Here is a 72,089-nt window from a genome sequence, read left to right as displayed (position 1 = left end):
GACAGTAAATGGAAGGAAAAATAGAAAGCTGAAATTTGAAAGCAGAAAGGAATAAGTAAGTGTCCTCACAAAAGAAGAGTGCAATAGAGAGTCAATTGTCTAGAAGAGTACTTTGGGCGTCCTCACCTTCAAATATAATGGAGAGAAGCAGAAAGCTTTTAGCACTCCAGGGAGGGATCACACCACAGTTTGCATGGTGCATTTATTGTTATTTGTGTTGTGATAGTATCTAGAGCAGGAACAGAAAATCTCTGGTATGTGATGACCAAATGCGAGCTGGCAGTTCTAAGTCCTTGTGAAAGACCAGGATGACAGAAGTTCCCTCTTCAAAGGGCTGAACTTGGCAGAAGTTAGGAACTGCCTCTTTGACAGGCGACATCTCCTGAAGAGCTTATCCTAACAAGGTTACATTCTTATTCAAGAGAGAAAAAGATAACCTCACATGCTAACTAGAAATTCTAATTATTTGCCGGTCATCTTAAAATACAATGCAAGCACTGCCATAGGGAAGGCTGAGCTGGATTCCTGTCCCAGGGTACCTATTCTACATTGGGAAATATTAGTTGGGGCACCAGCAGTCTACATAGAGTGATAAACTCACACTTAATTCAAAATGGAAGATGGAAAAAGGGAGACAAAGGCCCCAAACTACTAAGTATTCAGTTACTTATCTGTAAGTGATTTTGAAAGCTGTTTGAGACTCACCAAAAGTTTTACAAGTGTCCCACTCTAAAGTCAAAAAGAGAACCCAGGTTTCAAGTCCTAATTTGTAGCATTAGCTCTATCTCCATGGATTGCAAATGTCTCTACTCCTTTATGCAATGCACACAGGTTTCTTCTCAGATGACCTTTTAAGCAAATATTTGAGAGTAACTTTACATGAGTTCCATTTTTTTTTCTTTCTTTCTTTTTTTTTTTTTTTTTTTTTTTTTTGTGAAAATATTACATAAAATAAAACAAATAGTCAACTTTCTCAGTAACTGTCATGTTTTGGGAGTTATTCAAATAAGACAATGAAAGATTCCTAAAATGTATTTTTCTCCTACCTGAAAGCCAAAGTTAATAGCAGATAATAAGAATCCAGTGTGTCTCATTGTTAGCTGTCTCAGTAAAAGCTGTCCCATTTGCCCTCCAATCATTTCTTTAATCACACTTTGGAGAAAATTGTACGTAGCTGGCTCCATTGAAACACACTGTAATGTTTTGTTAATTATGTCACATATAATGCAGAAGGCTAAATTTTTAAAAAAAGATAACATGTGAATAATTTTCCTGTCTGAATTTTGCTAAATAAATGCAACACCTTATCTTAGTAGTGCTTTCACTAGGTTAAACCACTTTCTGGGCTATATTCTCATCTGTGTTGCTCAGTAGCATAAATGAAAGAGAGACATACCCTTCCTTTCTTATAAGGCATTTTATCTTCAGGAAGACTGATTTTCCCACCAGTACAGAATACAACAACAAACCTAATTTTTATCTTATGGATTCTTGAACATGTCCATAGACCTAGAAACACAGAAGTACTGTCTGCAAATCACTGCCATGCTTGTTTTAGAACATGATTAAGGGTTACCTAAGGGAATACTCTATTCAGGATAAAACCAAGACTAGAAGTTGTTTTTTTTTTTTTTTTTTTTTTTTTTTTTTTTTTTTTTTTTTTTGTTTTTTTTTTTTTCCTTTAGTGCTCTGAATGCAGTAAGGGCACTGCAGAATTAGGGCCATGCAGACCTGAGCTTTCTGGTTAAGGTCTCTCTGAAAGCAGAGCTCAGCTCTTTGTGGCATTGACCTGTCTTTACTCAACAATAAATCCATGATTTCCCTTAAGCAAGCTAGTCAACAATCTTTCTGTTACTTTTACACTGAATTTGATGGGGTTTTCTTCAATGCTCTTATCCTCATGAAAAGATAGTTCTACCATTTCTTTACTTATCCTTCTCTGTCTTCCAAGTCCTTGCATTGTTAAAGTGCTGGGGTGCGTCCTGGCTGCAGAGAAAGGCAATGACATCCCACATTTTGAGCTGGCCAAAACCTGCATGAACAGCTCTTGCTGACACCAGTGTTACAGATGCACATCTGGTGGCTCACATTGTTCTGCTACCCAGCTGAGCGGACACTCCTTGGGAAATAAACAGACTGTAAAGTGCTATCAAGTTGGCATATCAGTCTCTTCTCATTTGTTCCCCCTCCCATCTCTCTTTCTCTTTATGTTCCCTCCATTCCCTCCCCTTCCCATCCTGCTCCTAGCCCTATCCACAAGCCTAAGAAGGATCAGAGCAATATTAAAGTTTCTTAGTTTCACTTAAAATTACATTATCAGTCTACTGAAGGCAACATAGTAAAACAGCAAGGGACTGAAGAATATGTAGTGTTGAGTGCAAGCAGGGGATCAGGGGATTAGTAGGGAATAGGAACAAAGAAGCTTGAAAGGGAGGAAAATCCTAGGAATGAGCTGCAGGGGAAAAAATCATCCAAAAGAGTACTGGTTGTAAGGGAAGATGCCTTTAGCCCAAGGAGGAAAGCTCAGGAAAAAATATGTAAAAAAAGAAGGAAGATCAAAGGATCTTGATAGGAAAGAAAAATATGTTCAAAGAAGACTTATATATAAGTCTTATATATATATATAATATATATATTATATATATATATTATATATATATATATATATAATAGCAATAATCATTATATGAATAGTTCAAATACACAGTTTAAAACAAAGGCAGAGTTGAAAAGGATCACAGGTAATAAGTGTTCAGGATAGCTCTACTAGGGGGCAGTCAGTTAATATGGGCACAACTCAGTGAATGTGAGGGAAAAAGAAGAGTTATAAAAAGGAAAGGTAAAGAGTGTATGTTTACAGATGGCATTCTGCAAGACTTGATTTTACACACTTTTATCATGTATTTAAATAGACTTTGACACTGGACTAAAGATGTAATAATAATTTGTGGGTGTTAGGAATCACATTCAACAAACAGTAAATGCTTAAATACTGAATTGAAGACCAGTGTTAGAAACTAAGGTTCAAACATAAAGAGGGAATGCTGAGCAAGGCTTTCCTTCTTAAGTCAGCCCTTGCACAGAGTATTTAGAAAGAAGCATACACAGCTTTAAAATTATTTTTATGCCTATTTTGACATTTAATTGAAACAATTTCTTGCATAAAATTTTAATTTCTCTATCATACAACACTTATCAAAGTTTAAGCAGAGCAATTTGAAATGTCAGGATAATAAACCATGAAAAATAGAAATAAATATGCAGCATCTTGGGGTTTATTACAGAGTCACATGACTATATGCATTAGAAAATGTAGTAGGAATAGCTGTTGAGAGAAGAATGTAACTTCTGTGTGGTACTAACCAAAACCTAAATGAGTTCTGGGTATTACATTTATCAGTTCAGGAAGGTCATTTATGAACAGAGATGCTCCTGCTGGTTAGATAACTTTTCACAGAGCAGGAGGGAGTAACAGAATATGAGGAAGCACTCAGTAGTACCCCAAATAAAGGAACAATATTGGTTCATTACAATAACTTGAAGACAAGCACAAAGTTTTCAGTGTTTAACCACTAAGGAAACAAACAAAATAAATCTATATTCTTAATGTTGTTTAGCTAAAACCTTTACAAACTTAACCATGCCAGTGAAGCCATGTGAAAACGTAAAAGTGATATTTCTTTTCTATGGTTTTACCTTGAGTTATGCAACTCAGATGGCGGTGGTTAATTTTGACTTGAAGTTGCTACTGAAAATGCAATAGGAAAAAGGCTGAAACAGTGTTATCTTTGAAGTGACATGCCCAATTTATCCATGGTATGTTGATACCCTTCTTGCCCCAGCTCTTTTTAGTGAATCCCTTTCCACCCCTACTCTGTATTTTCCAGATGTATTCCTCCTACTTCCCCAGCTTTTGCTGTGCATCTCACATGGCAACAAGTATGATTTAAACCTATTTGGTTCCAGAACCACTTGATCTATTTCCTTTCATGCTATGCCAGAAGTTCAGAAATTAGGACCTGTGGAGGAAAACAAGTGCTTGGGTTCTTGTGTTGGAGTTAATATACTGTAGAAAGGGTGAAACTTCCTGCCTTGTTTTCTTCCCTTAGGATGCTTGCTTATACCACTGTTGCCTTGGTAAGCCCTGCAAACAGGGAAAATACTCTCTTGAAAAGACAGTGCAATTAAGCTTATGGTCAGAAAACTGATCCGTAATTAGTGACTTTCTTGTCTATAAATTGGATTTAATGGATGGACCACTCAGTGGGTATGGAATTGGCTGGATGGTTGCATTCAAATAGTTGCACTCAATGGCTCAATATTCAGGTGGATATCAGTAATGTGTGATGCTTTTCAGGAGTCAGTATTGAGACCAGAACTGTTTAACATCTTTGACAGCGACATGGACAGTGGGATCAAATGCGCCCTCAGCAAGGTTTGCTGCTGACACCAAGCTGTGTGGTACAGTCGACAATCTGGAGGGGAGGAATGCCATCCAGAGACAGCTCGACAGGTGTGAGAGGTGGGCCTGTGTGAACCTCATGAGGTTTAACAAGGCCAATTGCAAAGTCCTGCATCTGGGTTGGAAAAGTCCCAAGAACAAATACAAGCTGGGGTAGAGAACGGATTGGGAGCAGCCCTGAGGAGAAGGGGGTACCTGGGGGTATTGGTGGATGAGAAGCTCAACATGAGCTGGCAATCTAGGCACAGGTTGCCCAGAAGCTGTGGATGCCCCATCCCTGGAAATGTTTGAGGCCAGGTTGGATGGGGCTTTGAGGAACCTGGTCTGGTGGGAGGGGTCCCTGCCCATGGCAGGGGGATTGGAACTGGATGATCCCTTCCAACCCAAACCATGATATGATTCTTTGAAATTCAGTGTAGATGAGCTCTTAAGAAAATAGAACTGAGCTTAAGATGATGCATCTGGCTGTAAATTGTATATGGGGATCAAACACTAGAGCTTAGAAAACAATTAGCTCATCCTAATACGTATATGTGCTTTTATCTGCTCTACTGGATAGCTCTCTAGGCTCTGTACTGCCTAGAACCTTGGAACTGCCTGGTCCCATGTGAGACACCATTCTCTGTTTCATCAGCTGTCACACTGGAGATATTTGTAATGGCACCTTCCATCTCCCTAGGGCATCTCTGATGCCAGGAAATATCTATGTCTAGTCAGCAACTGAATCAAGGAATCGAGACATTGCACAGTTAAATCTGTGTCTTAATTGCAACCTGAATCTGCAATTTTAGTCAGTAATGGGACCCATCACGGTTTATCAATGCCTCACCACTGCAGAAGCATCTGTCCAGTACATTCAGTGATTTCCTGATATGTTTTGTGCTCACAGAAATGCTTTCTGTGTATTTATAAGGGACAGTCTTTCCCTTGATCAGAAGGCATTAATGTCACAGCGAAAGAGAACAAAAAGGAAAAACAATCAGAATTCTACCGGAAGGAAATATGAAGTCTTAAAGTAACAGAGAATGTAGCCAAAATAAAAGAGGATGTTAATTAACTCTTTTTCTTAGTCTGAAAATGAGAAGTTTTGTTGTTGAGTAATGAGGGCTTGGAAAAAACTCATTGAAATATTGGGAACAAAAGTCAGATTTAAGGTGAGGCTTCATATAGTTAAGACAGAAAATCAGAAATCAGTAATCCAGAGTTGACACCAACCCCCTCCAACCACAAGCTTTGCTTGCAGGCATTTCCTTACAGGTTTACTAGCAACAGGTCCAGGAGCAGATACAGAGACATTAAAAAGTAAACCAATACACAATACACAACCATATAAAAAAAAATATCCCATTGTTCCCAAATAATTGTTATTTATCCCTGCTGATTCTAGTGCTATGAGGTGAATGCTTGTGATAGGTCAGAAAGCTGGCAAGCTAGTTAAAAATACATGTTAAAACAACAGATGTGAAAGCTACTCTGAACAGCCAAGGAAAATAGGCTTTTTGCAAGTAGTGTTGCAAACGTATATGACAGGTTTGGTGTTGTGTTGCAAAGCAAGGGTGTTATTATCACTCTACATTTTGTTTATCTAGTAAACAAATTAGTTTATTATACCCAAATGGGTAAAACTATGTTGCTATACTGAAAAATGATTAATGTTTTCATTAATGTTTTCATTTTTTTGGCCATGTTACAAACTAAAATTCACAGAAAAACACAAAAACCAGCAGCCATGTTTGAATCAACTGTGAAATGATATAGGTCAATATGACAACTACAACATTTGAACTAAATAAATTGTATAGAATTGGATATGTGAAAAGAAATAAAACAACACAACAACAGTACCCTTTTTTAACCAGAGGTGGGAAGACAACAACAACAAAAACACAAAAAATCACAAAGGTTTTAATTCTTCTAAATCTTGATTTTAGCTCCTTACATGCTAACTTATAAACAAATCCCTCACCACAGTACAATCTGACCGTACTCATTCATGATAATTAAACTCTTCTAATTTCTTTTTCTTCTTTTTATAGCCAGTCAACCAGGTTACCTGAGTAATAAAGATGACCTGGAAGCATACTGGAAGTACTTTTCCTAATTCCCTGCTACAAAAAAGTTTTGTCCACTGTGTATATATATTATATATATATATATATAATGAGTACGTAAAGGTATTGGAAAATATTTATTTTTGTGCCCCAAACAAATAGGCTAGGAACAAGAAAGTCATTGAATGAAATTTAAAAAATATATTGTTAAATTATTATTTTCTATTTAAGGATAAACCTTATGAAGTAGTCTTGCTGCCTAGATGGGAATGGAAAAAAAAAATCACATGATAATAATTAGCAATGTTAGCATTGATAAGTGACATCCAATTAACATTTATCTTTGTTTCATCTCTTTTATGGCTTGATGCTTGATATGGTGTTGACTTGTTCCAAGATTTGTTTTTTCTTTTTCTTTTTCTTTTTCTTTTTCTTTTTTTCTTTTTCTTTTTCTTTTTCTTTTTCTTTTTCTTTTTCTTTTTCTTTTTCTTTTTCTTTTTCTTTTTCTTTTTCTTTTTCTTTTTCTTTTTCTTTTTCTTTTTCTTTTTCTTTTTCTTTTTCTTTTTCTTTTTCTTTTTCTTTTTCTTTTTCTTTTTCTTTTTCTTTTTCTTTTTTTCTTTTTCTTTTTTTCTTTTTCTTTTTCTTTTTTTCTTTTTCTTTTTCTTTTTCTTTTTCTTTTTCTTTTTCTTTTTCTTTTTCTTTTTCTTTTTCTAGGATGACTACAACCCTTGACAAACTGGTTATTATTATGCTGAAATCATTATCATGTTAATATTATCTTATTTTCCTCCTGTGTTCCTGTAACTGAGGTAAACTGATAAACAAGATAAATTAAGTCACTTATTATAATCTTTCATTAAACTGTGAAATTCTTTGCTGCAGAGTTGTGGAAACCATAGTATTGCCTGTATTGAGAAAGACATAACCTTATACCCATAGAAGTACTAAGTACAATGAACGGTGGTATGTTATTAGATGACATCTGAGTAAATCATCCACATATTCGTCACTATTGATGGAGAGAAATAGGCCAATTAAGGCTCAGTTCATCCCATTCTGAAGTACATGCCTAAAATAGATCAGGGAAACTACAGAGTGCAAAGACAACCTTGGGTCTTCAGAGAGATGAGATGAATCTTACCCCACAGTGTAGACATCCAGGAAATCCCCAAAGCCCAGGTCAATGGAACATGGTCGTGAAGTACTACTATCTGCCTGTCTCATTTTTATATTCCTCCCTAAGCATCCATTTTTGGACATTGTTAGATGCAGGATACTGGAGCACATGGACCTCTCTCTGGACAAAACCAACACTGTAGTGTCCCTTCTATTCTGCATTGCAGGAATGGTTAACATTTGTCTCTTGAGCTGTCCAAATATAACTGTCAGACAATATGATTGGCTGCAGAAAAAGTATAATTTTCTCTTGCTGGAACGGAGAGGTGCACCCTCCCAGAGCTTCAGAGCCTCCTGCTCTGGAATGATAGTGTGTTTTTTTTTTGTTTTGTTTTGTTTTGTTTTGTTTTTCCAATTGCAATCCTAACTCCCTCTCAAGTTTGTTTCACAGTATGAAAAATACTCTGTACTGCTGGTAGGACAAAGAAGATTAGCCAGTGCCTGATCTTCTGGGATTGTGGGTGCTCTAGAGCAGGAAACATTTGCCATGTATACAGTGCAATATGCTACAATATCTCTGACTCATGCCTTAGCCTGTTGCAGTGGATACCATATTAGCACATCAGAAAATATGCTCTTCAGGAGATACATTTTCATTTCAAAAAATTCTCTGTGGATGCTTGGATGCTTTTCCTAAGTAGGAAAAGCAAAGTTTCATGAATCATGAGAATGGCAGCACAGTCTAATACTTAGCTGGAAACAAAATAGACCTCTGGTGATGAGATCTCCACCTGTAGTTTGGTGGATCTAAGTGGCTTATCTGCCTAATAAAAAGACCACAAATAAATTGATGCCAGTTTGAGTAAACATTCAGAAAGATGTTATTACAAACTTAGATGCTTACAAATATACTGTTTCCCCAGATAGCTAATGATTGACTTAAAACCTTAGCTAGGTATCTGTTCATACTTCAAGCATGTGCTTATTTAAGTCAAATGTAATTAAAGTACATGAACATGTGTTCATGTCCCATGGACTTTTATAAGATTTACAGTCAGATTTAAAGCAAGGTACAATTGCAGACATTTTGTCCGAGAGCTTAAGTAATGTACCATTGATAATTTTTCAAACTTTTTTTTAATACTGACTTTTTAACATATTTATACATTGAAAACTTTTCTACCTTGTATTTCAACTGAATCAGGTAAAATCAGAAGTAAATGGCAAGCTGCAGATTCCATGAAAACTGTTTTATGTGAGCATGAAAGGCAAACTTTGATAGCTGGGATATATTTTTTAATTTTGGTGATGGGAAAGGATGCATATTTTATATATGGAGGTATGAAAAATATGAGGACAGATGCAGGGAACTAGGAATTGTGTTCATGTTAGAGAAATATTTCAGAAAATAAGCAATCTAATGATTAAGTCAGAGACAAACACAACAAAAGGCTATCACTCAACACAGTAACTGTAACAGTAACCGGGATGAAAAATACAAACAAGCAGTCTATGAGTGGCAAAACTGAGGAATGTTGAATTCCTGGGGCTTTCAAACATGTCTATTCTCCAGTGGCTAGTTCTGAGTCTGACACTTCTGTTTTATTTTGCTGTAAACCTTCTGTCGTAAAAAAAAATAATTTGGTTTTGTGTAAGGTACAGGCTATATTTATAAAGCCTGAAATAATTTATTATGATAAATTCCACTTTTATGAAACTTGAATTGAATTAGCTAATAGTTTCAAAACTATTGAGGGTAAGTGGATGGACAGATGAGTAACCCGTACAATGACATAATCCTAGTTTCTTCAAGATCTCAGGCTGTTAAAAGAACTAAGATGTTATCCTGTTTGGCCCTAAGAATCACTCCATCTTGAGCAGTCCTGTGCCTCTTGCCAATTCACATACAGACAGGTTTGTTATGAAAGCTGTGAACTGATCTCAGCACTTCTTTCATGACAAATCATATTCTCTTTCCTCAGAATGACTGCCCATTCTCTGTTGTGAATTTCCATCTCAGTTACTTTTAATAACTCCATACTAACAGGATTCAGCCTGACAAACTGAAAATAAAATGCACTATTTTGGCTCACTTGCATTTTAATCTCAGCACATGAAATTAAAATGAAGTGAATTTATTATAAATGGAGCACCATTGCTCTCTGATTTTCTTTCTTCAAACATTAAAACCCTGCCCTTGTAACCAGATGGCATTTTAATACAGAAGTCTTTCCTCCTCCCTTCCACAGCTTGTTAGGGGGCTGCTTCTTGTCTCTAGTGAAAAACTAAAAAAAAAAGAAAAAGGGAGCACTTCCTGTTATACTGAGAGTAGTGGGATATGAACCATTTCTGGAGAGGTTTTCAAGTTCTTTGTGATATATCATGATTTCATCAGATTAATATGGAATCAGGAGTGAATCTTCTCATGGAGAGCAGGGGGGACACATAAGTAAATATATAGTCTAAACATTTGGTTTATTGCAAATTTTTTATTAGTTACCCATAACAAAATAAAGCAAGGTAATGCTAGCCAAGAGCAGTACATTGTTAGGTCCATGCTTTTTTTTCACTGACTTCTCACTTTCCTTGAGACTCAGACACACCCCTTAGGTCATAGGGGACTTCTTTCTTCAGGATATTGTAATCTTCTTCCTTCCTGGCATGTTTTCTGGAACAACTCCCCTTCAGGGTCTACAATACTCCTGCCCTGCACTCCTTGAACCAGTACACGGTGTAACAGCCAGACAGTGCAGATGGACAAGTTGCTTATGTACACAAAACCCACGTCAAAATCCCCCCTTGCAGAAAGCCCAGTAATAAGAAACATATCACCACTCTTCCTTGAAATGCTGTCTCTCTCCTACCTTATTTATCCAGGTATAAAGAAGAATCCTTAATATATACTCAGAATCCTGAATAAATACTCAGATATTATTTGAGAAAGTATAAGTTATAAACTATAGTTTTTACATAAATTCTTTCCTGTAGAAATCTGCTGTATCCTCCTCCTTGTGTTGCTGTAGGATTATTTTGAAAATAAGTAGTTTTCATCTTCTCTATCCTTATAACAGCATTTTAATTACTGCGAAGCAGTCTGAAGTTATCTTGCTGCTGATTAAAATCATGCAACTACCTGAAGTTTAAAATATCAAGTCTACCTATGCCATTTATTACAGTAGATTTTATTGTCGTTTTTAGAGATAAACAAAAATCAATTTGTATTATCTGATATTCAGTTCTTCTGTTATTGTTCTCAAATGAGGATGCCCTTTAACTTGGCAAACTTTGAAGATGAACATGACTAAGTTATGAATAATAGTAATAAATAATAATGAGCAAGTTTAGGCTTATTCTCAAAAGTTATACCAAATCTCTAGATAATTATATGGAGAAGATGCATTCACAGCTACAGGTAAAACTCAGCGTTCAACAATATTTGAACAAATAGTAGATAGATAGGCAGTCAGATAGATGTACAGATAACATAAAAAAAAAACAAAAAACAAACATTAAAAAGTTACCTTTTGTTCCAGTATCTCTTTCTACTTGGCCAGCAAAATGCAGGACATGAATCCCTTAGCATTTTATGACAGTTGTAAAAAACATCTAATCTCATAGGTAAGAAAGAAAAATAGATGGATATGTATTTATGTTATATATGGAATATATTACTATATTACTCTGTAAGAATAGAAAAATAGATTCTGTACATAAATCTTTATGTACAGAATATACAATAAATTTGCTGTTCAATAAATATGCTGTTATTCATTTCAGCTACATCTTTTGAGGTCTTTCAGAAACTAAAATGTCTCTCACCCATTTCTGCACAACGCTGACAAGACTTTTTGGTCCTTTCTCAACCCCCAGATGTGAGCTAACATATGCTTGCATGCGATGAGATACGACTCCTGTTGCAGAAACTCGTACCAACTGTGGAGCAGGAGGGAACCTCCAGCTCCTTGGTGTCCAACGAAGAACTATTTAATGCAATCCTTCCTTTCTGCTTCTCTTAGAACACTATCCTGGGCTCAAACCACCCTCCCAGAAAACAGATTTGACTTCAAGTTCTAACATCAATTCTGCTTCTTCATCTTTACATCTTCCTATCTGAGGAGATTACAAGGTTAAAAAGAGCTTTAGTACTTTAGTACGAAATTTGGTACTAACTGCTTTGGGGAACAGCTGAGAGTCGTATATAAATACATACGGTAGTTTTCTAGCAAAGTAGAATATTATGTGATTGAGGTATTGTTATACATACATTTCACTCCTGCATTCTCCGCTGACTGAGGGAGGGTCGCTATGCCAAAGTCTCAAGATTTCATCTCACTTGGGCCAGCCTGAAAACTGCATTCCTCATGCAGAGAGCTAAATCAGCACTTCTTGTCCTTTGGCACAGCCAGAAGCATACAAATATACATCCTGTTATCTTTGTGCAGGGTAACAGTCCTGAAAACGGACTCAAAGTCAGCAAGTTCCAAATCCTTTCTCTATTTTATTTATAGATAGCTGCTGTTGTGCTTTTTTTTTCACTCCAGTCTCGAGTTAAGAGTTCTCACCTTCACCTGGTGTCTGTAGGAGCTGGCCACTACGACAGCATCTTGTGATGCTCCTTGCTGGAAAAGTAAGCAGTGACCTCAGACTCAGCAGCTAAATTTGATGTAAACTAGACTCTTAAGATTTTTAGTTCTTACTTCTTTTGGGGATACTGGTGTTTGACTGTTACGAACTCTGTTTCTATAGACTCACCAGGGGTGTTTTTTCTTTGTAAGACAAGTTGCCAAATTCTATACCAAACACCTTTAAGGTAAGGCTGCAGAGTCAAATGGAGATTTTCTTGCAGTTGTGCCTTTCTGCAGACGAAGAGTAGAAAACATAGCAAATAGGAATATTGTTTTTCTCCTACTCTTGTTGTTGTCCTGGCTCCTGACAAGGAGGAAAAGAAAACTTTTCAATGTGTACAAGTCATTCTATGGCCTACCCCCTGCACTACTAGAAGCAGAGCAATACCAGGAGTACTCAGAGCAGTGAAGAAAGAAGGAGTAGAAGTCTCAATCTACTTTTCTTTAATTTCTCACTAAATTTCTCAATGAACATAGGTTAGCTTTCTTCTAAACTCCAGCTGTTCCTCTGAACCCTGTGGATGTATGACAGCACCAATTCATGGTTTCATCTTTGATTTTCATGCAACCATTGGATTTTTATTTTTTTCCCCTCTCAGACTAATAAATCTATTTCTATGCAAAATACACAACATCTGTCGGAAAAGAAGTATCATACTTGCCATTACAAAACATGACTCAGATGTGATTGCAAGGGTACTTGTGAATGAACAAAATCACTCAAGTACAAAAGTATTAACCAAATTCTTGTCTACCAATTAAATGATTGATTGATGGTGATGACTGATGATTGCGGTACATTAATGTTTGAAGCTCTATCAGATGTAAAAGCAGTATTCTGTTTGTTAGATAAGAAAAAGGTTTTGCAATTCATAAGTCAGATACAATGACAGCATGTGAGGCCATTTCACTGTCTTTAATTTGTACTGAATGAGTCTTGGGACTTAAATGGAGTTTGTTTGCCTTGAAGGACCTTCTAACCTTGCCTTGGGTGTGATACCTAGCAAGCAGAACAGTGCCTCCTACTTCTCCACTTGTAGATCTTCCTTTGTTGTCTTGTACTTGTACACATGGGACATTTGGAGGAGACAACATCTATGTGGCTGTAGTAACATGCTATTGTGAAAACAGTTAATAACAGCCTCAGAAAACAACTGCTCTGAGACAGTCTAGTAAACATCACCTTTCCCAGATATCAAAAATGTCATTGACATGTAAACTAATTCTATTAAAATATTTCTTAAACTTCCCTATACTGTTAACCTGGAAATGAGAGAGATTTGGGAGATTTCTACCTTCTAAACACAGTGGATGTAACATCAATAAAAGTCTAATACTTTTTATTTTATTCTTGGAGCATTCTTTGTCACTAGGGGGAAATCCCAAAACAGGCTGAAATAAGATTCTGTTATTTATCACAGGTCCCATCATTTTGAGCTAGAGCCTTAACTCCTTTTTCTAAACTCCTCTGCATATGGTCATGAATAAAGTTATGAACCAGAGGAACTGATTTTTTGTTGTTTTTTGATTGTTTTTTTTTTTTTTTTTTTTTTTTTGTTATTTGGTTTGTTTTTGTCTTGAGGGATGCAAACAGTAAAATAACTGCCCTTATATGCAAAATTTGTCATATTGACCTACACCATATTTTATATAGATTTTCAGCTTGTTCTAGTGAAATGGGTCTGCATTTGGTATGATGTAAAACATGAAGAGAGTCTTCTTCCTTAAGATTAATCTGCAGGCCACAGAGCTATTTTCCCAATGTATTTGAATTTAAGTTGTCCCTCTAATCATTCTAAATCTCTGTAAAGTCCCTTGGATGGATCTTTATTTCCCTTCTACTGGCTTAAAAAAAACATGTTCTCTAATGCAGTGGGTTCTCAGATAAAATGTGGTTTGAATTAATGAGATGTTGCAAAGCTGCTTAGTTCAAAATACATACTAGACAGAAACCTCTTATGGTAAATGTAGTAACAAATGTTTTGAGTGAAATAAATGCTTCCTTTTAGAAAACTACATTAAGATCTAATGACTCCTGCCTGCTGCTTTGCCAGTATGGTAGTATATTCAAATGGAAGGGGACAGTCTAGATATTTAATGATAAATTACTGAATGAACCCTGTATAAGTGGTGCATTCTTTCATTCTCTTTGTCAATGATTAATTGTTTAAACTGCATTTTATTCACATTTTTACAATGCTAGTGAAGCTTTACCTCATTAAACTAGTGGTGCCTGTTAAGAGCTAATTCACCTGACCTAGGAGAAGTTTAGAAAAAGATTAAAAAAAAAATATTGATACACAGTCGACTTTGCTGAATGGTCACCCGTTTCAAGTTTCATTCTTTCTAACACACCTTTTGCTCCTGTTGGTGTTATTTTTTAAGGCTGGTTGAACAAAATAATTTGTTTTGAAGAAAAACAGAAGTGATGTTTAACATTTCAATTTTTCTTCACAAAATCCATGGAAGAATTAATGAATGTATCTTGTGAAATACCACAAGCTACTTGGCTACCCACTACACTGGGGTGGGAATACCTAGAATCAGACACCCTCCCTCTCTCTTTCAGTCTGCTGAAAATGTCCCCTTTCCACTGCAACTGCAGTCAGAAACGCTGGGTATGGAGTATGGGAATTAATCTAACCTAGACATGGGAGACTCACATTCAATTCTGCTGTTTGCAGGGTGTCCCTGTTCCAGTGAGCCTTGCCCACCAAATTGCTTCAGGCTGTGTCTCCTTTTCTCTCTCTAAACTCTGTTCTGAACATGCCAATACCTTTTAAAATGTCACTTTTTAAAACAGAAATGACAAATGATGACCACCTTTTGCTCTGCTCTATCATTTGGTTATTATCTGTGTTTTCAACACCTTTTTGTACTTTCTTGGCTTCTCATTTTTTTCCAAGCCTTGTCATTCCCCCCACCTTGTGTTTATGTTTAGCATAATTCTGCTCTGATCTACATCTTTTTGGAGAAGGGCTTCATGTGGTTCTCATTGATTGCTATGATGGTCAAAATAAGGGGATTAAATAGTATTCTTTATGATGCAAGCAAACTGTAGAGATTTAGTAATATTCTTTTTTTTTTTTTTTTTTTAAGCTTTCTGTCAGAATGCAGAATGAAGACTAGGTAATCAGGTATCATTGTTTAAGTTTTTGAAACTGTATCACCACATTAAGCTCTAAAATATCACATACATTTGAAGAGAACTGCTCATCTTGTAAATCACTTGTAAAGGTATAATGCACAGGATCTGGAACAGTAGTCTGTTTAAATACTGTATATAACCTAGTTCTATAAAAACTGTAAGAAAATAAACAACATTTGGTGTGTTAATGTAAAAATAAGGATAAGAAATTTAAAACTGTAAGAACACTGAAGGAATAGAATGATCTGAAGTTTATTCAGACCCAGTGTTTAATGTAGGCTTATACAATAATAATAATAACAAAATAATAATAATTGCACTGCATCATGTTATTAAAATGGATCATTTTAATGATGCATTGAGTTGTAGTAGATAATTAATGGCTTGCTAGTACTTTGTTATTTAGAAGATAATAATGTTATAATTCACACTTTATAAAAATTTGAAAGATGAAATCAATAAGAAGCATCTATGCTTTTTTATCTCTTTGGATTATCACATAATTTAGAAGAAAGTGGCATATGAAAAGAATAATCAGCAGATGCATTATATTGTTTTAACAGCAGATAGGCTGTAAACAAATAGAGAAGTTAAGTCTAGAGGCCTATGTGATGCAAAAAAACTGGAAGTTTGAGTCTTTAAAGGAAGACAGATGTTTATATTCCATGAGCATTAAGACTGTTAACATCAATAGTTGCAGTCTCTTGAAAGACAAGTGACTGTCAAACCCTGCTGTGAATACTGCTGTGACTTTTCTCAGAAAATTGTTTACTGTTTGTGGGGTCCATAACATAGAGATTTTCATGAAGATTGACAGATGTTATCATTTTTGGTCACTGCTAAAATGGAAAGACCAATTCATTTCAGTAAAGAGAGTCAGAGGAGATGTTTCCTTAGAAAATGAGACTAATATCCTCTCTGCTGAAGAGCAGGTTCACATACAAAGATAATAACTGGAGGCTGCTATACAACCCGTGTACTGTTGTGTTGGTATCTGTATTATGTATCGGAAAGGAAATGTAAACTTTTTATGCTTTTAACTTTTAATAGAAAGGATGATAAATTCTTACAAAGCAAATTATGTTAATACTCCTGCTCTTCACCCGTTCTTTTATTCACTCTTTTATTCTCATAATGACTTTGTCTGTCTTTTGAATCAATGGGAGTTTTGCCAATGACTTTAACCCAGTGTTATCAGAACTACAGTGTATTACACAAAAGATTTGTTACTAAAAACCTATTGAAATAGTTTCACCCAACTATCTTCAGGAGCAAATGAAGCAGCTTTTGAAATTGCTCACATCTCTCTATGCCTGAGGTTCACTAGTAGACAGAGACCTTAAAATATATGATTTATGTTCACAGTTAGGTACTTCGTCATTTAAATAATTGGATCTTTGCATACAGCGGGATTGTAAAACATGCATGCATGATTTTGGCAGCTGCAAAATGAACTGGCAAAATAGGATGTTATCCTTCCATATTATGGCCTTTGCAGAATGTGATTTACTTATTTACAAAAGAGTTGTAGTAGGCAATTAATGTTGTTGTACTGGGACCTACAACAAATCTTCTTGAAAGTGATAGGCACAATGTTTTAGTCCATTCAGACTAAAGGAAAGAGAAATCAGCTGGGTCTCTCTTTTGAAGCAGCAGAAACAACACAAGACACTGTCCTAAACTACAAGCCTGCTCAGGAGCCCTGAGTATGCTGTCAGCTGCTCTTAGGTTTGACTGCAAATAGTGACAAAGTGCTGATTTTTGATTGCATCCTTATGTAAGCATGGTGGAAGAGAAGAAATACGTATGAAGACCAAAGGTACTCCAACCACAGAAGGAGAATGTGTTTTGGTATGAACCTGAGAATAAAGGGTAATTGAGACAGATATTTTGTTTTAGATGCTGATGGAAGTTGTATTTATAATCACGTGAAAAGAAAATTTTCTCTCTCTCTCTTTTTTTTTTTTTTTCATAAGAAAAGCCTGAGGCCAAGAAAAAAATTGATTTTACTAGTAGCATTTCCTCTTTACAGATACATTCCTTAAAACTTATATTTCAACTTTTTGTTCTCAAATTGTAGAAGTATGTTGCTAATTATGTCTGCCACATCACCACAAAAATGAGAATGGTTTGATCCTGGTCTTATGATATATGCTGAATAATAATAATAGTATGAATATGCAGTTTTGATTTCTTTGGGTGTCCTCTGGATTTAATTGCCAAGAAAAGAAGACACTGTGAGTGTCAGTTCACTCACAGATCTAAAAGAGTCTGGTTACTTGATAAAAAAGGATCTACTCTGAGGCTAAAACTATGTGACCTGTTTCTGTGGCAATGTCAGCTTTAGAAAGTCTAGACCTTTCCTTTGTCATCTCAGAGAGTTGTTAAGACCCTAACCTACATCACACATTGGGATGTGCTTGTGTGGACACATGAGGACTTATGGTAGGAATCTGACAGATGAAAATTTCTGCTTTTTTTTGGTTTTGAACTTTTTCTGCCACTTGTCTTCTGCTGACACAAGGCAGATGTAGTAATGGTAGGGGAATAAACAGCTGTGGGAGGGATGAATTTTAGGCTGATTAAGGCAGATCTTGTGCAGTAAGTGTGCATAGTCATAGTCCATGGTGAAGCAGTGGGACCACAGGCACACCTCTTGGGAAACATTATTGTTGGACCAGCTGATCTTGAAGGTCTTTTCTAACCTTAATGATTCTATGATACACCAGGAGAGAAAGGAACCCATGAGACAGATTTGTCTGTGCTGAGCATTGTGTTTTGGAGTGCAGGTTTAACTGTTTCCAAAATCATAATTATTATTTTGTCCCCAAACTGAGCATTATCTGTTTGGCAGATAGAAAACATCAGTAAGGTTCATCATGTTTCACTGTTTACAAGGCCTCTCTGACTGTTTTAGAAAGTGAAGGTAGTTAATTTCTCCAAAATTGACTGGACTTGTATAGTAGGCTATGTAAAATTTTGTGTCTGTTTTGTGTTATTTAATATGAAGCATGTCACTGTTTCATATTGCAACCTTAAATTCAGGAGAGTTCACCATCAATTATTTATAGAAAAGTTACCTCAGCTGCAGATGAACTTGGGCAAAGAACCTCTCTGACTTCCTCTATAGCTTTTCTGAATCCAATATATCACCAAATCTGATTCAGAGACGTACTAGCTGTTTTTATGTGATGCTACACTTCAGTTAAGAAGCTGAGATACAGAGCCTATTAACACTGGTGTAATTTTGCATGGATGCATGTGTGTTACTTCTCTAACTGAGCAGGTACAACCATTTTGTGTTATTCTGGATCAAGTGGACACAGTGATCTGCATTAGTACCAGATCTGCTGTAGGAGCAACAGTTCCCCCCCCAACTATCTTACCTTTGTTCTTCTTCAGAACAATAGCATTCTATTATTGAATTTGCACATTCTCAGTGTTTTTTCATTTTCTGTGTTTTTGCATGTACACACACCCTAAATCCCTGAGTGCAAGCTACGTGAATTCTAATGAGATTTTTCTCATATAGAAAATATTGGAAAATGAGAATGTTTCTGAGGTTTGACTTTCATTTATGCAGTGGGCAATAAAACACAATCTATTAAGACTAGAGTCTTCTGAGAGCAGAAGTTTATCTAGTTCTATTCATATCACAAAGTACTGTTTTTTGTATTCATATTAGCTCAATTTCTGAATATTATGTAAAAAAAAAAGAGAGGAAGAACAACAACAAAGTCTTGTTATTGTGCTATAATATAGTCATTATAATGTAAATAAATAATATTTCTACATATAATATTAAAATTAAAATTTAAAATAAAAATAATAGAATCAAAGAATCATTTGGGTTGGAAGGGGCATTAAAGTTCATCTAGTTCCAACCCCTCTGCCATGGGCAGGAACCCCTCACACCAGATCAGGTTCCTCAAAGTCCCATCCAACTGGGCCTTGAAAACTTCCAGGCATGGGGCATCCACAGCTTCTCTGGGCAACCTATTCCAGTGCCTCACCACCCTCACAGGAAAGAATTACCTCCTTAGATATAATCTAAACTTACTCTCTTTTAGTTTAAATCTTCACCCCTTGTCCTGTCACTACACCCCCTTACAAAGAATCCCTTCCCAGCTTTCCTGTAGGCCTGCTTTAGGTACTGGAAGGCCTCCATAAGGTCTCCCTGGAGCCTTCTCTTCAGGCTAAACAACCCCAACTCCCTCAGCCTGTCTTCATAGGAGAGGTACTGCAGTCCTCTGATCATTCTTGTAGCACTCCTCTGAGCTCACTGAAGTATGTCCATGTCCTTCTTGTGTTGGGGGCCCCAGAGCTGAACACAGGACTCCAGGTGGGGTCTCATGAGAGCAGAAGGGGAGAATCCCCTCCCTTGCCCTCCTGGTCATGGTGCTTTTGATGCAGTCCAGGATCCAGTTGGCTTTCCAGTCTGCAAGCATACACTGCCAGATGTCATTGAACTTCTCATCAGCCACCGCCACCCCCCCTACCTCCCCATGTACTTCTCCTCAGGGCTGCTTTCAATCAAACATGACCTTTTAAGTTTTATAGAAACTTATGGTTGCTTGGCAGTCAAATTTCAAATGTGTCCTTGCAAATAATATATCTGATCTTTTTACTTGAATGGGAAGAAGAACCAGGATCCAAATACCATTTGAACATATAAACCAAGGAAATGGACAACTTGCTATGGAACTTCAGTTAAAGAAGAGAAAATAATCAATGAAAAAGAAAGTGCTGCCACTTCAAACTTAACGATTTTCATCCCTCTGGGTAGATAATGCTAGATGTTTAATCTAATCATCATAACATACACTCCAAATGATAGAATTTAGGTTTTTATTAGTTTGCTAAGTGGCTCTCAATTACAAAAGCAGAGGAACAAAATATTTCTGGAAGAAGAAAAGATTTATTAACAATAGTTTCACAGTATCGTAAGAGCTTAGGGTTATGTCTTATGTCATCATTCTTTCCCACATTCAATAAGATAAAGTAGTGTCAAGGCTCTTTTTAGGACAGTAGATACCAAGATACTCATGATAATAACTGCATTTTTTTTTATTTTTTTATTTTTTCTGATAAGAGATCCAACCATTTTAACCTTTGAGGAAAAACAAAATAAAACAAAACAAAACAAAAAAAAAGCCACATAATTTTGAAGCCTATTTATCTGTCTGAGATTAGTCTAAAAGTGTAGAAATTGAGGTTTTCTATCTTTAATTTATTTAAAATACATTATGTTTCCAGGAGACGTGGTTGGTCCTCCTATCTGCAGATCCATCCTCTCAGCTTTGGGATGAGAAAGACAGTACTTACACAAAAATCCAGAAGCTAAATTTTTACCTGAGCCAGGAACGTGGCTTCTCTGTCAGTCATGGTCCCTTACACTACAAGGAAGAACCATGAACAGCTTATTGCTAAAGCTTCTCCTATAAGTATGAATTGAACAAACATAATTCAACCTTTCCATCTTTAAAACCCCAGAAAATAAGGGTGTATAATGAAAACTGGAAGAGTGGAAGGGGTTAATGTAGACCCCATCTGCCAGAACAGGATGAATAATGTATTCAGTAAATTTTGTTCACCTCTCCTTTTTCAAATTGCCTGCAAACAGTTTACCCTTTTCTTTCATTTATTATTATTCAAAATTATTTGCTGAATAATTTCTGCAGTTAATTCCAGATCTGCATATCATTCATGAGCAGTTGGATAGCTATTCCTGTTATACATTTGGTCTGCCTCAGCTAAGTTTTGTGAGATGCGCAAGCAACACCATACCACAAGCTGGGATGAATGAGTGTTTCTCAACGTATTTTAGGACTTTTCCTTCTGTATAGCAAAGACCTCTTTGTATGTGATGTAGATTAATTTATTCAGATATTCAAATAAAATCCAGACTGGAAGCTTTAAAGAGAAAGAGTAGCAAAGAGATGAAAGGTAAAATTTTCTTGTGAGCTATAGTCTGATTAAAAGATGGAGATAGAAAGTATTAGTATTCATCTATCATCTCCAAGCTAAGATCCACTGACCTACAACCCTCTTTCAGTCCATTTTTTTTTCTTTTAAACTGTCTTCTTTTCTCTGACAATTCATTTCTCTGATATTCATATTGCCATGAATATGATCAATATATTGATCATATTCAGTATAGTTAAGTACAGGCCTTACTGTCCTTACCTAAAGATTACTTTCAGTTTTCTCTCTATTGCATACTTCATCAGTCACTGTGGACAACATCACCATTCTGATGGTCACTCACTTTTACATCATGAAGCACCACTTTGCTTGTTTCATTTCTCATGTTTTTTCTCTAACTTGCCAATTCCTTCCTCTTAGCACCCAAGGAAAGGTTCAAGACAAAGCATTCCCATCTAACTTTTCCTCTCGTATACTGATCTGAAGACTCTTCCTTTGGAGATTAACTGGTTTAGACTTGTCCAACAGTACCAATTCAGAGTTGTCCTGTGAATTTTGTTCCTGTAGCCCATTTCCTCCTTCCATTGGCTCAACTCTCTGTCTCATTAAGCATGTCATGGTATTTCATGGCCTGTTCCTATTCCACCCATCATTTCTCAGTCATTTGATGAGCTTTCACGTCAATTTCCTTCAACAACTGTGACTGATCTTCAAAATAACCTTCTCTACCTTTTTGTTGTTCATCATTGTTCTCTCTTCATTCTTGGGAAAAGTTTCCCTTTACCACCTACAAAACTGAGTCTTCATCGTCCTGCAAAACCATTCATAAAACATACTTATGTCAAGACACTGCTCAGCAGCTCTTTGGGGGCTGGTATGTCATGACCACTCCCAATCCCTTGGTTATTTTTTTTATCCTTACTTTTTGCTCTTACTAACACTCATTTTCTTTTTCTTATATTAAGTTTTGAAAGTCTTGCTTTTTGAAAGCAAGAGTCATCCCTTTGTCCTTTATCCATGCAGCATCCAGCGTGACAGGCCAGTATCAGTACTGCAGTCTTGGAGTCATACAAGTAGGACTCAAAAGAAGCTTTACTTACATAGAAGGCAAGCTACTATTTAATTTAGTTATCAGAGATTTCCAAGATGAGATTGTGGAATTGTAATGAATAGTACTCATCAATTAGCTAAATTTAAGAGGACTGAAAAGTAAATGGGAAAAATGACTGAGACAGCAGATTACAATATTGAGAAATCGTTTAAAAAGTGATGATACATTTGTTTGGACTTACCATACACACTGCTGATTTTTGAATGAAATAAAACCTGCTAAGAAAATTATTCGGGTCTCAAAGTAAAAGCTGATTAGTAGTCAGTTCTGGTATTGAAATCCCCATGTTCCTGTGTGTAATTGCCTTTCAAATGTTCAAATGCTGAAGGTTGAAAAGTAACATGCTGTGTTCATAGAGATCAGTGTTTTCAAGGAATATACAAATTCTCAAATTTTAATTTGGGTTATTGTCATTTTACCCACATTTTATATATACATATATATATATATATATATACACACATATATATATGTATATATTTGTATATATATATATATATATACATATATATATGTGTGTATATATATATATATATATATAAAAGAGCAAGACATAGGTTATTAAGTATTACAGGAAGATGTATATGTTAATGTTAATGAAGCTATATTTGATAAGACATCACAGCTTTAGAGCATTAATTATATTTCTGATTCTTCCATTTTCTTGTATATATGCGTATAAGAAATTTACATGTGGTCCTCATTTCACCATTCTTTAAAGATTTGCAGTGACAATTTCTAGAGCCAATTGAGAGAAATAGGAATTTCCTGGATTGAAATTAAATACTGATTTTAAACTTCAAGATAAAGTGACTTGTATTTAGACTCCAATGAAAGTAGAGGAAAACAAAATGTTTGCATCTAAAGGAAAGCCTTCCTCCACTGTCCCTCTGATTATGATTTTGTCAAGTTTACAGAGTTCAGTCCCTTTCATTTTATGAGCTTCTATGTTTTTAATTGTTCTTTATTTGTTATAGTGACCTAAGCATACCGATATCAAATATCCTCAAAAGTGTTCATGTCTCAGAATGAACAAAATTCCTGTCTTTATGTAAAGGGACACAAGGTGAACTTTTTTCAGCCTATACAGTTCTTTTTTTTCATTGAGAATCCTACCTACACCTTGACTTTGTGCTTTTGTGCCTCTCTAGAAAGCCCTGACTGAGACCTTCGTCACCTCCTATGGAGAGGTTATTATTGCCATGATTATTTGTTTCTCTTTCAGTGGCCCAGACATCATATGCTCAGCAGTCCAAAGGGAGAATGTGCCAAGATAGAGAGTTTGTTCTTAATTCATATAATTACATTAAGTGTGTTTATCTTCAGGATCACCAGCTTACACAAATTCATCTGATTCTTAATTGCTGTTTCTAGTTTTCTAGATCATTAAATTAATTGTTACTGTCTTTATAAATTAATGAATAGAAAACATTAATGGCTATCATTTTAAGTGATGCTTAGAAATAATTAGTATATTTCATATGAAAAAAATCTAATATAAATAATATTTAATAATGAATTTTAAAAGGACTTGGGGTGGTAGAAAGTGGTAGTGGTGGTAGAAAGGCTCAACACGAGCTGGCAAGGTGTGCTTGCAGCCTAGGAAGCCAACTATATCCTGGGCTGTATCAGAAGTGTAGCTAGCAGGTTGAGGGAGGCGATTCTCCCACTCTGTTCCACTCTTGTGACACCCCACTTGGAGTACTGCATTCAGCTCTGGGGCCCCCAGAACAAGAAAAAAAATATCAAAAAATGAACTTACCTCCTTTGTTCTTTCCTTGCTTCCTCAGTCTTGTACAAAGATCAGTTGATGCAATGCTTTTTTGTTTGTTTGTTTTACTTATTTGTTTTCCTGCACTTCCTGGATGTGTGATTGGAAAGAAGAATTAATTCAAGCTATTTTTTTTTTGGATGACAGCTTTTGATATTTCAAGGAAATATCCTTTTATATCCTTACCATTCTGTCCTAGAATACTTCCTGTTTATGTGGAAACTCATAGAACAAATGAAGGTTGAAGTATCCTGGGGCTGAAATTCTTAAGTTCTAAAATTTCTGTCTATGAAAAAAATTAGGAAAATATTTATTTCTCCATTTGGTAACTTGGGCATAATTCTTCTCAGGGGAATAAAAAATTTTACAAATGACTGTGAGCTCTTCGCAACATTGCAGTCCTGAAAACCATGTTATGCCTAAGAACAATGAGACGAAATATTAATATTACTGTGGCTTTTCTATTGATGTTATTGTTTACAGTTACATTCCCATTTCTAATGTAATTATCACAAGAATATGTTTTCTCTGTTTTCCAAAATAAGCCTAAGGTCAAAAGATATAGAGGTTAGGTACTGAACACTGATATAAACATCTCAGTATTATTTTGATCCCTATACAACTCTCATGATTTTATCAGTCCCACTGTATTGTTGCAACATTCCATAACATTTTTAGTTTAGCTACATGTTGGCTTTCTGTTTTATGCACCTAATTTATCTCTTTCATAATTTATACGAGATGTGCACATCTTGTGAAGTGTCTTGGGATGTGTAACATGAAAGGTTCTGTACAGAAAAGACTGTTTTTTTGTATTAGAGTGATCAGCAACAAAACCAATTAAACATTCAATTAAACAAGAAATTTGCCCAGGTAAAAAGCTCACAGGAAGGAGCTTAATAATGTTCATTTTTATGAGGTATTAAAGTTTTTGGAATTAATTATTCTGAAAGTTCATCTATTTTGTTTACAGGTAACATAATAACTTAGTTGTTTCAGAAAAGGGGCCATGTGTTATTTACATAAAGTTCCACTGTAAAAATCCGGGTAGTATTTCTTTCTAAGGTTTAAAACACTTTAGTGAGAGATATGAAAATACTCATAAAAAGCAACCACAGTACGTTATAAACCACCTTTATGGTTCATTATAGGTTTGGTTTAATGCTGTTGGATTAACACTAAAGGTTAATGTTTGCATAAAATATGCATGGTTAGTTTAATACTCTGGAACTGTGATCAGGTTCTGTAATGTTATGAAAAGGAGTGACATGATACATGGTTAAGGCTGACATAAATAGAAGTGTGATATAGTTTCAACAAAACTGGTCAAGGGTATTTTCAAAATCCTCACTTTTGTGATAATACTTCAAAGCCAATCTGTGCCAATGGGAGGTTTTCTTTTCAGCTCTCATAATTAAACTGTTTTCTGGCTGCAGAAAATGCATGCATTTCTAATTTGCAGTGCAGGCAAGTACTTGGAGAATGATACTTTCATATTTTCTTCTTGCAGTCTTTGAGCCCTAAATATTATGTGGACTGTTTTAATTTAAACATTGATTATCTTTGTTATGCTTTATATTTCAATAATAATAATAATAATAATAAATAACAACAATAATAAACAATAATCAATATATTACAACATTTTATATAAATGAATTATTTATAATATTTTATAATAAATTGATCATTTTTACAACAATAATAATAGTAATTATTATTATTATTATTATTCATAGATTTAGATATCTACATCTAACTGCCAAATTTCACTTATTGTTCATATACTAGTGTCTGTCTAAACTCTTAACTTACCAACGAATGTGATTCCTTTATTATTTATGATTTATTCTTTTTAAATTTTATCTTGATGATTCCTTAGAGATAATTACAGTTGGGCATCCTTTCATGTTGCATGGGTGTAGTGGGTTTATGTGGCAAGGTTTTGGTAGCAGGGGGCCATAGGGGTGGTTTCTGTGAGAAGGATCTAGAAGCTGCCCCATGTTTGGTAAGGGCCCCACTGCTGACCAGAGCCAAGCCAATAAGTGATGTTGTTTTGCGCCTCTGTGAGAACATATTTAAGACAGCGAAAAAAACGCTGCACCACACAGCAGCTGGGACAGTGAGAGGAGTGAGGAACAGCCTTGCAGGTGCCAAGATCAGTGAAGAAGGAGGGCGAGAGGTGTTCCAGGCACCGGAGCAGAAGTCCCCTGTGGCCTGTGGTGAGGACCATGGTGAAGCAGGCTGTCCCCCTGCAGCCCATGGAGTACCACAGTAGAGCAGGTTTCCATGCTGCAGCCCATGGAGGAGACCACGGTGAAGCAGGTGGCCCTGCACTGACGGAGGCTGCTGCCTGTGGAAGACCCCTGCCAGAACAGATTCTGGGCCAGACCTGTAGCCCGTGGAAAGGAGACCACGCAGGAGCAGGTGACCTGGCAGGAGCTGCTGCCCGTGGGGGACCAAGGTTGGAGCAGTTTTCTCCTGAGGGTTGGACCCCATGGTACGGACCCATATCTGGAGCAGTTCTGGAAGAGCTGCTGCCTGTGGGAAGCCCACGCCGGATCAGTTCATCAAGGACTGCATCCCGTGGGTGGGACCCCACAGCACAGGGGATGAGAGTGACCAAGAAGGGAGGAGGTGGAAGAGTGTGGATGGGGGGGAAGGTGCTTTTGGTTTCTTTCCTTTGTTTCTCACTTCTCTAGCCTGTTAGTAATAAGCAATAAATCTTACTATCTCCCTATGCAGAATCTGTTTTGCCGTTACAATAATTACTGCGTGATCTTCTTGTCCTTATCTCAACCTTTGAGCCCTGTTCATTGTATTTTCTCCCTGTTCCTCTTTGAGGAGGGGATTGAGAGAGCGGCTGTGGTGGAGCTCGGCTGCCCACTCGAGTGGAACCATGACAATGGGAAGAACAGCGTATTTAGGATGTGTTTAGATTCTTACCAGCCATGAAACCCAGATAGGCCATGGACTTTTGACACTGTCAGTAGCCTGGATAGCAGTAATGATCTAGAGCTGAGGGAAAACTATAGGCTATCATAACCCAAACAAATAATCATCACAAACACTGTAATCATCACAACATATGGACACAACTACAAATATATGTGCATACAATTATAATACATTGTTTTATATAATAAAACATTATATCAGGATATGTTTGCTTGATTCACCTATGTGTATGAATATTTAACAGAGAAGAAGAGTTAATGACTTTTGTACAACATCAGTACAAATAAGGAAAGATTCTACACATTGTGCTCACAATGGTGGTATAGCAGAGATTCAAAAAATATGAAAGAATGAAATTAGGCTGGGTTGTTTTAACTGATACTCTTCTTTCATCTTGCACGTGTGCAAGATGATATAATATTTACTTATAGCTTTGTAGGCTATTTTCCAATGCAAAAATATGTTGTCTATTATTTTTCTCCTCATTTTCCATCAGGAGTACTATGCTTTATCTGTCTCTCTCTCTCTCTCTCTCTTTTTCTCTTTTAACTTGTGTCAACTTACACAACTGGTAGAGTGGCAACAAGAAGGCATGAATGGAAAAAATTGGCCATACATATTGGTGGCAAGGTAGGCAAGATAAAACAACATCACTGCTGACTGTGCGTAACTGTGGTTTTAAGTAAGGTAAGTGATTCCCTTGGTGTTAAAAAGTGAATAGTTTGGTCTAAATGGGACCGCAGAGGCAGGAGCAAAACTCATTGTTCAGGGAAATGTTTATTCAGACATTTATGGGCAGGCCTAATTTGGGCATGCTTGTTCAAGACAAGTCAAAAAAATAAATATCCCTGACAAAAGTACCTGCTGCGAATCAAAATCTTGTTTCAAAGGAGTGAATTACCCAGTGAACTGTTGAAAGTCACAAGATTTCCTAATAAGGACAAAAAAGCACCTTTTCCCCAGACTTGATGTTAGAAATAATTTTAACATAATGGCTGCTTCTGAGTATAACAAAAAATCCCAACAGAAATAACCTTATTTGATTTTGCATATGAAATTACAGTCTAGTAAATTGAAATTTGGCTAAGCAATAAGCAAAAGGAAACAGGCTATAACTATGGCCAGTTTTATAATGGGCAATGATATTGGTCTTGTTTATCCATTTTGTATTGGTTGTATAACCACAGTCCCTGGAGACCAACAAATTCGGAGGATGAAAATTCTTTTCTAACTAGGCTTGGTTCTTTAAAAATCAAAAAGCATAAGTGAAAACTCACTGAAAATAGATCTTCTAATGGATATTTTGTTTTGGAGGCCGCATATCATGAGGAGATCATGAGGATCACTCATGAGGAGATCAAGTTCTCCAACCTAGAAACTGTTAATCTGTATTGTTTACCAAAGTATTGAATACTGAAATCATATATATGTGCAACATTCATTAGTGCCTGTAGAATGTAGGAAGCTCATGGTGTATGGGCAATCATGAAATTTTGGGAGATGACGTAATATTCTTCCAAGTGATATCAGTCCTAATGTAATTAGTTTTAACAGCATGCTTTTCATTATGTTTTCTATTTTTACCACAGTTATCTTCATTTCTCTTCATTCAGCAATGTCTCTTCATCTGTCAGACCAAGAACTTTTTCAAAGACAAACAATGTTAATGAACCGGAGACATGTCTCAATCAATGTCTTCCTTTACCCATCTTGATGGGAATTGTACATAGCTGCTAATTCTGCATTTGGGTAGTTCTTTCGTTTTCCTCCCTCCCCCATTCCTGGCCTTAGAGGCATGGAAGGAAAATGGTTTCAGTGCTAATCAAATAGCTTTTTATCAGACTGACTGGGGGACATTCAGTGACTTGGTTGATCACTCCCAGGGGGCACAGTTTCAGTCAGAACAAACTGACAAAGGTCACTGAAAAATAATCCACTCAGATTATGTTGGAACACACAACAGTCATAAGGAGCTAAATAAGATATGCATAAAACCAGGGCTACAATTCTAACTCTCAGTGATCTTATATTTAAATGTTGATACGTTCTGAGAATAGCAGCTGGTAGGTGTCATAGGTAGGCTTGAAAATTATACTGCAAAGAGTCACTGAACTCACATAAATTGTATTTATATGGTAATCTCATGAGCTCAACTGTTGTTGCCCGACTGCAAAGTCTTAATTAACCAATGCATCACCTTACCTGAGACAGCAATGCAAAATACTCTGCTATTATTTGCAGTATACAAAGTTTTACATTGTTAAAAGGGAAAAACAAAATAACTTGGCCAAGATGAAGTTGTAGGTCCTGAATCTTCTGCTGCAGTTTTTCAAATTGGAAGGAAAATGTGCTTCATACAAAATTCTATTTTTCTTTTCTCTTTTCATTTTGTGTTAGAAATATATAAATTATAGCATGTTAGGATATATAAAATAAGGATATTTTTATGTAAATGTAAATCATAACAGTTTGGTGCCTGTTGACCTTAGCATTCTATGATTCTATTGTTCTGTGGTGACACATGGAGGTTATAAATTAGGTTTTCAGGTATGGCTACTCTTTTCCATGTAATATATCTTACAGTGTATTTTCTTCTTTTGCTGAATGAATTGATTAATTCCATGCAGATGAATGACCAGAAAGAGTTTTTTTTTGTTGTTTTTTTTTTTTAATGCCACAGTGCCTGAGAGAGGGAACATGGTAGATTACAGTCACTAGAAACAAAACCTCCTGTGTCAAAACTGGACTGAATGAAATGGAAATGAAATAATGTTTAATGAGTAGCCTTCAGGAAGATAACACACTAGCCCTTCTTTTACTAGAAGAAAACAAAGATATTCAAAACCATAAAAACAAAACAAAACAAAACAAAAGAATCCTGTATCCAAGTACCTTGGGAAGGATTTTAGAAATACTTCAGGTGTTAAAGATGTCATAGAAACAATGAATATCCATTTCCAGGTGGAAATATAACACCATTAGCAACATAGAAAGGCAAAAGTTTTTTTTTTTTTTTTTTCCTCTTATTTTCTGTTTGTGTGGAAATATTACAAGAAGATGATGAACTACTTTCTGCTCTATTAGCAACCAAAAAATGTATAAATCAACATCTGTTAAGGACATAAATATTTTTCAGCCAGCATAGTTATTTGCACTAAAAGAAACATTAAAAGAGTTAACTGAGGGGAACTCTAGTCTATCATAACTGCTAATAATTCTTGAAGTGCTGAGATATTTCAGAAAAATAAAAGAATGTTAATGTTGTGCTAATATAAAAAAGAGGTTACAGAGGTTGAGCTGTGTGATTGGAAGCTGGTTTATTTGACATATTTTAAGAAAAACAAACCAAAACAAAAAAACAACAAGGAGACTTTATAGAAGATTCACTATGTAATAGTAGAGTGTTGATTTAATTTCTATAAATCAACATAGTTATGTGGAAAAGGTCATGATGAAAATATTAGTTGATAAAGCTTCTATAAGGCTTTTAATTATGTTCTACCTGATAAGCTGATAAAATAATTTGTCCATCTGTGTTAGTTATAAAGAATAGCTAACAAAAATATATGAAATGCAATAAATATTAATGCATAATGGACTGGCTGTCTGATAGACTTCTCATGTAATTATGTCATGGAGAAAAGTATTTTCATTTTTAAAATAGTTATTGTGAAATCTAATTAGTATCTTTATATTGTAGAAGAAATAAAATTATAAAATCTGTGGCTGAAGAATATTTATAAGAACAACATGTATTATGAAGGACACTGGTAGTTTCACGGATGCCCACTCGTCAACTTGAATGCCTAGAGGATTTTATGCAAGGACATAAATTAATACTTGGCCTTCCATTAGGAGTGGTATTTTAACTTTATCTACAGTATTAGTGTCTCCTTCTGAACACTGTGTTAGCTGAGCTGTCTTAAAAATATGAGTAATATTTTATGGTCTCAGAGATGATTCCTCAGACTAACAATACAGGTGAGAATTAGTTTACTTAACACAGACACTTTGTGCTGCTTAATATACACTAGGCTGTCTGATATGTCATCCTTGCAGGAGCTATAATGATTTTTTAATTTGCGGGGATCTCAACAGAAAATTTTGAGGTAGACATGGGCATGTGTGTGTGTGCATGCACATACAATAAAATTGAGATTTAAGAGAACAACAATGTATCAGATAAAAGCACAATATGTGGTTCATTATCAAATCAACACTAAGAGGTGATACTTAACTGTTTTATGTCTGAAAAAGAAAAACTGTTATGACATAGACTCCCCTTGTCACTAAGCTACAATTGCCTACATGCCTGTTTTTCTGAGGTTGGAAATAGCCATTAAGATTCCCTCAGGACTACTGCTCAGGTACATAGACACACCATAACTCTGGAACATATTTACTAAATTTGCTGTGCCTCGCAATATGTATTCAGTGCAAAAAGTATAGATGCATCATAGTTATACAATGAATCCTTATCACTCACCTTGGAATGTGATCACAGACCAGCTGTAGTGCCATGGTCTTCTTGCTTTCTCCTACATACTGCTCTTCATGCTCAACCCATGCTGCTATATACTTGTCTCCACAAGTCTGGGGATAATCTTCCCCACTGAAGGTTACAGCACAGGTTCTCTGTCTGGGAGCATATTCCCTGTTCCCATGAGTTGTGGTACCAGGCTCAATACTGGAATATGTGATGTCCTTGCACTGTTCAGGGGGTAAATGGGACTCTGAAAGATTTTACCAAGGACTTCCAAATACTGGTGGGGTTGAAACCCACCATCTCCAAGGTGAGAGCTAGTCCCACGGTACCCAAATTAGGTAAAATTTTCTCTAGAATCTACAGAAAAACCTTGGATTGCTTTCCATTAATATAATGGGAGCATAAACACAACAATCAAACGTTAGACAACCAAAGGATGTCCAAAATCTCTGCAGTCCCTGGGTACTTCTCTGACACAGCTGAAATAGCAGTGGAACATCTAGGCTATTTTTTGGGTCTAGATCTCAGTAATAAATTACTGATTTTATTATTATTAGTAGTAGTAATAGAGGTCATAAATATCTTTTCCATTTTTAAAATAAACAAATGTATAAAAGAGCACAGAAGCTGCTTAAGAGCTTGGACAACAGTTAGGACTAACCTCAGCTAGGTCATCGGTATGCTTATATATAGGAGTGTTTTGTTTTTTTCCTATATGAGTAACAAGGGAAAGAAAAATCAAAATAAAACAGAGGGGCTCAAAACTCATTTTAAGCTACTTTTCTCCAAATGCTTGAGGGTTGCTGAGAGCAAATGTTTGGAAAAGCTAGAGCTGGAAACAAAGAAATCTACTGGGCTATAGCGGTTTTAAAAAGATCACGGTCTCAAGAGTTCAGTAATGGCTATTCAGTAGCAGGAAACCAGACTGATGTTCAATAATCTCCTGAGGGTGTCTGAACAAAACGGGCCTGCTGAGCAAACTGTAACGTCTTCTAGAACAGTTTACGTAAAATAGACATATGTTTACATTGTTGGTTGTTTTGAAATGCCTTTTTTTTTTTTTTCTTTTTCCCAGCTTACACGTTGTTCACCCTACTTAAATAAACAATGTTTTGGTTCAGAGAAGGGGCACTTTTGTTGCTGAATATAGACTATCAAAGGAAAGAAGACCTGCTACCATCTCTGATTATATGTGATAAATAAACCAATAGAGAAGATAGCATGACCCACCAGCAGGAGATCATGCACTAGAACACAAAACCAAAAATGAAAATCCACACATAGGTTACTGAAAGGGCTAAAACACAGAGTGAAGACTCTGATAAATTTCAGATCACCCTAGAGCCAGAATAGCTCTTTAAAATTACTTCTATTACTACTGTTATTGCAGCTGCTGCTGCCAGTACTACTACTATTACTACTGCTGCTGCTGCTATGTGCTTATAAACCCCAGTGGAGAAAAGTACATACATGTTCTCTATTTATGTGTAACTGGGAATTGTAGCCACAAACAACATTATAATTGAATATATAAAAAATCAGATAACTTATTTCCCAGCTTAAATAATTTATGTTTTTAATATAAGAGACACTTTTGTAGAAAGTAGATGTGTATTCATATGTGGTGCAACTGGATGCAGTTTTACTTATGCGAATTAGTATGAGCTGTTTATTTTACATTTTATTTTTTATTTTTAGGCTGAGTTATCTAGAAACCTTACGTACACACAAATTTAAGTGAAAACAGTCCTTAAAGTACTTTGGCTTGTATTTTGTACCTTTAGATCCAGTAACACAAGTGTTGGACCTTCATTTGCTGAAGAATTTAATTAATGCAATACAGTTGTATAATATGTTTAGATATTGTTCAATTATATTAAATAATAAGTCTTCCTGTTGAGACCTTTTTTTCTACTTTGTCCTCTTTTTTTCAGTACTAATTCTGAATAAAGACACCAGGGTCATGATGATCAAAAGTGGAGGTCAATAACAAGATGAAATAAAAATGAGCTTTGGGGGAAAAACAGAAAAATTAATTAGTCGAGGATGTCAAAGCCTCCTTAATATGCAAAAAGTGTGGAAATGGTCAGTGAGAAAAAAAATAAATAATTGGTTTATATCATATGGGCTGAGGATATATTTAATTAGAGGAAAAATGTCCTCTCTCATCTCTGGGTGATGCTAGGTCAGGTGATCACCTTTTTCACACCTTCATCAGCTTTTACAGAAACAATTGTGAGTTAGCAAGAGTTTCAGGAGCTGATGAAAGGAATTATCACAAGCTGTGTTGAGGGAATAAGGTGTTGCTACTTAAATATATGTAGAACTACATTAATGATTCCACTCCAAATTTCGAGTGATTTATTAACTTTGGAGCATAAGATATAGGATTGAAGGATACTGCAGTAAACATTTATTCTTCAGGCAACAGCATGAGGCAACTGAAAACACAAATATATCCAGTTCATTTAGCTTAGACTTCCAGATTAGTAACACAGGAATTTAAATTCCTAAAAAAAGCATAAAACAATTTTAAGCCTCCATAACATTCCATTTGGAATGCAACAGTCTGTAAGTAATAAAATATCTCATCCTCCCAATAAGATATGTTTTCCTCTTTCGAGTGCTCCTTAGCAGGTTATTTAGTAATATTCCTTGGGATAGAATTTTGACAAGCTGCCACATTTAAAATTTCATTTTCCCATTGAAATGAAATGATTTTTTATTTGTCATTATCTGAAAAAAAAAACTTTGAGTGGAATACCTGAGTAAAATACCTGTATAAAAGAAATATTTTAACTGGAAATAGAATATTCCTATGTGTGATAAACAGGATGAAAGCAGATGTTACACAATGACAGAACAGAATATATGAGGAAGTTAACTCCCAACAGCAATGCAGGAGTAAGGATTGAAGGTGATAAGGCAACAAGAGAAAACATCGCCTCTGAATCACAGGACAGAGACAACAAATTAATTTCTGGAAAAATGTGATTCAAAACAATGAAGGATGACATTGAGATGTTGACATTCAGTTGGTTAATATCCTTAACCATAATACTTCAAGATGAAAAGTAGGAGAAACAAACATTTGGCAACTGATCAAAGTGGAATTAATGTAGAAAAACATTTTTTTTTCCTAAATTAATTCATGAATAGCCAATTATACTTACAGCAAAGCTTGTAAGCATCATTGAACAGCTTTTAAAATTAGATAGATGTTGTTTATATTTTCCAGATGTACTGACCAAGGTACTGAAATCATCTAAGAAACAGGAAGGAGTCAGTGAACCACCAAATGAGCTGGTTGATTAGTAAGTACTCAAAATGTTATGTCATAGAGGTGACATAACATCTGGATAGACTGTCCCTTCTGGAAAGACAACCCTTCAGATGGATCACTGGATCAGTGAAAAAAAGTTATCTGAAACCAAGTCCTGTCAAGACAGTGGAATATATGTAAATAGTGTTTAGCCACAATGTTGACTAATGATTCCCACACACAAATGCTTACTTTGTTTTCCAGTTTTGGATTCTGGTTGGGTATCTACCTGTCATTTGTTTTCTCTTCAGTTAATTGAAATTACCATTTCAATTAGTTAGGAAACTATGTGATGATCAGGACTAAATTAATAGTTAACATTTCAATGTTCTCTCAGCTGTCTGTGACAACAAAATACTGGGGCATGAAGACTTTAGTATTTAGGAAACAAATACCAAATGTTTCTGCACATTTTAGCAACAACTAAAGAAACTGCAAATTTAAAGGCCTGACTCTGTGTTTCCTAATTGTTTTTTCATAGAGTATCAAAATCTAGCTGACTCTTCAAGTTACTAATCTGACTCTTCAGATTCCTCTCTGGCTCAGGCCCATGCCCTCTACCTGTGGTATCAACTGTTATGGGAGTCCTGGCCAGCTAGCATTAAGCTAACTGAACAGGACATGGAAAACTGGGTTTAAAACAAGAAATAGCAAATAACACAAATGGCAATATGAAGAGTGGATAACGGTTACAGAAATTATTGAGAAGGAAATATCGAAGTCACCAGAAAGGAAGGGGGATTTGGGTAAGCATTTAGACTCCACAGATAACTAGAATGGGAAACCATGGAGACCTTGAAACTTTCTATTCCTTACAGGCATGCCTAGGTGTCATACTTTGCACACAGGAAGCCATGTCAACAGTATCATACAATGTCAAAATTACACTGCCAGTGATATCAGAAATACAAATTTGGTTAGAGATGGAACACAAACTATGGGGAAACGTAAGTCAATGCAGGTTGCTTTTTAGGGAAGTGATTGGAATGGTGAAAGAGGTAGATACCCTGTAAAAAAAGAAGAGCCAAAGGAAGAGCCAGGAGATCGTAACTGGTCCTCATCCAGCCCAGTGGACATTGGCAGATACCTTGGGGGCAACCCTTTTCTTCACCACCAGGGTGGAGCAGGGCAATAAACTAAACACATTGCTCTGCCCTTGCTGTCAGGTATTGGCTTCCTTCTGCATCAGGAGGTCTGGGGTGGGAGAGATCTGGACACTTTCAGTGGTGATGAATTGGGCAAATTGTTCCAGATGAGATGGGATCAGCAGCTGCTTGCCACTCTCTAACATTCAGGGCAAGAACCAACGTGGGGTGAAAAGAATAGGGCAGAACCAGCTAGTGTCAGAGGTTATAGTCAGAATTAAGTATCATAAGCATAGGCTTGGTAGGAAAACAACAATAAAACCCATGTGACTCAGTGTAAGAACAAAATATACAAAGTTTTATTTTTTTTTTAAGTAGGAACCTCTTCCATAGGTTCTTCTACCTAACTAAAAATTTTATTTTACTTTATTTTTTTTCCTGAAAACCCTTCTGCCTCTTCCATAATACATCCTCTCTACATTTGACTTTGCTTGAGTTATCTGGAGGTGCTTATTACATGGTTCAGGTTATTTGAAGGTATGGATCCTCAGAGCAATTCTTTTGAAATAATGCATTTAAAAACATAGGGTGTTACTGAGCTATAGTGTAGTCATGAGAAGTTAGAATGATTTTGACTCATTTATATCATTTAGCTTAATCCTAGAAAGACAAATAAGCAAATAACACAGTTTGCAAAATAATTACCATTAATGTTATGCAAATATGTTTTCTATAGTCCATATTATGTCCTTTGGACCTTCCAGTCCATTTTAGGGGTGTTTTTAACCAAACTAAGCAATATTTAACAATAATAGCTTATAAAATATGAAGTAGAGGGATAACTTAATCGGCAAAATGCTTGTTTATATGAAGAATAAGACCAATTAGTCATTGCTATTGCTCTCTCTCTCTCTCTCTCTTTAACCCCCCCCCCCCCCCCCCCAATAAATAGCAAGGATTCACCTTGAAACTTTCATATGTACATTGGATGATTAAGTACCCTTGTTCAGTCAGCCTCCAAAAATAGCACAGTATTCCCTGAAAATCTTAATGGAATTCTGAAGGCCTCTGAGCCACTGGCATTATGTTCTCCATAAGTCTCAATTCTGTGTTTTTTGACTAGTCTCAGACTAAATTTAAAAAAAAAAAAAAGAATCAGTATGTTAATAGGAATTGTCTTTTATTTTATTTTTTTTTCTTTGCGCTGAATTCCTTTTTAATTTCTTACATTCATTTGGGAAATGAAATGTGGAAAAAACAATGGTATAGCTTTGATTTTCCATTTTACTTTTCCTTTTACTTTTTTTTTTTTTTTCTTAAATGTCAATTAAATAGAAGTTTTCTTGACTTTTACATATATTCTAGTATTTGAAAATATTACCATTTCTAAAATATTTCTTGACTTGTTTTAAACAAGAGTCACAGAGGAGAAAAAAAGAGTCATCTTCTGGAAAACTGACTGTATTGGTTCGGAAGACGTTTATGATATATTGATTTTTCCACAATTTTTTTGATATGTTGTAATTTTATCTGCCTTTACACAAAGTAAAATAATCAAACTAGATCAAACCTTGCCATATGTAGCCTGTTTTCTTGTAACAGCCAGGTGAAGGTTCAAATAAGCAGCAGTCATGCAATATGTGCAGGTACATGGTGCAAGGTGGCAGATAAAGTAGTTGATAAGATCCATAAAATCCCAGACATAATGACATGTCTTTCATTGGCATCTGTTGGTCTGAGATTTTATTTTCAACATGTTCAATGTGTCATTTCTTAGGCCAGTGTATCCCAGGCCTAATTTTACTTTTCTGACACAGTCTGTCAGACAGGGTATTAGAACCATAGATGCCAGTTGTTAAAAGGTTATTAAAACTTTGTGAATATTTTTTGGCTGTGACCTCCAGAGATAAATGCTGTTCCTTTTCCATAAATAAATAAATCAATCAAAACAAAACATAACAGATGAAGCAAAAAAACAACAAACCAACAACCAACCTAACAACCAACAACCAACCTAACAAAACAAACAAACAAAAAAAATGCACACAAAACCAAAACGAACCAACCAAACTAAAAACAGCAACAACAAACAACAAACATAAAAGCCAGGAATATTTTATGGTACTTTTCAGAACAGTTATTTTGCTTATGAAGACTCTCTTCTATATGAAAGAGAAACTCATTTCCAATCTCCTTTAGAAAACCTCTACTGTGCTGATTTAGATGTTCCCAACACACCTACCAGAGCATGTGTCCTTGACTATACAGTCTTTGATTTTGATAAATGCAAACTTCTAGGTATTCTCCATATTAAAATTATCAGTTAATATAGGCAAAGTAAAGTTTCAGGTAGGTTGGTTCTTCTTACTCTCCCACTTTCGGTTGGTCTCTTAGCAAAACAGAGGTAAAGCTTTGAATGCACTTTGAAGCACTTTGAATGGGCGATATTGCCTTTTATTGGGAAGGATAGTCATTGGGAAGGAAGTCATTGGGAAGGATAAGAAATCTCTCAGTCTACTACCTTAAGTAGAAATACAGTCTGTTTTGGAGCTTGTTGCTGCTTCCTATTCTGCATGTTGTTGGCATTGCCTGAGAACGCTCCATGTCTGTGAAAGCAGGGTATACTTTTATAAGGAGATGGGTTTACAGATCTTCTGGTGGTGTAGCCATAGCCTGATAGACACCTCCTGGAATGGTCTGTTAATTTTCTCTGTTGCCACTTGTTCCTCCAGAGACCCTATGGTCTGCAACAAAAATTAAGGATTCTTTATCTGCTTCCCAAAATCTGCAGGTATGAGTTTTATAGTCATAGTGTCTTCTTGCTAGTAATAAAGCTAATCATATATCAGTACATCAGCAGACTTAATAAATATGGCCATTTTTCTATTTGTGGCATGATATTGTCAGCATTTCACATTGAGACCTTTCCACAACAAACTTTGAAATGCCTTTGAAAACCACAACAAAAATTCAGGATCTTTATTTATTTATTTCCCTCCCTCCCCCCCACAGTTGGGGGGGGGTGTGTGTGGAAATACTGCCACTTAACCCTGTACTCAGCTCTGGTGAGGCTGCACCTCGAGTACTGTGTTCAGTTTTGGGCCCCTCGCTACAAGAAGGACATCGAGGTGCTTGAGCGGGTCCAGAGAAGGGCGATGAAGCTGGTGAGGGGCCTGGAGAACAAGTCCTACGAGGAGCGGCTGAGGGAGCTGGGCTTGTTCAGCCTGGAGAAGAGGAGGCTCAGGGGCGACCTTATTGCTCTTTACAGATACCTTAAAGGAGGCTGTAGTGAGGTGGGGGTTGGTCTATTCTCCCATGTGCCTGGTGACAGGATGAAGGGGAATGGGCTAAAGTTGCGCCAGGGGAGTTTTAGGTTAGATGTTAGGAAGAACTTCTTTACCAAAAGGGTTGTTAGACACTGGAACAGGCTGCCCAGGGAGGTGGTGGAGTCACCATCCCTGGATGTCTTTAAAAGACGTTTAGATGTAGAGCTTAGTGATATGGTTTAGTGGGGACTGTTGGCGTTAGGTCAGAGATTGGACTCGATGATCTTGAGGTCTCTTCCAACCTAGAAATTCTGTGATTCTGTGATTCTGTGATTAATGCAGTATTCAGGACCCAGTTACTCCATATCTGGTGTTCATTAGAAATTGGATCAATTCCCTTTTGAGATACTCCTCAAACCATGAAAGATTATTGCTTGCAATTCTACACAGCAGTCATCAAGGACAGAAAGTAAGTAGGTAAGATGGTTAGAGAATAGATCTCTCTTATTATTAGGAGTGTAATTTCTAAATATAAGAAAATTCCTTCATTGACATTGGGTTGCTACTAACATCTTTCCACTTTCTGTCAACAGAATAGCACAGGAAACAAAAAGTTATCCTAGTCTCAGTCTCCAGGAGTAACAGATACTTTATTAGATTCCCTGGGTACTTACAGTAGATGCTGTTGTAATGTTAATACCAGACACAGACCTAATGGGTTTTGATTTACATAGAGCAAATTTGTGAAAGATTACTTGCTGCTCTGCATGGACTTTGAGCTGATAGAATTTGAAAGGAGGTCAAATAGGTTTCACTAAACCATACATCACATAATTACAGTGGTGATTCCTTTCCTGGGCTGAAAAGTAATTGCTAGCAGAAGAAACCAATGCCAATATGCGTAATGTTGAAGAATTAGTACCTCAGTTCTCACCACTTCTTTCACTGATTTGAACTGTCAATTTTTTCTGGGTAAATCCAAAAGAAATTGGTGATAATAACAGGCTGTGGTAGATTTTCTTCTTGAGATAATTACTCTGTCATTTTTATATTATCTTTTCTTCCCCTCATAAATGCTCCAGTATTTGGGAAAGCACTGAAGAGTAAATAATATAAGCTAAAGATTGTTAGACAGGCATAAATAAAGGCATACATAAATAAATATATAAATATATGCTACATGTACAAATATACACATTTATAAAAAAGTTATATCTATTACTTTTAAAAAAATTGCTATTCTGTGGAAGAGCATCTAACTTTGTTACATTAACAACTTTTTTTTTTTTTAATATTATTTCTGTATGTAAAATATACAAACACAGCAAAATGTCAAGACAATTTTATTTTTGTCTATTTGGACTTCATGCCTGAAGAGCAGAAAAGGAGACTGCAGTGGGAATTAGCACACATGGACATTTTGAGGTCTGGACCTTGGAGCTGATGGGATCCTCACCTAGATGATTCACTGACAATATTAATATTTGTAAAACACTTATATAACAATTCCTAGATGAAGTGTTTATGATTTCTTTCATTCTTCTGAAAAAAAAAAAAATCATTCTTTAATTTCTGTTTGAACCCAGAGTGTATACCTGTATACAGAGATGGAAGTGAATGCATACATCTAAAGATATATATGGATAACAGGGTATAATTATTGCATTTATAGTAGTAAAACTTTTGTTTGAGATCATGGATCCCAATTCTGATAGTATTTATTTTTAAGACTACTAATGCCACTGATTTCAGCTGGCTTTTCTTGGTATACAAAAAGAGTTAAAGCAGAATCAAAACCCACATGTCAGGAGGAGACATGTCAGGAGGAGACATTCCCCTTATTAGAAGGCAAATTTTTATTTACCAGAAAATTATTTTCTTTCATGACAACACTTTATTTTTTTATTATTTTTTTTTCCTCTATTCAAGATCAAATTTTATATCAAAATTCAAAGAACCTTTTCTCCCAGGTTGGGAATAACCTAGTTAGGGAAGAATTAGGACTTAATGAAATGATACAATATCAAAACAGAATGTGAATGCAAATAAGCATCGTAGATGTCTATTCACAGCTGAGACCACTTAAATGTCAAAGTTCAGACTCAGCAAAGGCTGTGTAACTCATTGGTGATGACATCCACACCATAAAATCCTGACAAAGCATTGTCAAAGTTAGTCTAAGGAGACTACATTAAGTAGTCAAATTAAACAGATGACAGCACAGGTTATATCACCTCTTAAAGACAAATAATAAGAAATTAGACACAAAGGCTCTGATCTTCAGTCAAAGTGTACAAGTATATATAGTGCCACCTGGCTTGTTATTTTTCTTGAAAGACAGCTCTTTACGGTTTAGAAGAGATAGAAGCAATGATTATTGGTTTGTTATTCTTTTAGTGCAAGAACTACTTTTTAATCAACTATTCAATGGACCATACTGGCTAAACACTATTAGTTTGCTCATTGAAATTATAAGCAATTGATAAAATAGATTTATATCACCTTTATATCACCATCACTGAAAGAATAATGCATTAGCTTCAGCAGTGGTATAGCTTAACAATTAGCAAAATGGAAAAAGAGTTCACCTGCTGCTAGATTTGCACAGTTTCTGAACTTTTCTAAAGCACAGTAACCCTGGACATGCCAATGTCTATCTTTTGACTCTGAATTTTGTAAGAAAATATGTTTTTCTACATATGTTACCAAAAATGTTCTGATTTTCTTTTCAATGGCACAGCCAGCTCAGTTTGATCTCCTGAGGTTCTCTCTCTTCATTGGTTCAGCAGATTTACATGAAAATTTTGTTTATTTTACAACCAGTCCTTCCTTCCTTCCTTCCTTCCTTCCTTCCTTCCTTCCTTCCTTCCTTCCTTCCTTCCTTCCTTCCTTCCTTCCTTCCTTCCTTCCTTCCTTCCTTCCTTCCTTCCTTCCTTCCTTCCTTCCTTCCTTCCTTCCTTCCTTCCTTCCTTCCTTCCTTCCTTCCTTCCTTCCTTCCTTCCTTCCTTCCTTCCTTCCTTCCTTCCTTCCTTCCTTCCCTCCTTCCTTCCCTCCTTCCTTCCCTCCTTCCTTCCCTCCTTCCTTCCTTCCTTCCTTCCTTCCTTCCTTCCTTCCTTCCTTCCTTCCTTCCTTCCTTCCTTCCTTCCTTCCTTCCTTCCTTCCTTCCTTCCTTCCTTCCTTCCTTCCTTCCTTCCTTCCTTCCTTCCTTCCTTCCTTCCTTCCTTCCTTCCTTCCTTCCTTCCTTCCTTCCTTCCTTCCTTCCTTCCTTCCTTCCCTCCTTCCTTCCCTCCTTCCTTCCCTCCTTCCTTCCCTCCTTCCTTCCTTCCTTCCTTCCTTCCTTCCTTCCTTCCTTCCTTCCTTCCTTCCTTCCTTCCTTCCTTCCTTCCTTCCTTCCTTCCTTCCTTCCTTCCTTCCTTCCTTCCTTCCTTTCCCCTGCAATTCACCAAGTAATAGACAGCTTCTATAATAGACACCTCTAATAGATACCTCCTACACACTTTTTTACTTTATTATAAAACCTTATGGCCATGCTGCAGTTTTCATTTTGTACATATGTTGATTAGTTTCACATATGTTCTCAGACATTTAAAATGTTAAATAATTGTTATCAGAAGCATCATTTAAATATAATTGGTCCCAGCTATACTATAACTCTTTATAAGAAAACAGTTTAGTTGGCTATATGACATCTGCAAGAAACAGGTCTTGCCAACAGATATTTTGATTCCTCTAAACTCCTAGATTTTCCCCTGGTTAAGAGCCAAATCCTGCTAATATCTGAATGATTTTCAATAGCCTCTGATTCAACTGAAGTCCTCAGTCATAAGAAAATTCAGCTACTGCTTTCCATTCAGTTCTGCTGTCACAAGTCAAGACAGCCCTGCAAAAATATTTTCAACTTGCCAAGCTAAAAGATTTTTTTCATACAGACCAAATAAACTCCCTTTTGAAAATACTTTTCTCTTTGTTCAGGTGTACTTCTGACCACTAGGCAATGTGCAAATTTTGGTTATATTGCAAAAATAAGTTCTCACTCATAAGAATACATGGAAAGTCTTATTCCTAGATGAAGAGAAAACCTTCTGAATTTAGTCAGTGTTAAGATCTCACTTCCTTTCACCCTTATCCGAAACAGAAATGTTGTTAAGCTGAAGCAGTTGCGTAATGGAATTTATTGTTGAATGTATCAATAATTTTTTTATATATTTATTTTTTTGGCTTATTAGAGATAGTGATTAGAGTACAAATGGCCTCCTGATGTGGCCACAACGAGACAGCGATATAGTCCATTGGTTGATAAACTTCATTAGTTCTACAGGTAGAAACGAAAAAAAAATAGGGTGGGAAAAATGCAGGTGTATACATAACCTACAAGATACTATAATAATATAAATGTTAACTGAAAACAAAAGCATAGTTTATGATATTGAAATGAAATTTTCAAGAGAACCCAGAGAAGGAAATCACAAAAACACACTCACTAAATCTCCTCTTAAGAGGTTAACAGGAGATTGGAAATAGTTTTGGAAACTGTATTTTTGTTATTTATAAAACATATTTGATTCTTCTGAGAAACAATCATATTGTCTCATGTTCTCTCACTTTAGTACATGAGAGTAGGTCCATGGATATTATCATTCCAGATAAGAGCCTTCTTGAACTTCCTTCCATCCTTCTTCCTTGTCCACTGAAGGGAGAAATGGACAGAGGGAAGGATGGGTTTCTGTTAAAATAACATTATTATTACTAACATGCTTTATCTGTGTTTCAACATGATTTCAATAAAATTATAAGTATTAAACATTCCTATCAGTTTTTTTTATGATTATTTATATCTGCAGCATGCATATTACATATTCATGTCCAAATCACTTGCTGATATAGCAAAGAACCCGCTCTTTATAGCAATTGTTTAAAAGAACAAAATGAGGATATTTAAGTAGCTAATCATACAGTTTGTCTGGGAAGATATGAACATTTAAATTACATGCTGATAAACGGATCAGAAATGAGTTCTGGCAGCTACATGTTGTACCAAAACTACAAAACAAAAGATTCTGTCTCTGCATCTGTGGTTTTATTTAAATAGTAATTGCATTTTAAACCACTGTCCTTTATATTCCTTTATTAAAATGAACCAATTATGGTAAGAATTGACACCGAAATTTGTATCATAAAAAACACACCTTGCTATATGAATGATAGAATGTCATTTTATATATACATGATTTAGTTCAAGTATTTCCCCAAGGGAAGATAAAATATCAAATATTTTTGAAAAATATACAGAAAATATAACTTTTCAAAGTAAATTAGATTCCTAAGGTTGGAATATAGTCTGATATCAACTCTAAATGGATCAAATAAAACAATGCAAACTAAAACAAAGAATGAATGGCTGACTTGCTTTACTGTGTACATTTCTGATAACTGAAACGTGTGACATCTTTATCTCACTGTTTGTTTCACTCCAGTAAACAAACAAACAAAAACCCAAAAAAACAGCTATACTCAGACTAAGGAATTCCAGGTGGAATTAACTGCATTTTTATGAGAAATATGCAAGTCATGTCTATTAGGAAGAAGAAAAGTCTCAGGGACAGCAATTCATTTCAACACCTAGAGAGTATCTGAAAACAGGAGTCTCTGTTTTGGCCACTTTTCAGGAATGACCTGACTGAAACAAATCATTTTTCTATGAAAAGCATTCAAATGTTCATCAAATAATTTTTCAAAATATTAAGAAAAATGTGAAGGGCTTAAAAAGGAAAAAGTCCATAAGGTTTTTTTCTTATTTGTCATCAAGCACCATAGCTCTTGGTAAGTAACATGGTCATGTTGTTTCTAGTCATGAACATACTCAGTGCAAAGGAACCATTTCAGAACTTGACTGTACTACCCACTCAACAGTTTGTGAGTAACAGCTACAGAAGAAATGGAGATTTACAACTGTGGCTAGACCTTAAGGTGTGTAAAAAAAAAGGAGTGTGTTAGAAATTGTGCAAGGTTTTCTGAGATATTTGTGGTATTTAATTTCCCTGGTTCAAAATATGAAAAGTTACTGGTAAGTGAAGATGACAGATCACAAGAATAAATTTTCATACATTAAAAGTAGTTTTATTCTCTTCCAGTTCAAAACAGTAGTAGTGATTTGACTACCCAATGTCTTTGGGTCAATAAGCCTATGTTTTGGCAAATTGTTGATGTCTCTCTTGAGGTCTTCAGAGAAGCCTTCCTGTTGGAGTCCATGATCAATCAAGCCATAGAACTTCCTACAGAGAAGCTGTTCTGTGAAGCTGTAAGGCTTGTGCTGCATAGGATCCAACTAAGTGATCAAAGAGGGTCATTTCAATCTTAAAATCTGCTCCACTCCTTATGCTTTAGCTTCTTCATGCTGAGGTAATCCCCACTTGAGAAGAGAAAGAATTTTGGGATGCAAAAAATGTCTTTGTTTAAGATGGGTTTTCAATACACTTCCATCATTCATTGGTGGTTACCATGATAAATATGTTTTAAAAATGTGTTTTTAAGGATTGGGCTCTTTCTTTCACATTTTACTTTTTTTTTTTTTTTTTTTTTTTTCCATTTGAAATGGATAGTGCACCTTTATCATTAACATGCTGTATGCATATCCTTACTTGACTTTTACATTATTGCTCCAGCTATTACTATGCATGCATTATTTATATGGTTGGCTATCAAGGAAAAAAGGCAAGCAATTTACTTGTCAAAACATATTAGAATGCATGACTTTAAATCAAAGTTGCACGGGTTGGTAAAAAGCTATAATAAATGTTCTTTGGCTAATATGTTAGTGTCATGCAGTGGGCATGGTCAATGTATCGACTAAGAAACCTGTAATTGCTTTAAAGACTCATTGAATAACAGAACGTTTTAGATTATTATGCCTTGCTTTAATTGTATGATATTAGGACTTAATTTGTAAAGACTATATTATTTCAGTATAAGGAAATTCTAACCTGTGCTTTAATGTTAATGCCAGATTAAAATAGGTATTTGCTCTGTACGGAAATTATAAACATCATGGAGCTTAATTATCTAAAGCAAATCTACAGATACAGATCTCTGGACTTAAAAATACATCTTTACAGAGTGCATTCCTCTGAGTTTCAGTGAGTTTATGTAATACAGATAATTCAGTCCTGCAGAACATGGAATTTGTAGCTCCCATCACCTTATACTGCTGTTGTAGGACACAAACAACAACTGGAATCACTGTACCTGATCCTTCCACAAGAAATTCCACTGTTTAGGAGCCACCAGTTTCATGCAGAAAGTGAATTATCTGCCTGTGAACTATATCAAGTAAGAATCTTGACAAAATATTTTCCAGTTCCCAAACACTGTTGCCACATATAGAAAGTCATACTCCCTGTTTGTAAATATAAACAACTGTTAGCTATCACTATGAAAATTACTGAATTTTAAATTCACTGACTAAAATGAAAAACAAGTTGATCCAGAATAACAGCTTTGACCTATCTCAGCAAATAAAACCTGAATGTCAAATATATAGAATAAATATATTACTGAATATGTTCTTAATATTAAATCTATGCAAATTTTGCCAAAAATATTTTAAAAAAGAAAACAAGTTTTATAATTCTGAATATGTTTAAATGAAATACTTAATTCATTACATTTTTTTCCTTGTTTTTGGACAATAGGCATTTGATGTATTCACCATATAGTCAGTAACAGGTTTCTTCAACTTGAAATAACATTTGGGTCAAATAAACCTTTCTGTTGCATTCAAACTCTGTCAAAATTACTATCAGGAATGTGTAACAAATGTTTTGCACATTTACAGATGTGGTTATACACACAGCTCTATCTTTAAATCATAGTTCATCATACTAAAGAGACTTCCCTTCCCTTCCCTTCCCTTCCCTTCCCTTCCCTTCCCTTCCCTTCCCTTCCCTTCCCTTCCCTTCCCTTCCCTTCCCTTCCCTTCCCTTCCCTTCCCTTCCCTTCCCTTCCCTTCCCTTCCCTTCCCTTCCCTTCCCTTCCCTTCCCTTCCCTTCCCTTCCCTTCCCTTCCCTTCCCTTCCCTTCCCTTCCCTTCCCTTCCCTTCCCTTCCCTACAAAACACTCTCTCTAAGAGATTTTATGTCACTGTTTGGGAGTCATGTGAACAGAACAGAAACAGTTTGCTTTAGACAGTGGTGATACTAGGGGATCTAAGTACGTATGTTATCCAGAAGTAGCCAGAGTTTCTTCCCAAATCAGGTTGAAGCTACTGGAAATGTAAGGCAGCTTAGGTGAATTTTGAAGGAATTATAAAAGTTCTCTGTAGTGTCCCAGCAGTAATGTCCCAGACACTGGGAAAAATCACAGATGATGGCGTTCTTTGTAAAGAGAAATCAGAAATGCACTATAACAGTGTCCATTTTTGTTAAGATACTATGTTTCTTCCAAAATGGCTGGAAAACAGCATGGCTTAGGACAATCAATGATGTACTGTTTTCCCTGATTACTGTCATGGAAGATTACACTAAGTGTTCAGCAAACCAAAGGTGGTTTTTGGTTCTCAGTGTGGACACAGATCCATCCTGGATACGCACCTCATGTAAATTCTGAATAAGTTGGAGTTGAAAAACCTGTCAGACAACATAAATTTATTTTTACCTAGGCAAAAACAATACTTGTAGAAATATTCTGATATTTTTGAAAAAGGTGACACTATTCATTGTAGTTTGTGAAATTTATTGTCAAGGAAGAAAAGAAAATGTTAAACATAATATTTCTCAAATTTATTTGTACGTGTATTCAGCACTGAAAAATGACACCTGGTTCAAAAACTAAACAGACAGATCAGACAGAAAAAGGTGCTGGAACCTGACATTATAAAAATTCAAATGGAAAATATGGATTATTTTTTTTTAATGCTTAAGTCAATAAGGTTTTAATAAGAAAATAAATAATTCCTTAAATTCTCTAATGACTGAAATCTAGAAATCTAGATATGACATGCTGGTCCTAAAGAATTATACAAGTTCAACCACAAGTTTCTGCAGTCCGAACAAATATATGTATATATATACATATGTATATATTTAATGAAATTCTATACCTACACTCACAGATTTATTTATTTATTTATTTTTATTTTTCTAGAAAATACAGATTTTATCATCTAGTCCTTTTCTTAGGTGGGGTGCTGGGGGGAGGAAATTCCACGCCCTGGAATTTCTCTTAACCCCTGGAATTTCTCTATCTGATGCCTGCATCAATACTGATGAATTGCAGTGATTTATTCCATGCCAACAAATACTCAGTTCTTGGTAAGCTGTCTTCTGGTGTCTTTTCACGAGCAATGATTTTTTTAAAATACATCTTCCATTCTGTAAAAAAGTTGTATAGGAGGCACTGAATATCATTACAAATGTCAGGCACAGTTTTCAAAACTAATTAAAATTTTATTCTTTACTTAAAGATGTAGAGATAGACGTATTTTTGAAGTATAAGAAGTTATGTAGCTCTGATTTTTTGTGTATGAATATCTTGTTCATTTTATATAGTGTGGAGCAAGGAAAAATATGCCATAATAAGACTCTTTAGCCTTTGCACAGAGAGTTTGTTCTTCAGCAAGGATCCAGTGTCTGTAAATCAAACCTAATCAAAATCAGAATGGAGACATGAGGTAAATATTTTGATAGTGAGGGAGCCTGGCACAACATAAGGAATTTTATGTTAATATTTGTATGTCGTAACATATAGGAAAGTATGGCATTAGTCAAGATTTTCTTTAACTTATTCCTGTCCAAAAAATGGGAGGTATCTGCCTTAAAGAACTTGCAGTTGGATAATGCAATGGGTAATAGTGTATATGAGAAACATTATATTCTAGCTCAAACAAGATTAATCAACTTGATACCTAAGGTGTTACTTGAAATTATTAGACTAGTTTTATGACCGACAGCAAACCAGATTACCCTAATTTATATGAAATCTGTGGCCATATTATCTTTTTTTTTTATATGGTGAAATATTCAACTTTCATTTTTTCTACTCTCACATTTAGAGTATTTCAATATTTGAAGAAAATGACCTTCACAGTTGTTAGAAAAAAAATCATTTTAAATTATTATTATTTTTTTCATATTTTTATTTATGATCTCAGAGGAAGGAAAAGCATTTTATTTTTTTTTTTACCTGGGGGAAACATGCCATTTTTAGAAGGTCTATTTGTCAGGTTGTAGAAGGTGTTAAAAGAGGAAACAATTATGAGGGTTCTGCAGGGGGAAGTAAAGAAATTTATTTATATAATATTATTTGTCTAAGGCTACTTAAAAAAAAGAAATAAAATCACAAGCACAAAAGCACACACATGTGGGAAAAAAAAAAAAAGGTTTGCTAAAGCCAATGTATTATGTTCCTCATGTAAAAAAGAGCAAGAAAATCCTAGGTTAGCAATTTAAATAGGCTATAACAAGATGATGTTTGATATATTAAAATTATATTTGAAAGAGGAAAAAATGCTTACAGACAAAGGAGAAAATTACAGGGTTTAACAGGGTTTTATTGTAAAGAGATTGATGGACATTTGTGGGTATATGTAAATAGGTTTAGTCCATGCTTCAATGAAAACTGCATTGGAGATAAAAATGCCATCTTCCTGCTGTTGTATAGTGCATGAATCTAGTTGGATTTTCTGTCTCTTCATAAACCTGATAAAGGAAAAAATTATTCCAAACAGACAATAAGCAAATGCAAACAATTTTTTATAAATGGAACAATATGCTTTAAACTAGTTGGGGAGTTTGAAAGGCAAATAAATAAAAAAAATAATAAAATAAAATAATAAAATAAAATAAAATAAAATAAAATAAAATAAAATAAAATAAAATAAAATAAAATAAAATAAAATAATAAAATAAAATAAAATAAATAAAATAAAATGAAATAAAATAAAAGTGCATTATCTGCTTGCTGTAGATGAGAATGCTTTGGAGATATATGACTTGATTGATTACTTGAACAACAGCTTGAAGATCGGATAGTGGGTTCCACAGCCTCATTTGGAAGCTGTAAAAGTGATGGTTATTTTCTCCTTGTCTGTGGATTCGTTATCACATATTATGAATAAATGTATATCCTAAACGTACAGTGAGTATAGTTCACCAGACTGCATTGACTAGATTTCTAGGGACTGGGCCAGGAACATGGACATTTAGCTCAAATATAAGCCTCTAGCTGTAAATATCTTTATATAGAGGTACTTAGCTGAAGCACATAAGTCAGAAAAGCCCAGATGATAAATTTCTAGGTAACCCTGTTTAGAGCCCATGTATTCCACCTACATGGCCTGAGAATTTCCAGAAGCTCAAAGGGACACAGAAACATTAATACAGGGATGTTGTAGGACAAGTCAACCTTGTATTTCACTACTGAGATCTACCCTGGTGAATGGTAGTGCTTCTGTAGCAGTGCATTTCATATTCTGCTTAGCAAAGAGTGACCCAGGAGGTGGGTGATGTGCCGCTGAGATCTGTTCTGAGAAGAGGAAGGAGCCAGCTGAGGTTTCCAATACACATATCTGATCAGCAATAGAGACAGAAATAGACCTGAAATCTCCTGCCTCCAAGCCAGACACTCCTTTACAAAAAGTTCTTGGTTTATTTTCCTCCTGAAGATGTCCTCTCATTTTGCCCTTTGCTTTCTTCTTTTAATTATTGCTATTTATCAATAAGTTTTATCACAGTCTTTGTCTGAAGCTATTTATAAAATAAAAATTCTCCCTCATACATTGTTAATGCTAAAAAGATAGTATGATTATTTTTAAGGACAAAGTACATCACGTGTGACCTCCCAGTCTTCCACTGCAAAAGAAATAGAAGATCATGTTTAATGAGTCTGTTGACAATACAAGAAAGGATCTAGTCAGCCTCAAGCTTTATAAATATACTTTAGCTGGAAGGCTTAGTTATGTAGGATATGACAAACTCTAAGCTCTATGATCTTAGCTAAGAAGAAATCTCTGTGGAAGCTGGTTATCTGTCATGGGGCTGATACCAAAAGAGTTCAGAGATTATGGGAAAGCTCTGTGAAAACAATATGCATACAAGAGGGGGGAGTTCACCCACAGGATTTTTAATTTTTAATAGTTGAATATGAGGTGATAAGACTAAGCTAGAGAGACAATAGGATATTTTATGGAATCAGGACTCTTCTAAATATTGCATCACGTATTTCATCCTTTTAATGAGGCTTGGGAAAGCTGTAGCATACATACTGACCTGGTAGAATTAAGATTCCTGTGCATTTTCAGTAATTTTGTCCTTGGCCTTTTTGTGCTTTCCTGAAGGTTAATTATCCATGGGTCCTTTTGTCTTATTTGTATCTTGGAGGATTGAATAAGCTAAATGATAAATAGCTTATGTACAACTTTTTTATTTAAGCTATTTTGGATTGCCTGTTTTTTTTCTTATTATGAAAAAATTTTCTGAGGAAGCATTTGCTTATGGATATGTGTTTCTCTTTCACTGACTGCTAACAAGAGGTGGGAGGGAAGAGCACCCTGGGACGTCATATAGTCCATTCTTCACCCAAAGCTGAGTTATTTATATCAAAACTATTATTGATAGACACTTATCTAATATGTTTTAAAATCTTACATGAAGAAGCTCTATAAATGCCTCGGTAATTTATTCTAGTGCCTGTCTATCCTTACCATTAGGAGAGTTATAAATATTTTCATTTTTGTAAAAGAGAGATATATACTGAAGTTTAACATTGACAGTAGGTAGCAAATGTCCTCAGCTGAGCTGTTCTCAAATTCAAGACATGTTTTAAAAGCTTACTCTAGGTATTGAATGGCTAACATACTGCTTTCTTCCAGAAGACTCATGCTTATGTGATACTTTAAAAGATGGCAAGGATTTGTCTAGGTCTTTTCTTTATAGGGACTCACCAGAGAAAATACAGACAGGCTACTATCCCATTAAAATATACATTTATTAGTCTATAAAGTAGAATATTTAAATTTGTCCATGAATGGAAAAGACAGAATAGGAAAAAAATAAAATAAATAAAGGGTTATACATCAATCTTCCCCTTCCCAGGGTGTCCAAGGGGATTTCCTTTCACCAGGAGTGGTTTTCCCTCAAAGCAGTGGCTTGTGTGTTGCATCCAAATCTAAGTGATGCCTTCTGATGCCTATGACCTTTTTTCCCTGTCGTCTCGGAGACCTGCCTATGTATGTCCCTGAGTGTTCTAGAAAACTACAGACTTGCAAGGTCTAGAGGAGACTTTCTGCTTTTCTTTGCTGCCCTGTCATATCTTTGTATCTGGAAGTTTCTTTCCAGAAAGGATTCAGTTCCTCACCTCCAATCCATCCCACGAAAGAGCAAACTCCTTCAGACAAGAAATTCCACATTGATTCTGTTTCAAGCTTATAAAACAAATATATGAACTCTAATGAAAAGCAATAAATGGTGGGCTAAACACGTTTACTGTTTATCACAGACTCCATCTTGAAAGGGCTATGCCTCCTATAAGCATGCTCATTCAACAGCAGCTACCAACTTTTTATAAATAATGAGTTAGAATATGCAATAGCCCTGCTATTTATGCTGTTTCAGATAGGAATGGTCTCAGAATACATTACTGTATGACTCTATATTTCAAAACAACGAACAATATGAACAACGAACAATTTCAGAAGAAACCTAAGTTTGAATTGGAAAAGTGAAAATAATTCTGACAATGAGATTCACAATCTTCCAGTTTCTTCCAGTAAACTGCTAGACCACCTCTGTATTTGCAAAACAATTGTTTTTAGTCTGTCATTTTAAATATTATGAAAATTAACAATAAAACTTCCAGTAAAAAGAAGGGAATTTTTATTTGCCTTCTTCCTAAAATAATAATGTAAAAAAGGAAATGATGACACTAGAAATCACTGACATTTGTTTCATACATCCTTTGCATATTCCCTAGTGAAATCCTGTTATGACAGATATCGTTAAGAGTATTTTCTGGATTTATGTTTTCAAATGTTTGTTTCCAATAAAAATAAAGATTTTTATTTTTATTTATTTATTTTACTTTCGGTAGAAGAAATGAATTATTTGTTTGGCTCTTATTCCTCTATGTGATTTTGCAGACTTCAGAAACAATCTTGATATCAAATGTTGAATAAAGAAAAAATATTTTTGACTGAATTTAACTAATTTGTCAATGTTTTGTTCTACCATTGACTTTCCTGGTGACTTCCAAAAGTTTAGTGTCATTCAGTTCCATGAGACTTAAGCTTATCATAGAATCATTCAGGTTGGAAAAGATCTTTAAGACTTTCTAGTCCAGCATTTAACCCAGTATTAAAGTCCACTACTAAACCAAGCTACTAAGTTTCAAATCTATACATTTCTTGAAAACCTCCAGGGATGGTGACTCAACCACTTCCTTGGCAACCTCTTCAAATTCCGCACAACTCTTTCAATATTTCAATATCTCTTTCAATATTTCAATATCTCTTTCAAAATTTCTCCTAATGTCCAACCTAAACCTCTCCTGGCATAACCTGAGACAATTTTCCCTCATCTTATCACTTGGTACTTGGGAGAAGAGTCCGATTCCCACCTCATTGTAGACTCCTTTAAGGAAATTGTAGAGTGTGATAAGGTCTTCACTGTGCTTCCTTTTCTCTAGGCTAAACAATCCCAGTTCCCTCAGCCACTCCTCATAAGACTCGTTTTCTAAATCCTTCACCAGCTTCATTACTCTTCTTTGGATATGCTCCAGTACCTCAATGTCCTTCTTGTAGTGGACATGGTTTAGATACTTAAACACCTTTGTGGAATTTGGTCATTCTTCTTCTTCTCTCACTATCACTTTGAATTATACATTCTGTGAGAGGATTAACTTTTCACCTACTTAGACTTCCATTTATGGCAAGAGAAAGCAAGTGTTAACTTTGATAGAAATCCATTCATTGGTGTCTCTATTATACATAGTCATTCCTCCCCTCAGATCAAAGTGGTTGTACAGTTTGAGCACATATGCAGTAGGCGCTTTGTACAGTTGGTTACTTCACATACACAGTAACATGCCAGAGGACCTGATTGGGTCTGCTATTTGATACTTACTAATGAGGATACATTGTCTCTGTTCCATCTGAGGGTATCTAAGAAGATGAATACCAAAACAGAGGGGAAGAATGTGACAATTTCACAGAATCACAGAATTATCTAGGTTGGAAGAGACCTCAAGATCATCGAGTCCAACCTCTGACCTAACACTAACAAGTCCTCCACTAAACCATATCACTAAGCTCTACATCTAAACGTCTTTTAAAGACATCCAGGGATGGTGACTCCACCACTTCCCTGGGCAGCCCGTTCCAATGCCTCACAACCCTCTCAGTAAAGAAGTTCTTCCTAATATCCAACCTAAAACTCCCCTGGTGCAACTTTAGCCCATTCCCCCTCGTCCTGTCACCAGGCACATGGGAGAATAGACCAACACCAACCTCGCTACAGCCTCCTTTAAGGTACCTACAGAGGGCGATAAGGTCGCCCCTGAGCCTCCTCTTCTCCAGGCTGAACAAGCCCAGCTCCCTCAGCCGCGCCTTGTAAGACTTGTTCTCCAGACCCTTCACCAGCTTTGTCACCCTTCTCTGGACTCACTCGAGCCTTGTCTCTCAATGGCCTTCTTGTAGCGAGGGGCCCAAAACTGAACACAGTACTCAAGGTGTGGCCTCACCAGAGCTGAGTACAGGGGGACAATCACTTCCCTAGCCCTGCTGGTCACACTACTTCTTATGCAAGCCAGGATTTCTTCTGTATAAAGACTGTTTTTTAAGCTTTTTAAAAGTCATAGAAAAATATAGACTTTCTCTTAGGTACTTCAGCCATTAAAGACAAATGAAGATTTACTAGTGTCAAAAGGATATTTTACAGGAGTAGGAGTGCTGGCATGTGCTAATCCCTGAACTATGCACAGTCACTGTTTTGCAGAGTGCAATAGCTAGACCAGCATCAAGACTGGACTAAGAGTTTAAAAAAGTAAACAATAAGAAAGCAGCTCCCACAAACCATTTTCTAGTCTAGTCATAACCCAGGTATGCTGGGAATGGCAGGGAGATTCCTGGCAGTAAATTTCCTAAACACATACCCAAATGTACAAAAGAAATATATATTAAATATATTCAGAGTGAAATATGCAGATAAATAATAGAAAGAAAGGTTCTGGTTAAAACAGAAACTAACTTAAACCTCCTGTAATGTAAATTGATACAGCTTAATGCGTATTTAGAGTTTATGCCCAAGAACAGTTGATATCATAAAGGCTATTGGATCAATCAGATAGGTGGCTGAAAGCAATGTCTGGTGATTGGAGTGATTCAGACAGGACAGAACAGCTATGTTCAGAACTCATCCTGTACATTCAGACTATGCCCACTGGCATCTCTGTAAAACAGAGATCAAGAACAATAAATGTCTGCTGTCATCAAACACTTAGTACAGCATATATTTCCAAATTGTCTAAGGAAACTACATGAAAATTCTCACTGAAAATCACTGGTAAAAATGTACTTCAATGATTTTGGGGTCTTTGGAAGACTATTTTTATTATCCACCTCAGCTATGAGGGTTCTTTAAGCTTTGCCTGATTAAGGGGGAGCTGTTGATGAGGTCTTTTTGCTTCAGCTACAAGAAGTGTCATGCTCTCATGCTCTCATCCTGATGGAGGACATCAACCACCCAGATGTCTGCTGGGAAAACTACACAGCAAGCTGTAAGCAATCTAGCAGATTACTAGAATGCGTTGAGGATAAATTTCTGGTCCAAGTTATTAGGCAAACCAACCAAAGGAGAAGTGTTACTGGATCTGGTGCTCACCAATGTGGAAGAGTTCATTAAAGAGGTCAAACCTGGAGACAGTCTTGACTGCAGTGACCATGCCCTGGTTGACTTTGTGATGTCAAGGAATATGGGCCTGGCAAAGGGCAAAGTCAGGACCTTGAAGTTACAAAGAGCAAACTTCAGGATATTTAAATACCTAGTAGGTGAAATCCCATGGAATACTGTCCTTAAGGACAAAGGAGCTGAACAGAACTGGAGAGTCTTTAAGGATGTTTTCCCTAGAGTGCAAGAGCTCTCCATCCCCCTCTATAAAAAAGTGGGCAGGGAAGGCAGTCAACAAGGATGGCTGAACAAGGACATGTTGGTCAAACTGAGGCACAAGAAGGAAATTCACAGTCAGTGGAAGCAGGAACACGTGGCCTGGGAAGAATACAGTTTGCATGTGCAGGGATGGGATAAGGAAAGCCAAGGCACAGATGGAATGGAGCTTGGCAAGGGATGTGAAGAATAACAGGAAGGGGTTCTATAGACACATTGCTCAGAAAGGAAAGGTCAAGGAGGGTGTCCCCCCAATGATGGATAAAAGGGTGAACAGGTAACTACAGATGTGGAGAAGACTGAGGTACTCAACACCTTCTTTACTTCAGTCTTCACTGATAGTCAGGCTTCCCAAGTCTTTCATTTCTGTGAAATTGTAGATAGAGACTGGGGGAACAAAGTCCCACACACTGTGGTGGGGCCTGATGACATGCATCCCAGAGTCCTGAAGGAATTGGCTGACATAGTTACCAAGCCTCTCTCCATCATATTTGAAAAGTCCTGGCCATCAGATGAGGTCCCTGGTGACTGGAAGAATGGAAACATCACTCCCATTTTTAAAGAGGATAGAAAGGAGAACCTGAGGAAGTACAAACCTATGAGACTCACATCTGTTCCTGGAAAGATCATGGAACAGGTCCTCCTGGAAGCAATGTTGAGGCAAATGCAAGACCAGGAGGTGATCCAAGACAGCCAACATGGCTTCACCAAAGGCAAATCGTGCCTGACCAATCTGGTGGCTTTCTACAATGTAGTGACTGCATCAGTTGACAAAAGGAAGACTGATCAATGTCATTTACCTGGACTTCTGCAAGGCCTTTGACATAGTCCCACATGACATCCTCATCTCCAAATTGGAGGGTTATGGATTTGGTGGGCGGACCATTCAGTGAATAAGGAATTAGCTTGAAGATCACACCCAGAGAGTTGTGGTCAATGGCTCTGTGATGTTCAAGTGGAGGCCAGTGATGAGTGATGTACCGCAGGGTTCTGTCCTGGGACCAGTACTGTATAATACTTTCATCAATGAAATTGGCAGCGGGATCAAGTATACCCTCAACAAATTTGCAGATGACACCGAGCTGAGTGGTGTGGTTGATACCAATGAAGGAAGGGATGCCATCCAAAGGGACCTGGACAAGCTTGAGAAGTGGACCCATGTGAACCTAATGAGGTTCAACAAGTCTCAGTGCAGGGTGTTGCACCTGGGTCAGGGCAATCCCAGACAGATGTACAGTTTGGGAGAGGAACTCACTGAGAGCAGCCCTGAGGAGAGAGACTTGGAGGTTCTAGCAGATGAAAAGCTCAACATGAGCCAGCACTGTGCCCTTGCAGCTCGGAAGGCCAACTGCATCCTGAGCTGCATTTAAAGAGGAGTGGCCAGCAGGTCAAGGGAGGTGATTGTCTCTGTCTCTCTCTACTCTGCCCTTGTGAGGCCACACTTGGAGTACTGCATCCAGGTCTGGAGCCCCTAGCACAAGAAGGATGTAGAGCTGTTAGAATGGGTCCAGAGGAGGGCCTTGAAGATGATCAAGGCCTGGAACACCTCTCCTATGAAGACAGGCTGAGAGAGCTGGGGCTGTTCAGCCTACAGAAGAGAAGGCTCTGGGGGGACCTCATTGCAACATTTCAGTACTTGGAGGGACTTATAAAAAAGATGAAGAGCAACTCTTTGCTCAGTCAAACAATGCCTAGACAAGGGTCTTAAACTATAAGAGTGTAGATTTAGATTAGAACTTAGGAGGAAAATCTTCATTCAGAGGGTGGTAAGGTACTGGCACAGGTTACCCAGAGAATCTGTGGATGCCCCATCCCTGGAGGTGTTTAAGGCTAGGATGGATGGGGCTTTGAGCAACCTGGTCTAGTGGGAGGTGTTCCTACTTATGGCAGAGGAGAGAGGGGATGGAACTATATAATCTTTGAGGTCTCTTCTAACCAAAGCCATTTTACGATTCAGAGGGACCTGGGCGGGCCTGAGAGGTGGGCCTGTGTGAACCTCATGAGGTTCAACAAGGCCAAGTGCAAGGTCCTGCATCTGGGTCAGAACAATCCCAAGAAGAAATACAAGCTGGGGTTGAGAATGGATTGGGAGCAGCCCTGAGGAGAAAGAGGTGTTGGTGGATGAGAAGCTTGACATGAGCTGGCAACGTGCAACTGCAGACCAGATAGCCGGTTGGATCCTGGTCTGTATCAAAAACACCATGGCCCGCAGGGTGAGGGAGGGGATTCTCCCCCTCTGCTCCGCTCTCATGAGATCCCACCCGGAGTGCTGCATTCAGCTCTGGGGCCCCCAGCACAAGAAAGGCATGGACACATAAATCCAGAAGGATCAGAGGAGGATCAGAGGGCTGGAGCACCTCTCCTATGATGACAGGCTGAGGGAGCTGGGGTTGTTAAGCCTGGAGACGAGAAAGCTAAAGGGACACGTACCTTTCCAGTACCTGAAGAGGCCATACAGGAAAGCTGGAGAGGGACTTTTTATCAGTGAGTGTGGTGATAGGACAAGGGGTAATGGCTTTAAGCTTGAAAGGGGTAGATTTAGATTAGATATAGGGAAAAAATTCTTTCCTATGAGGGTGGCTAGGCACTAGAACAGGTTACCCAGAGAAGCTGTGGATCCCCCACCCCTGGAACTGTTCAAGGCCAGGTTGGATGGGACTTTCACAGAATCACAGAATTTCTAGGTTGGAAGAGACCTCAAGATCATCAAGTCCAACCTCTGACCTAACACTAGCAGTCCCCACTAAACCATATCCCTAAGCTCTACAAGTTCTCTTTGAGCAACATGGTCTGGTAGGAGGTGTCCCTGCCCATAGAATTAGAAAACATTTAAGGTCCCTTCCAACAGAAACTATTCTATGTTTCTATGAAATACGCTTTATTATAAAGGTTGTTTTAAAAATGCATTTTCAGGCAGCCTGTAGAGTGTGGGGATGATTTTAGGCAAAGTCTCACTGCAGAAGTCAAATTACAATTCAGCAATGAATTTGTGGTAACAGGTACAACAAAACATAAAGAACATTATTTGGAATATAGCTTTATGACTGCAGGTATCTAGATTACTGACTGAAAAGTACATTTTTAAAATACTTTATAAGGCATATGATATTAGTGCTATGACTTTTCTATATGTTGGGAAGGTTGGTTTTAGGTCAGGACTCTTCTGCATTAGAGAGTATACACGCATAAAACAAGCCAAAAAGATAGTGGATTGTAATCTCATACTGGATAGTAGAAAATGAATTCATGTATTCAATAATTGAAAGATATCTGCATAAAAGAAAAATTCAATACAAAAAAATAAATTCAAAATAAATTCCATAATTTAAAGATACCTGTTTTTTTTTGTTTTTGTTTTTGTTTTTGTTTTTGTTTTTTTTTGTTAATTGTTCCTTGGGGTAGGATTTTGTTTATACCATGCTACTTAACTTTTTGTCTCTTGCCACTTACCAACTAGGTCATTCTGCAAAGTTCTGTGCCAAGAACTTAGAGAAAATGTATTTTCCTCTGAGAATTTATAACATAATTCTGTCTCATTATGCCTAGTGTTTTTCTCCTCATGTTAAAATATCCTCAAAGAGGAAAGGAATAAAACAGCTCATCTTCTTGACAAGAAGGGACAAACAGACTGGAAAAATTAGTTGCAGCAATTAGACAATATGATAAAATACCATGCCATATGCACTTCTGAAATTATATTAGAAAAAAAGGGAACCACTTAAAGAGTGTGTGAAGTTCCCTGTGAGGTAAAAATTAAAAGAATAATCATTATAAGTTCTAAGATATTTCATCAATAATCAAGGAATGATCTTTCATCAGAAAATAAATAAATAAATAAATAGGTGTTCTCCTTGATGTCCTATATAAACTTAAGCCTAGTTAGCAATGTAACCTAGAAAACAGAAGCAGATGTCAGATTTTCTGACCTAATCTGTGTTTGAAACTGAGATAGATATATATATTTCTGAGCGAAAATAAATAATGGTATAATAGAAAGAAATAATGGAAAAAATAATAGAAAGAAATAATGGAAATAAATAATAGGAAGGAAGGAAGGAAGGAAGGAAGGAAGGAAGGAAGGAAGGAAGGAAGGAAGGAAGGAAGGAAGGAAGGAAGGAAGGAAGGAAGGAAGGAAGGAAGGAAGGAAGGAAGGAACAACACAAAGAAATAATGGAATTTTCATTTAATTCTGTCTGTAGATTCCTTCAACAGATGCTCTAACTTTACCTTAAAATGGACAGAGCCTTTTCCTGTCCTGTGAACATTAAGCCATCTGTAAAACAAACTTGAATGCCATGCGTATAGAAACTCACATCTTAATGAAGAAAGGTTCATTTACTCCTGATGAATGCAAGAAAAATAAAATTTTAAAACAAATATTGGATTAATTTGATATGATTAATTACTAATTAACAGAAGTACACAGAGAATTGTAAAAAGGAGGCAGTTTGGAAGTCCCATTTTTTTTTGAAAGAAAACTGATTTTCTCCTTCTCTTGTTAATGTTTCTCTTATGAATTTTTATATTAACTGATGCATTTATATAGACTAAAAAGAGCTTACCCAAGAAAGGAATGAAGGAAAAAAATGCCTAGAATATTAGCCCAAGCAGACTCATCCAAATCTGACTGTGAAATAAAGGAAATGTTCATTTCTAAGGAAATATAATTAGCTTAATTTTTCTCCAAAATCTCCCAAGGCTTAATTAATGTTTTGCTGCATTTTGAGATCACCAGATGGGCAGCACTATAGAAATGCAAAGCGTATTATTATTACTATTATTTATTTTATTTTATTTTATTTTATTTTATTTTATTTTATTTTATTTTATTTTATTATTTTATTTTATTTTATTTTATTTTATTTTATTTTATTTTATTTTATTTTATTTTATTTTATTATAAACACCTTTCATTTACAGATGATAATCAGCCCAAAGAGTCGAAACAAAAATATGGTCAGGTTTTGGAGTAAGGCAGGTGCAGACTAGGCTTTTTGGTAGCACAGGATTTTGGAAGTGTTCTCCCACTTCAAGAGCAGGACAGTGCAGACATATTCAGAGTTCAATATACTTCACTCAAAGTGTTTCAGTTTCAAAATCAGGAGATTGTTTAAAATAACACAGTTGTTTAAAATAAATAAATAACTTTTGCTTTGGATTTTACAGACCTAGAGATTTATTCTGGTGTCTGTTCTTAACTTTTCATGCTCAATGGTTACATAAAGTGTATAAACACACAAACATAATACATGTATATTGGTATGTATTGGTATTCACAAATATCAGGACAGAAGTTAAATCTTAATCATAGGAAAAAATGTTCATGGAGGATCCTCATGATTAGTGAGAGTTGGGTGTGTGGATCAATGAGATATGATAAACTTTTTTTTTTTCACTGGGATACTACATAGGAAAAATTATAATGATCAGGTTAAGACTATGCCATCTGATATTTAGAAGGAAGAGTATGACAGATTTCCATGAAATGTACAAATCCTAGTTGATAAGAGCTACAGTACTCATGTCTTCCCCATTTTTCCAGAAGAAAATGGTATAAAACAGAGGAGTTGAGTAATACTAATGGATGGGTAGTGAGAGATGGAACAGATTATTAAGGTTACTTTTGTGACTACTCAAAAAAATAACATCAGGAGATCTTTCATCTTGCGGGTAGGTCAACTATTTCATGCTGTAGCGATATTGTAAATTTCCAAGGAATGAAAAATACTATGTTAATTAGATCTATTAGGAAATGTAGATGTTGACATATTAAATACTCTTCTTAATTATGGTAATGAATTGTTATGGTTATTAGATTAATGGTCTTTGTCATTCTCAAAGATTGGTCATGACCATTGGATAAATACAGTGAGAATTACAGTGTGTAATAGAAGGCAATTTAGCAAATGCAGTTATTCCCAAACTCCTTTTTTTTTTTTTTTTTTTTTCCACTAGATATTATTAAGTGGAAGAGATAACCACTACATTACTCCCCTCCACAATACAGAAAATTCTGGCCCAATTCTGGCCCAATGGTCCAATTGACTCAACACAACATTCCCCAAACTACCGGTTATCAGTATTTTCTTGTAGGTTAACCTGCTTCTCTGCCCCATCATTTTCAATAAATGTAGGTTATAGTATGATATATTAAAACAAAACATTTATTTCAAAAAACAAAAACAAAATGTTTATTTAAAATACTTTTCCTAATACCTTTCCTTGCCTCTTCTCTCCTAAGTTTTAGATTTTTATTTTTTTTCCAAACCACTTTTATTTGCAGCTATTTAGCCACAATTTCACAGAAGTTGTCAGAGCACGATAAGCTGATATTGCAGTACTTTTTGGACTTTTGGGGGGTACCAATACTTTTGAGGGAAGATAGTTATTGAGACACAGATTACACAGTATGGTAATTCTAGGGTTTACATGGGAAAAACAAAACAAAACAAAACAAAAAAGACACAACTACCAAAATAAATACCCCTTCCGCCCCCCCCCCCCCCAAGATGATTGTATTATATCAAGTGATAGATACCTGTTAAATTGAGGATGACCATAAGAATGCTCTTTCTTTTCTCTTTGTCTTATACTGCTTGTAATTACTTTATAAGTAAGGGATACACAATTCCTTATTTACCTTCTCCGCTCCAGGTGTGATCCACATCCATGGAACTGATTTTAGTTGGTAAGGTGTTCCATAGTGTGTTGACATTGTGCATAAGATGGAGCTTCAGCTCGAGCAGACTGGTTCTCTGGACACCATTGGATGTTTAGAGAGAGAGAAATTACAGTGCAAGACTTCCAGACTTAAACAAGGTAAACATGCAGCATAGATACTTTGGAATTTACTTGATATCAGTACACATTTTTTTTTTTTTTGTTTGTTTCTTAAGGAAATGGGAAAACTCCTATTGCTAAATTCAGTTGAAATGGCGTAGACATTGAATGGAATGATGCAGAGACTAGAGGGGAATGCTTATTATTATTAAATTAAATATAAAAACTCTCCCTGACTTCAAAGAACCAGGATTTGACCTTGGGAATTTTATTCATTATGATAAACAACAAATCACTGTGTCAACCAGGAATGTATATTATTTTAAAGTTCTTGCTAACCATACACATGTATGGTTATGACAATGATAAAGACTTTTCTATTGGTCAAATTGGAAGATGTGTTCAATTTTTCTTAGTTCTTGTTTTTCAGCTTTAGAAAATACTTCATTGCAAATCCCCAAGTTCCTAGAAGCTTTAGATAATTAAGTTAATCTGCAACAGATTTGTTTTGAGAGTATTTCTGATTCGCCATTTGCTTGGAACAGAAGTTTTCCAAGGGCACTGAAGTTTAGGTCATCAATAGATTGAGACACTGCATGATGCGTGGTAAGACACCATCCATGTACCCATTGCTAAGACTGTCCTGTATTGTATAAATATACTAGTTTATTTTCCAAGAACAGTTGGAGAAAGATGAATTCACAAGTTTTTGTGTCTATTGCAGATTCTTTTCCTTAGGCAATTAAAAAACAGAAGCAAAACATGCACTGCTCACACTTTTCTTTCTCAGAAGAGAGGAGTATGAACATACGACAAGTGTGAAGTTGACTAATGCACTACTGGGTGCTGACTTTGAATGATGTTGGATAGCACTGTATGAGAATCTAGCTAGAAAGAATAGCTGTGTACTTAATAGCTAGTCCTACTATAAGCTATTTCTACTTTCTTTCATGTGTAGGCAATTTGTAACATCATGCATGCTATAAATTTCTTTCCTCTGTTTTGTTGTGCTGATAACAGAGTATTGCAATCTCTAACCATGAGTTTAGCTTTGGTATATAATTATGAAACAATAAACACAATGATTTTGGCATCTTGTTTGGTGATTATCTGTAGTACTTATAAATGATCTATGAAGAGAAAGGGAGAAACAAAAGAAGATGCTTCAGTAAAAGCATCTCATTAAAATCAAGGCCCAGATAAACCTTTCACTAGTTGGTATTATAACAGCATAAATTACTGTCAATACCCACTGCTTCACAATACTCCAGGACAGCCTGAACCATTTGCTCTTCCTCCTCACCCTGCCTACTCTAGTACTGATCACCAAGCATAAGTAAATGTCTGTCAACCTCAACACCAGGAAGAGCACAAACAATGCCAAGCTAAGTTTCAAACTTTTACTTTTAAAGACTTGTTTCATTTTAGAAATTTTGATATCAACCTTTCCTTCTGGTATTGAGGGATTGTAAAATGACTTTACAGAACAATGTATCATGTCCTGAAGTGGTCACAGAACTTTACTTATTTATTTTTCCAAACATGGGAAGCCATGCCCAAACTACATAAGGCATTTGAAAATGTAAGCCAGAGTTTCTGAACACTCAGAGCACTGTGGCATTAATCCTAGATTTTTCTGTAGATTTCTAAAGTGAGGATGGCTTACCAGTGAGGTTTTTAGATAAGCAATAGTTAAGATTTCTTCTCAGTCTGAATTAATTCGCAGTATCAGTAAGATCTACATGAGCATGGGCATGTTATCTTTTGTGCCCCTCCCCCCCCTTTTTTTTTTTGTCTGTGAAATCAAAAGTGGATTCCTTCCTTACAGATATACTTTAAATATACAGTGGTGTTCAATACATGGAGGTACTCAAATACTGGACTGACTATATCAATAACGGAATTTGTTGACTTCATTTTTGTGCAGTATGAAGTAAAAATTATTTAAACATACCTAGCAGTAATCTACAGCATTATTGTAAATTACAATGGAAAGATGAAGAAAAGACAGAGAAAATTAGAAAAGTAATTTTTCACTTAAATTTTAATTTGTTGAAATATCTTTTTTTATAGACAGCTAAATTTCAAATGTAATTCAAAACAAACCCTATGAAAATGATGTATTACTGCAGAGAATCTTGGCTATGGCCTTTCAATACTGAGATGCACATGACAAAGCTTTCTGTGTACTGGGATGTGTGTAGGGACATCCCAGGGTCACACTGATCACCAGCAGAAATAGTGTCAAAGCTTTTAGCTTGCCTACAGCATTCAAGGAAGGACAATGCTCCTCTTCACCAGATAGATGTTGATGTCCCACCAAAGTCCTAGTCTAAAGGTACATGTTAGACCCTTCTTGGACACTGACCAGTGAACCAGTTATCCTACTGTATTTCTTCTCAAACAGATTTTGTTCTTTTCTTCCCTGAATTTCCATGGTTTATTATTCTGGGATTTTTTTTAATTTATTTTTTTTTCCAGGGAACTAAAAAACAAACAGACAAATCCCCAAACAAATAAAATAAAATAAAAACAGCTTAACCAGGAATCCTGTCTTCTAACCTCTACATCTTGGAGAAGTCTGCTTGAGCTAAAAATAGTGCAATCTTAAAATGTTCTGAGGATAAAAACTGGTAAAATTTTCAGATCAGGGTCTCTGTCTCTATTTCAACGTATCAGAAAGAACTTTTTAGCAAAAAGATTGAAACGGAGTAAGTTAAAAATATTTTTAATATCAGATTTCCTTTTCACAAAAAAAGAATGAAAAATAATATTCCTTTTTCAAGATGGAAAAAAAAAATCAAAACTTCTGAATCCTTTGTAGTGGAAAAAATACTGTTCTCTGCCTCAAGAAAACAACACCCTTTAAGAGACCTAAATTAGCACAAAATTAATTCAAAACTAAGTTTCTAAAAGTTAATTTTGGCTATTCTTCAGTCTTATTTCACATTTTTCTAATGTGTGCCAGTGACAGACAATGCACAGTAGCTTAATTATTATCTTCAGCTGTGTGAGCATGCTGTGAAAAAAAGATTATGTGGAGCAGGAGAAGAGGGAGATAAAATATCCTGACACAAATTAGTATTTAACATACATTTTGAAATCAGTCTACTGCTTCTGTCCCTATTTCTTCAACTCTTTAGATACAGGCTGCCAGAGAGCCCATCAATTTTATTTCCTCAGCAGAATATAAAACTGCCTTTTTTTTTTTTTTTTTTTTTTTTTCTATTTAACAACATCCTTCCCAAAAAAGAACAGACATCTGAGGATGATTACAAACATTCACTTCATCAGCATTGGGCTCTGTAACAACCTGACTTTAAATGATTTGGGAAGAAACACTATTTGTCCACTTATGATGAGCATATTTTTCAAGTTAGGATACTAGGATTTTCTGTCTAGTAGACAAATGACAGACGCAGTTTAATCAAACTGACAATGCAAATAAGAATGTGTTCAATATTTAACGCACAGTATGTAAATAGCTCCTCTGTGTTCATATTTCTATTCAGTTTCTCTAGAAAATGACTGAGTGTATATGCTGTAGGAAGATATTAAAACACAGTGCCATTTAATAAACCAAAAGGATTATAGAGTTTAGTTTTAATTAGAGCTGATGGAAACTGTTTTGGAAACATAGTTGTTCATTTCTATCTTAGTAAAATCTGTGAACAACATTTTTCACTAAAGAAGTCTATAAGATTGTGGCAGAAATTACTGTTGTTGGAAATAGCCAACAGTAATTTCCCATGAGTACTTTGGAAAAGTTGATGTAAAGAAAGACACTGTAATCTGCCATGTATGCCTTACGCAGAAGTGCAATAAGGGGAACTTGGATGCATATATGCAAAATAATAACATATAAAATGCAGAATTGGAAATAGTATGGTCTTTACTTATAACAGTAATGGAGAAGAACATATATATGAATAAAAATATGAAAAGAAAAAAGTAACATAAATTCTCTTTTCCTTCATGTGATTTTTATTTTTTTTCCTGTGGAATTCTTACTTATGAGAGATTCTAATAAGTAAAAAAAAAAAAGAAAAAAAAGTTCTACAAAAATCCCAAACTAAACCAACTGACCAAAACAAACAAAACAAAACAAAACAAAACAACAACAACAACAACAACAACAACAACAAAAAAAAAAAAAAAAAAAAAAAAAAAACAGGAAAAGAACCACTATTCAGACATCATATAAATTGTAAAAAAGTAAAGCTGTAATAACCTATTTCTTTTCTGAATGATCACTCACATCTCCTCTGGGGTGTAGGATTGTACATGAAACTTTGTAGTGCAGAAACACAGTTTTCAATTTAAAATTGTCTCACTATAAAAGCAGGATTACCTTTCTATAAAACTCTAGTGTTGACAATGATATGACGACAAAGAATAAGTTGTTCCATCCTATATCAAACAAAAGTTACAAAGAAAAAAAGAGTAATTAATCTGCCAGTACAAACAGATCTTCTGCCAAGCTTGCTGTAATGAAGATCAACTGAGAAATCCAAGCTTGCCTTTGGGAAATGGACTTTTAAATGTTAGATTTTTGAGATTTTTGATGTCGTGGAACTTAAGGCTGGGAATGATAAGGTTGGGTCCCTATGGGTTATGATCAGTGGGAAGGCCAACAAGGCAAGCATCCTGGTGGGGGTCTGTTATAGACCGCCAAACCAGGATGAGGAGACTGATGAGGAATTCTACAGGCAGCTAACAAAAGTTGCAAAATCGTCAGCACTTGTTCTTGTGGAGGACTTCAACTTCCCAGATATATCCTGGAAGCACAACACAGCCCAGAGAAAGCAGTCTAGGAGGTTTCTGGTTTCTGGAGAGCATGGAAGATATCTTCCTGACGCATCTGGTTAGTGAGCTGTGGTGGTTCCGCTTGAGTGGGCAGTCGAGCTCCACCACAGCTGCTCTCTCGCTCCCCCTCCTCAAAGAGGAATGGGGAGAAAATGCAATGAACAGGGCTCAAAGGTTGAGATAAGGACAAGACGATCACGCAGTAATTATTGTAATGGGCAAAACAGACTCTGCATAGGGAGATAGTAAGATTTATTGCTTATTACTAACAAGCTAGAGAAGTGAGAAACAAAGGAAAGAAACCAAAAGCACCTTCCCCCCCATCCACCCTCTTCCACCTCCTCCCCCCCCCCCCCCAAGCAGTGCAGGGGAATGGGAAAATGGTGGTTATGGTCAGTCTACAGCACTTCTTCTCTGCTGCTCCTTCTCGGTCACTCTCGTCCCCTGTGTTGTGGGGTCCCTCCCATTGGATACAGTTCTTGAACTGATCCGGCGTGGGCTTCCCACAGGCAGCAGCTCTTCCAGAACTGCTCCAGATATGGGTCCGTACCACGGGATCCATCCCTCAGGAGAAAACTGCTCCAACCTTGGTCCCCCATGGGAAGCAGCTCCTGCCAGGTCACCTGCTCCTGCGTGGTCTCCTTTCCATGGGCTACAGGTCCGGCCTGGAATCTGCTCCGGCAGGGGTCTTCCACAGGCAGCAGCCTCCGTCAGTGCAGGGCCACCTGCTTCACCGTGGTCTCCTCCATGGGCTGCAGCATGGAAACCTGCTCTACTGTGGTACTCCATGGGCTGCAGGGGGACAGCCTGCTTCACCATGGTCCTCACCACAGGCCACAGGGGACTTCTGCTCCGGTGCCTGGAACACCTCTCGCCCTCCTTCTTCACTGATCTTGGCACCTGCAAGGCTGTTCCTCACTCCTCTCACTCGCCCAGCTGCTGTGTGGTGCAGCGTTTTTTTCGCTGTCTTAAATATGTTCTCACAGAGGCGCAAAACAACATCACTTATTGGCTTGGCTCTGGTCAGCAGTGGGGCCCTTACCAAACATGGGGCAGCTTCTAGATCCTTCTCACAGAAACCACCCCTACTTCCCCCTGCTACCAAAACCTTGCCACGTAAACCCACTACATAAGCCTAGCAGGGGAGTTGCCCAACTAGACCTTCTCTTTACAAACAGAGAAGGACTGGTGGGAGATGTGGTGGTTGGAAACTGTCTTGGGCAAAGTGACCATGAAATGGTAGAGTTCTCCATTCTTAGAGAAGCCAGGAAGGGGACCAGTAAAACCAATGTATTGGACTTCCGGAGGGCTGACTTTGAACTGTTCAGGACACTGGTTGGTAGAGTCCCTTGGGAGGCAATTCTGTAGGGCAGAGGAGTCCAGGCAGGCTGGGCGCTCTTCAAGAAGGAAATCTTAATGGTGCAGGAGTGGTCTGTCCCCACGTGCCCGAAGACGAGCCAGCAGGGAAGAAGATCGGCCTGGTTGAAGAGAGAATTGTGGCTTGAGCTTAGGAGAAAAAAGAGGGTTTACAATCTTTGGAAAAAAGGGTGGGCCACTAGGAAGGACTATAAGGATGTTGCGAGGCAGTGCAAGGACAAAATTAGAAAGGCCAAAACTCATCTGAAGCTCAATCTGGCTACTGCCGTTAAAGACAATAAAAATATTTTTACAAATACATCAGGTCAAAACAGAGGACTAAGGAGAATCTCCAGCCTTTACTAGATGCGGGGGGGGGGGGGGGAACTTAGTTACAAAAGATGAGGAAAAGGCGAAGGTGCTTAATGCCTTCTTTGCCTCAGTCTTTAGCGGCAAAACCAATTGCTCTCTGGATACCCAGTACCCTGAATTGGTGGTAGGGGATGGGGAGCAGAATGTGGCCCTCACTATCCATGATGAAATGGTTGGCGACCTGCTACGGCACTTGGATGTACGCAAGTACTCAGGGCCAGATGGGATCCACCCGAGGATACTGAGAGAACTGGCGGAGGAGCTGGCCATGCCACTTATCATCATTTATCAACAGTCCTGGCTATCGGAGATGGTCCCAGTCGACTGGCGGCTAGCAAACATGATGTCCATCTACAAGAAGGGCCAGAGGGTAGACCCGGGAAACTATAGGCCTGTCTGTGGTGTAATTGCCTGAGGTAACTAGGGAAATAAAACTAACATTCACATTTTAAGGAAAATGTACAGCATTGAAGAGGCTTTCAGGGCAGGGCATAGCTGCATTACCTGAGCATTCCCTAGGCTTCCAACCTTAGATGCTATCGTTCTGCGGAAACTTGTTGTGCTAGCCCTAAGGAACAGTACTGAGCGTAGAGTGGAGTGGAGACACCACAGCTAGGCTCTGTAACCAGGTGGGGACTCTATTGTTCTTGTGCACACTGAGATAAGCTGCACTTTTTGCCACCCTGAGCCAAGGACCTGTCATGTTTTGACAAATGCTGTAGCCTAGTGTACTTTTTGCTCATTATAATATCATTATAATACCAAAACACACCTCCATCCCAAAAGCTACCCGCCTCCAAGGTGCGACCACCCCTCACTGAGCATGCGCTCTGAATTTCTCAGAGCCTATTACTTTAAACGGAGACAGGAGAACTTTTCTCCAATCATAACTAAGATATGCTTGACTAGAGTCACTCAAGCTCCACCTAAAAGATAGAAAATAATATAAATTGGCCTAAGAGAGAGGGGATGTTAGGGAACATACCTCCATCAGGGGAGATACCATCCTGAGGGAATACAACATCCTTAGAACATCCTGACTCCTGGGATCAGTCAACAGGCTGAGCCTCTCTTTCCTCCCCCCCTCATTGGGATGCCTTTGGGTGAGATTTGAACACTTGGTTATAAATCTCTCTAGAGTCTTTCATCCTTTTAATACATTTACTTCTAGGCTGCGCACCTGTAACACCTGTGTATTTCATGCATGCCAGCTTGCTTTTGCAGACAGTCACTATCGCCGGCAATCCAAGAACCTGGTTATCTGTTGCTGTAATAAATCATACTTGATTGCATTGTTATAGCTCTCATTAAGTGCAACTAGGGTAAGGGTGGTTATACGTTATTAGTGAATCCATGACCGTGATAGTTCAGTGTTCTGAATCCAACCAGACCCCAGATGGTTAACATGTTATTGGTTATTATCCGATCAGACCCCAGACGGTTAATTAGTTATTGGTGAATCCAACTGGACCCCAGACGATTAATGCATTATTGGTGAAATCTGTGATTGTGACGGGACCCCAGACGGTTAATCCGTTATCGGTGAATATCTGACCGGACCCCAGACGGCTAAAGCGTTATTGGTGTATCTGACTGGTTCAGTACCCTGAATCCGACCGGGCCCATAACGGTTAATCAGCTATACCCCTTAACGCGACACTGTCAGTTTGACCTCAGTCCCAGGTAAGCACATGGAGCAGATTGAGTATCACTTACAGGGCAACCAGGTGATCAGGCCTAGTCAGCATGGGTTTATGAAAGGCAGGTCCTGCTTGACAAACCTGATCTCCTTCTATGACAAAGTGACACCCTTGGTGGATGAGCGAAAGGCTGTAGATGTGGTCTACCTTGACTTCAATAAGTTTTTTGACACCATTTCCCACAGCATTCTCCTCAAGAAACTGTCTGCTCGTGACTTGGACTGGCGTATGGTTCGTTGGGTTAAAAACTGGATGGATAGTTAGGCCCGAAGAGTTGTGGTGAATGGAGTCAAATCCAGTTGGAAGCCGGTCACTAGTGGCATTCCCCAGGGCTCAGTACTGGGGCCAGTTCTCTTTAATATCTTTATCGATGATCTGGATGAGGGAATCGAGTGCACCCTCAGTAGATTTGCAGACATCACCAAGTTAGGTGTGTGTGTCGATCTGCTCGAGGGTAGGAAGGCTCTGCATGAGGATCTGGATAGGCTGGACCGATGGGCTGAGGTCAGCTGTATGAAGTTCAACAAGGCCAAGTGCCAGGTTCTGCACCTGGGGCGCAATAACCCCAAGCTGAGGTACATGCTGGGAGATGAGTGGTTGGAA

The 72,089-nt window shown here is 36.7% G+C and overlaps 2 long non-coding RNA genes across 3 annotated transcripts; one reads left to right on the top strand and one right to left on the bottom strand.

Annotated features, from left to right (window-relative positions):
• Positions 1–19,932: 19,932 nt before the first annotated feature.
• LOC140001632 (uncharacterized) lies at positions 19,933–26,164 on the bottom strand. Of its 2 annotated transcripts, none has more exons than XR_011807102.1 (4): positions 26,025–26,164; positions 24,396–24,628; positions 24,201–24,299; positions 19,933–22,138 (listed from the first exon to the last, which is right to left on the bottom strand). It is a non-coding gene; the product is annotated as an uncharacterized lncRNA (long non-coding RNA). The 2 variants fall into 2 exon arrangements; XR_011807103.1 differs by having other exon boundaries at positions 24,396–24,495; positions 26,025–26,158.
• A 406-nt stretch (positions 26,165–26,570) lies between these two features.
• LOC140001633 (uncharacterized) lies at positions 26,571–42,384 on the top strand. Its single transcript, XR_011807104.1, has 4 exons — positions 26,571–26,709; positions 27,743–27,797; positions 34,892–34,967; positions 40,652–42,384. It is a non-coding gene; the product is annotated as an uncharacterized lncRNA (long non-coding RNA).
• Positions 42,385–72,089: the final 29,705 nt, after the last annotated feature.

This window comes from Anas platyrhynchos, chromosome 2 (assembly GCF_047663525.1).
Source record: "Anas platyrhynchos isolate ZD024472 breed Pekin duck chromosome 2, IASCAAS_PekinDuck_T2T, whole genome shotgun sequence".
NCBI classification, from domain to species: domain Eukaryota; kingdom Metazoa; phylum Chordata; class Aves; order Anseriformes; family Anatidae; genus Anas; species Anas platyrhynchos.
This window is presented reverse-complemented; position numbering and strand designations above follow the sequence as displayed.